At 45.0% G+C, this 56,105-nt stretch overlaps 1 protein-coding gene across 1 annotated transcript; it reads left to right on the top strand.

The window, feature by feature from the left end:
* Positions 1 to 10,569: 10,569 nt before the first annotated feature.
* On the top strand, positions 10,570 to 53,499 carry CORO2B (coronin 2B; the record flags this gene model as incomplete). Its single annotated transcript, XM_083371241.1, has 11 exons — positions 10,570 to 10,770; positions 34,854 to 34,970; positions 38,855 to 39,004; positions 40,284 to 40,448; positions 42,505 to 42,621; positions 44,369 to 44,473; positions 46,182 to 46,278; positions 47,182 to 47,294; positions 49,047 to 49,137; positions 51,941 to 52,080; positions 52,348 to 53,499. 11 exons carry the CDS (start codon positions 10,570 to 10,572, stop codon positions 52,483 to 52,485), a joined length of 1,434 nt encoding a protein of 477 aa, XP_083227367.1. The 3' UTR covers positions 52,486 to 53,499.
* Positions 53,500 to 56,105: the final 2,606 nt, after the last annotated feature.

Raw genomic sequence — 56,105 nt, forward strand, 5'->3', positions numbered from 1 at the left:
GAAATTTCCTGACAATGAGAACAATCAATGGAATAACTTGCCTGTTGTAGGTGCTCCAACACTGGAGGTTTTTAAGAAGAGATTGACAACCATTTGTCTGAAATGGTATAAAGTTTCCTGCTTGAGCAGGAAGTTGAATTGAAAGATCTCCAAGCTCCCTTCCAACTCTGTTACATCCATGTTGCTTTCTGGGCATTGATACAGAATTTCACTGCCTTCATGAAGGGGGTTTCAACTTTCCTCTGTCGTTTACCATGGGGATTACTTAGTGGTCTCCCATCCAGATCCTAATTAGCTCCAATAATGATACTTTTTTATGTGGAGCTGCTGAATAAGTAGAATTACTTTAGCATATTCTACAAAGGGGGAACTTGGAAGCACAGCTGCTTCAGTGTTCACTGAATTCAGTCAGTGAATTTCAAATTCTCCCAGAAGAATGCCCTCAAGCAACCCAATTACTCAGTTTTTCCAAAGTTTGGGACTTACATGATAGGTCAGACTCTTCTTTGAAAAACTCCCCCTGATCCTCCTTCATTTATTTAGAATATGATTCATGCTGAACAATTGCAAAGTGAATGATTTGCGACTGCAACTGTCAGCTGAACAAAAGAGGCTGACACAAATCAAAACCATTTCATATGCAAGGCAGCAGGAGTGGCTTTTGATATTGAAATTTTTCTGAATGTGGATAAGGCAGTGTATAAATGCATCATTCATGGTGCTGAATTTAGCCAATCATGTGAGAAATGGAACTACTTCAGGATGGTGCAGTTCACTTTCCCTGGAAATGATTAGTTAAACTTTTGTCAGCCTCATGAAGGGACAGGCAGACAGGAGGGAGGAGAGATCCCAAAGATTCAGAGGATTCAAAAGCCTACATTGAAAGAAATGGTCGGTTGGAATTTTAAACTGTATGAATGATTGCAACTCTCTGGTAGACCTTCACCCACATTTTGGACCATGGTCACTTCTGAATAATAGAGAGAGCACCAGTCTAGGAATTAAGGAAGTTTTGGGAGTCCTGGGCATAAATCTGATGCAGCAGGAAGACCCAGGCTCAAGCCCACCCCCCAACATTAGGCTCCTCTCTTCCTCAATCTTAGTTTGGGAATAAATCATGCAATTTTTTTCCTTGATTTCTCAGGGAAAAAAGCAAAATATAATTGCAAATTAGAGAATAATGATTAATTGCAATAGTGTGAATAAAGTATAAACTCTGTAGGAGTCATAGTGATTAAAATTAAATTAAATTAATCAGAGTTGATGTATAGAGCACATTAAAAAAGTGGAAAGTCTACTTCTGGTTAGGTGTTGCAGCGTAACAGATACCGAAAGACGGGACTCCATTTTCCAAATTCTATTTCACCCCACTGGGGAACTTAAAAAGGGTCAAAAGTTGCTCCGGAGAGGAAACAAAGAAGGAGGGGACCCTCGTCGATTGTGGAGGGGTGGTGGCCATTCTGCTGGATCCGAGGAAGCCCTCCAAACCAGCAGGGGAAAGTTTGGCTACATTTGTGTGTCCAGTCAGAAGCTGCTGACAACCGAAGATGAGCACTAACTAGCAATTTTTGAGCAGCGTGGATGGAACTGGGTGAGACTTTATCCTCTTTTATGACCTTAATACTACTTTCCTGGAAAAAAGAATGCCCAAAGCAAAGAATCCTCCCCAATGAGAGAGGGAGGGGAAGTTTTTGCCCCGCTCCCTCTGGAAAAGAAAAGCAGTGAATTAATTGCTTTGGGGGAAAATAATTTGGAATACAGATATATAGCTTTGAAATTTGGGGACTAAAAGTACCTTTCAGACTTTTTTAGAAAAGATTTGAAAGTCTGTAAAATAGGCTTGGATTTGGAAAGCTGGAAGATGGTGTCAACAACATCTAGTGGTGAATCACAGCACTACAATTTATTATGCTTAAAGGAAACTTGGCTTGAAGCCCAGACTTAGATAAGACTCTTTGTTGTTCCTGGAAACTTTCACTTTTGCAGACAAAAGGGAAAAAATTAGAAGGATAGGATTTGTAACTAGAATGTTATACTTTGTTATGAGATGGGAAATATGAAAATTCTAAAGGGTTTGAATAAGGGAAGCTTTTGGTTACCCAAATATAATTTATTATGAGAAAATTATAAGTGATAGAGTTATTATGAACACTGATGGGAAATTTAAATTTTTCAAAAGCGGGAAAAACAGGATATTGATTGAACAAATGGATTTTAAATGGAAATGCAATTGAGATATGTTCTGGCTAGAAAAGATACTATAAACTGACACTATCAGTATTTTGTATAATAACAGAAAAATGCAATGAAGATGTCTATATTTAATTGTATATGTATGAATAGGTGGAATAGACAACATCACCACCAGATGGATCTGTAGCTGGCTGACAAACCGTACTCAGCAAGTAGTCCTCAATGGCACTACATCCACATGGAGAGAAGTAAGCAGTGGGGTACTACAAGGTTTCATCTTAGGCCCAGTACTTGTCAATATCTTCATAAATGACTTAGATGAGGGATTGAAGGGGAACTCATCAAATTTTCAGATGACACCAAACTGACAGGAGTAGCCAACACCCCAGAAGACAAACTCAGGATCCAAAAAGATCTTGACAAACTCAAACAGTGGGCCCTATCCAACAAAATGAGTTTCAGTGTGGAGAAAAGCAAACTCTTACATTTAGGCAGGAAAAAACAAAGGAACAAATAGTTTGGGTGAGAACTGGCTTAAAAACAATAACTGTGACAGGGACCTTGGAGTCCTAGTGGACGATCACTTAACTATGAGCCAAAAGCAACCAAAAAAGCTAACAAAATCCTGGGTTGTATAAACAGAGGCATAGAATCAAGATCACGAGAAGTACTATTAACATTTTATAAAGCCCTAATAAGACCACACCTCAAATACTTCAGCCAATTTTGGTCACCATACACAAAAGATACTGAGTTTGGAAAAAATTCAAAGAAGAGCAACTGAGATGATCAGGGGCCTGGAGACTAAAACATACGAAGAACGGCTGTGGGATTTGGGTCTGGCTAGTCTAAGGAAAAGAAGAAATGGGGGGAGACATGATAGCAGTGTTCCAGTATTTGAGGGGCTACCTAAGGGCAGAGGGGGCCAGGATGTTCACCAAAGCACCAGATGGAAGGACCTGGTATGATTCAGCATCAGCTGGGTTGGATGATTCTGAAGAGGAGGAGGAGGAGGAGGGGTTTGGAGAGCCTTTGGTGTCAGAGGGAGGTTCTGATGCACTGCAGGACTCTCAGCCTGGCCCCTCCCATCTTGTTCCTCCTCAGATTCAGCCATGTGAGCACGAGGGATTGGAAGAAGACAATCCACAGCTGGCTCTGTTCAGGGACGCTAGGAGCAGGAGGCAATCTATCAGAGCAGAACAGAGAAAGGCAATGAAGCAACTTGGGAGAAGGCAATGAGAAGCCAGGCCTTGGGACTGCTGATAAAAGGGGAAGGTGTGGGAGGTGCTGGTTGCTGAAGGCAACCATTTGAAGATCTTCTGCTAGAGTCCTGGTCTATTATTCCTGTTTAACTCTTGTTTGAACTTTTGATTTCTTTGTAAATAAATTTAGTTGGGTTTTTCCAGCCTGTTGACTATAAAAAGGGGTTGTCCCTGACATTCAAACAGGGCCGGTCGTAGGCTGGAACAGAACAGGATGAGAAACAATGGTTGGAAACTGTCAGAACCCACTTCAGCCCACATCTTAAGAAAGTAGGACTCTTGGAGACAAGATTTTCCAAGTAGGAACTTTTTACTAAGAAATAGGAGATAGCAGGCATAATAGACAGGATCTGAGAAATCCCTTCACAGATCGATATTTTTAAATGTCCCCAAGCAAGGCCCACCCCACAGTTCATTCGGTCAGTTCCGGATCAGCCAAGCTCCAGGTGGTAAGCCCCTCGTGGGAAGAGGAGAGACATCAGTCCATTTGCAGCAGGATCATTTCCACCATCCTCCACATTTCCATCCTCCTCACACTTCATTCGGAGAAACAAACCAGATTCCGGAGGGTTGCATTTCTCCCTTTCCCCCCACTTTCCTAGTTGCCCGTAGTTGAGAGGGCATGCCTAGTGAGAAAGCAGTTGATTATATTGTGATGGATAGCAGGCAGGCGGAATAAACAAAGGTTACCGGTACATTTAAGGGAGGAAGTGAAAGCCATAAAGTCCCATGCCTGTTCCCTCTCCCCCTTGGGAATGGCAGAATCCAGGGGAAGATTAGATTTGGGTTTAGCTCAGAGGAGATAATTAGAAATGAAATATAAATGGATTCTGACACTGATCAGAGAGAGAAGCAACCTGGAATTAAGGAGAAACTTCCTGACAGAGGACAATTAACCAGTGGAACAGCTTACCCCCAGAAGTCATGGGCACTCCATCACTGGAGAGTTTTAAGAAGAGGCTAGATATTCACCTGTCTGAGATGGTATAGGTTCTCCTCCTCGAGCAGGGGGCTGGACTAGAAAACCTCCAAGGTCCCCTCCAGATTCTATTCTATTCACAGTAACAATAATTGTATTTGCCCGGTATAGAAAAATGCATTCCACCGGAAGAAGAGAGGACCAAAGAAACACTGGATGGTGTATTATTGGAACTAGACTGAGAAAGTTAATATGTACCACTGAATTACCAATGGACCCAGGCAACACATTGTTTATTAAGTACTTATGATTGTAAAATTAGAAAATTAATAAAATATTTATTAAAAAAGTAGAAAGTCTTTGTCCAGATTTTGGGCTAGTTGATGGAAACATATTTGTTGACTGAGGAAATTCGCAGAGTCTGCTCCTGAGACTAAGACAAGCGCCCAAAGCTCTCATCTGTTGCACCTGGAGTGAGTTTCTTAGGTAGCATCTGACTGTTTTCAAGCTGACAACTTTCCTACTATTGTACTATATTGTTATTTTGGCTTTCAGCAACAAATGAAATTTAACTTCCTTCCTTCCTAAGAGCCTTGCTTTAAATTATATAATCTCCTGAATTCAGTCCCAGGCTTTTCAGGTTTGCTGAAAGTGGCAGAGCTGAGGTGTTTGGAGTTTAGTGGACAGTCTTGGATGCAGCTGGTCCTCCTTCTTTCTCTTGTGTTTTAGTGTGTGGGAATTGTGACCCTTGGCTTAGTGTGTGAGAGCTTTCTCTGTCTCGAGACTCTCATGTGGCACCAAGGACCATTTTGTGCTGCATGAACTTTCTCCCTCTTGACCCCTGAAATGGACCAGCCTCTCTCCTAGCTTCCTTCAACGCACCTCTGGCTCCTTCTGGCTCCTTTTGTCTCCCCAAAGAGCCTTCAAGACAAACCAGTGCAACAGCCAGATAGCTTCTGCTTGTATTTCCAGAACAAAAGATTAGTATTTTTGTGTTAGTGTGTGTTTGTGTGTGTGTGTGTGTGTGTGTGCGCGGGAAGGTGGATGGGCGGGTGGAATAAAAGCATCCTTGCAAATCAGTTGTTTAGACTGAGTGGCTGTATTGGTTAATTGCCTCCACATAACCGTATCACAAACATATCCTGGGACACTTTCCTCTTCTGCCCTTATTGGTGTTGCCTTCATCTCCTCCTTTTCCCCCCCTTTCCAAACTGTCCAATTGGAGATTAAGGTCTTTGGGTTTTACACCTCACTGGATGGAGAGCATTAAAACTCTTCATTTAGTCTGGTGTAAAAGGATTGGTTTTGCCCAGTAGTGAAAAAAGACAGTTAAACAAAGATGAACTTGGATTCTGAAATCAGTAATTTTAAACATGATATTTGGGGAGACTGACTATTGGCAAAGCAACTGTGACCAGCATTCGTAAAAAGTTGTGCTTTGTCTATGAGGGGGAAAAATCGCCTAGATGTTTGTTTCTAAATGTCGCTTTGAGGCCTTTTCACAAAATGCATCTTTTTTCAGTAACTTAAAGCAACCTTTTGCTTGTTAACTGGACCCTTTTCCAAAAGAGGAAGTGTGGGAGAGCAGTTAGAGGCTGGGACCTTGCCTTTTCTCTATGCATGGATGTAAAAGCCACCACCTTGGGGCTAGAGGCTTGAATGGGAAATCGAAAAAGCATCCCAGAAAAAGAGAAAAACCACTATACCTTGTGTATATGTGTATATAGCGATAGTAATAGCACTTAGATTTGTATACCACATAGTGCTTTATATCACACTCTGAGCAGTTTACAGTGTCAGTGTATTGCTCCCAACAACCTGGGTCCTCATTTTACCAACTTTGGAAAGGTGGAAGGCTGAGTCAACCTTGAGCCGGTGAGGATCGAACTCCTGGCTGTGGGCAGAGTTAGCCTGCAATACTGCATTGTAACCATCATGCCACCATGGCTCAGTGGTTAGAATGAACCACTGTTGAAACCATGTGGTGGTATTCATGCTGTCAGGGGATACGAAGCTCCCCTGTCAAAGGAGACATGGCATTTTAAGGAGCTGGTGCTGAAATACTTCGGGCCAGTCACTCTGTCTCAGCCTAACCCACCTCACAAGGTTGTTGTTGTGGGGAAAAGAGGAGGAGGAAGGTGTGGTGGATATGTTCGCTGCCTTGAGTTACTTATAGAGTAATAAGATGGGACAAAAATCCAGTAAACAAACATCAAGTTGTTTGCATTCCTTGATAAGGCTTAGAGGCAAAGTATGGAGACAAGGTCATGCAATTTAGCCATTTGATTGATGTGTCGATCTGCTGCATTCTAGTCTTATTGGAGACAAAATAATGAAGTCTTGCTTCCTGTCTAAGGCATGCCTGACAACGAGAGGGGCTTCAGAAGCCAAGATTTTTAATCCTCGGATTCCTAGATGGAGAACGGCTCAGCTCCCTTCTTGACTTCAGTGAAGTTGACCTTCTGGAAGGGCAGGCAGAGGTTGTGACAGTGAGGACCTTGCCCAGCTGATGTGCCGGTTGCAGCCCTCTGGGGATCTTGCGACAGCAATTCATGGCTGGCAGCTGGGAGGTTGCCTGAATGAATGAATTTATAACCTGCCACTGTCAGCTGACTCTCAGGAGCTTACAGTAACAATTAAAACACCAGCAAAATGCAAATATAAATGTAGCGGGGATAGTGCTACATAAATAACAATTAAGGTAAATAAAATAATTAAAGTGGTACAATATATTACATCAAGAAATAAAGAAAATGCCCTTCAAAATAGTTCAGTTCTCCAAGGGGAAGCCACTTCAGAGCAAAACAGCACCATGCAGAAATGCGCTCCCTAATCTTAGCTTCCTTCACCTTCCGAAAGGGTGGAACCATCAGCATTACTTCCCTAAAAGGCCCTAAGCACTGTTTCTCAACCTTGGCAACTTTACAAGGCTTGGACTTCAGTCCCCAGAGGTTGAACTCCATGCATCTTAAAGTTGCCATGGTTGAGAAGCATTAACCTAAAGGATCAGGATGGTTCTGATGGGAGAAGGTGGTGCCAAGCTAGTCTCTTAAAATTATATCCAGTAACCAATGCAGGGCCCGCAAAATCAGTGTTCTTTGCTCCTCTCATTGGGAGTTGGCAAATACATGGGCTGCTCATTCTGAACCAGTTGCAGTTTCCATCTAGTCTTTAAAGACAGTCCCATGTAAAGTATTTTACAGTAATTCTGAGGGTATGAGTTACTGAAGCCAGCTCCTTCTGCGTCAGGCAAGAATGCAGTCGGTGCATATGTGACTATTGATGTACAGATCCTAATCATATCCTGTAGATCCCTGTAATAGTCTTTATAGTGTTGGCTTCAAGAAGCGTTTAGATATATCAGTTGATACCAAGTGAGATACTGCCTTGCCTAATGGAACCCTCCATGGGATGGTGTTATTCCAGCCCTGTTTGATCTGCATTGCCTCTTTCCAAACACATCTCAAATTGCATATCTTTCCAACATCAAACAGTCTGACAAAAAGATACTCAGAGGCCTGTTTTCTCTCGCATGACCCTTTCCTTGTGCTCAGAGAGCACCTAACTCTTCCCAAAATACAGTGTTTATACACTTGGCTAGGGGTGCTTCCCACCCATATTGTGCAATTTATTCCCTAAGAAGTTTAGGCCCAGAGCTCTCTTCTCTTTAAGTTTTTGCAGATGGCTCAAAAACATTATTTCCATAAAGCTTTCAGTATGGGATGAAGACATCCTCCATGCGTAAGGCCAAATTATGATATTCTAGGTTTTTTTATTATTATTAAATTTATATACCGCCCTTCTCCCTAAGGACTCAGGGCGGCTCATAACAATAAAAAATTAAAAAAACATAGAATACAAAGATTAAAAAAGAAACAATAAATAAAGAAATAAAGGACAATTTAAGCCGATAAAAAACAAATTTAAAAAACCATGATCAGTCCAGACCCGCTTGTTGGAACAACCATGTCTTCAGGTCGCGGCAGAAGGATCGAAGGTCAAGGGCCATCCGCAGCTCCGGAGGCAGTTCATTCCAGAGGGTCGGTGCGCCCACAGAGAGGGCTCTCCCCCTGGGGGTCGTCAGCCGGCATTGCCTGGCCGACGGCACCCTGAGGAGGCCGACTCTGTGGGAGCGAACCGTGCGATGAGAGGTTTACATTGGCAGCAGGTGGTCTTGCAGGTACCCCAGGCCTAAGCCATGTAGGGCTTTAAAGGTAATTACCAGCATCTTGAATCGCACCCGGAGGGCAACCGGAAGCCAATGCAGCTCGCGCAGGAGTGGTATAACATGGGAGTATCTCGATACTCCCATAAGCACCCATGTGGCCGCATTTTGCACCAGTTGAAGCCTCTGGGTGCACCTCAAGGACAGTCCCATGTAGAGAGCATTGCAGTAATCCAGGCGAGAAGTGACAAGGGCATGGGTAACCGTGCATAGGGCATCTCGGTCCAAAAAGGGGCGCAACTGGCACACCAGGCGAACCTGTGCAAAGGCCCCCCTGGTCACAGCAGCTAGATGATCCTCCAAATTAAGCCGTGAATCCAGGAGGACACCCAAGTTGCGGCCCTTTCTGAGGGCAATAGCTCCCCCCCCATCAAAAGAGATGGAACATGTTGGACAATATGAGATGCCGGTATCCACAGCCACTCGGTCTTGGAGGGGTTCTGCCTGAGCCTGTTCCTTCCCATCCAGACCCGCACTGCCTCCAGGCACTGGGACATCACATCAAGGGCATCACTGGGTTGGCTCAGAGTGGAGATAAACAACTGGGTGTCATCGGCATATTGGTGATAAGGTAAAGGCAAAGGTTCCCCCGCACATGCGTGCTAGTCGTTTTCAACTCTAGGGGCCGGTGCTCATCTCCGTTTCAAAGCCGAAGAGCCAGTGCTTGTCCAAGGACGTCTCTGTGGTCATGTGGCCAGCATGACTAGACGCCAAAGGCGCACGGAACGCTGTTACCTTCCCACCGTAGTGGTCCCTATTTTTCTACTTGCATTTTTACATGCTTTTGAACTGCTAGGTTGGCAGAAGCTGGGATGAGTAACAGGCGCTCGCTCTGGTACGCGGCACTCGGGATTCGACCCGCCAAACTGCCGACCTTCTGATTGACAAGCTCAGCGTCCTAACCCACTGAGCCACCGCATCCCAATTGGTGATACCTCACCCCAAAGCTATGGATGATCTCACCCAGTGGCTTCATATAGGAGGGGGGAGAGAACCGACCCCTGAGGTACCCCACAAGAAAGGGGCCTCGGGGTAGATCTCTGCCCCCCTGCCACTACGAACTGTGAATGGCCCAAGAGGTAGGAGGAGAACCACTGAAAAACTGTGCCTCCCACTCCCAACCCTTCGAGCCGTCGCAGCAGGATACCATGGTTGATGGTATCAAAAGCCGCTGAGAGGTCAAGTAGGACGATGACAGAGGAGCAACCCCTGTCCCGGGCCTGCCAGAGATCATCTACCAGTGCGACCAATGCCGTTTCCGTTCTGAAACCGGACTGGTACTGGTCCAGATAGTCCGCTTCATCCAGGAATTGCGGAAGCTGACGCGCTACAACAGTCTCAACAACCTTCGCTACAAAGGGAAGGTTGGAGACAGGATGACAGTTATTCAAGGAGGCCAGGTTTTAATGTTATTATACAGTATTATTGTGATATTGAGGTTCATGACTAGACCTTTTCAGTAGGTCATTTTGACTTTTCTTTTATAAAGAGAAGTGGAACATAGATATCTTAATACACTCAGAGCTGTGTATGACGGCAATAGGTGCTATCTTGGAGACAACTGTGATATTACTTTGTTAGCTTGGTTTCCTGCAGGTATCCAGGACTATTTGAGGGCCCTAAACCCCTTGAACTGGCTTAATCTTAAGTGTTTATCTAAGGTGAGAATGGACTTTGGGTTGGAAGGATGATTTTCTCTTTGATGGGGATGCTATTTTTTATAATTTTAAATTGCTGAAAGGTCAGTGTCAGAAGGGCAGGAATGTTTCCAGCTGGCCTCTTGCTTAACCCAACTGAAATGTATCTGAACTCTGGATTTTCTGCCTGAGAGCTGTGGGAAACAGAGAATATTTTGGCCCAAACTCATTGGTTCTTTTCATTTGCTTAGGTTTCACCCAAAGTAGAGTACAGTGGTGAAATTCTACTTGTACATAATAGCATTTCTCACACGATGTGTATTTCTTTGGCAGATGTCATGGCGGCCACAATATCGCAGTTCCAAGTTTCGAAATGTCTACGGCAAAGTAGCCAATCGAGAGCACTGCTTTGATGGGATTCCAATTACCAGGAATGTCCATGACAACCATTTCTGTGCGGTCAATACCAGATTCCTCGCCATAGTAACAGAAAGTGCTGGTGGGGGCTCTTTTCTTGTCATTCCACTGGAACAAGTAAGTAACACTTTGCTAAAGTATTATTATTGGAACAGATCTTGGCTCATCTCAGTTTTCAGTCTGTGAGAGAAATTACTTTTGTTTTACCTTCTGCAAATATTTTTTTGTAGAAGGATGAAACATATGAGGTGGGGGGCACCACATAATAGCCAACCCAGGCAAGTCACGGCCTGAAGGTGGGCAAAAATAGGGGAAGGAACACTGTAGGTGTATTATATCTGTAAACAACATTAATATAATTTAAACAAGTTATTCCAGTTATACGGTGAGGGGAAAAACAATCTGACAGGAGAACACGCGGGAACTTTGACAGCTGTCAAAGTTCCCCGCACGGCGCAGGCGCAGCCACTGACAGCTCGCGGCTGTCAAAACACCGAGCCATGCGGAAGCAAGAACTGTCAAGAGCAGATGGCGCGGATTGGTCCGGTTAGACGCGGCGCCAAAAGGAACGTTCCTGATTGGCCCTCACTGACAGCTGCCGGCTATAAAAGCCGGGCAAGTTATCCTGTTTTGTCTTGCTCTAAATAAAACCCTTAGTTAAGTAGCCTGTCGTCCCGAGTGGTCCTTTCGGCTACTTCACTGGCGACGAGGATGGGATCGCTCCTGAGCTGAAGTCACGGCCGAGGAAGAGAGTTCCCGGCCAGAGCTGTCACTGGAAGTTTTAACTTCCATCAGAGCGAGACCTAGGACCGGACGACATGGCAAACTTCGGGCGTGTGAGGGAATTCGATACCCGCCATCCCGAGAGGTGGCAATCGCACCTGGGACAAGTCGAAGGATTTCTCCTCGTCAGCAAAATCACCGACGACAGAGCAAAGGCTGCCGCTCTCCTATACATCAGCGGACCCCCAGTGTACGACGCTGCCGTCGGGCTGTTTAGCCCGGTACCCATCACTGAAGTCTCCTACGCAGACCTGGTAGACCGGCTTAACAAGCATTATATGCCGGCACGCTCAGAACTGTACTGGCGAGTACAATTCGCCCAGAAGAAACAGCGACCAGACGAACCCGCGAATGACTTCATCGCAGGGGTCAGGCACGCCGCGCGGAACTGCTGCTTCCCCGACCTGGAAGACCGCATCAGAGACCAGGTGGTGATTGGGTTAAGGGACGAGCGGCTTCAGAAGAAACTGACATCTAAACCCGACATGAGTCTAGCAGAATTGACTCAAGAAATTATGGCCTACGAGTATAACCACAAGAAGAAATTGACTACCACGACCCCAGAGAGCCCAGCGACCGTATACCAAAAGAGCGCAACTCTCAGTGACAGCGACGAATCGGTGGACTTCACTGACAGGGAAGCCCTTCAGCGCAGGATGGAACGCAGACAACAGAGAAGAAGCGACACATCGGATCGCCGAAGAACCAGGAACCCCCCTCCACCACCACCACCACGTTACGAGCAACGGGCCGCCCGCGCCAGCTGCAGGGGAAATCATGCCCGTGGAAGCTGCCGGTTAAGAAACGCTAAGTGCCACAATTGCGGAAAGATCGGCCACATCAAACCGGTGTGCCGAAGCCGGGGCCGCGACAACGTGAATGATCTGGAGGCCAATTCCCCAGGTAGGCCAGCTACCCGGGCCAACATAGAAAAAACGCCAGGGGCCCTAGTAGAAACAATTGATAAGGTACACTGCCTAAGCTCAAAGGTGAGGATCAGGGTAAAAATTCAGGGAGTCCCCTGCCCCATGGAGGTGGACTCCGGGTCAGCAGTCTCCTTAATTTCATTCAAAACGTATCAGGAGATCTGCCAACAAAGCAAGGGAAAAATTCCTCTGAGGCAAACTCAGGTCCACCTAGCAGATTTCCAAAAAACCCCCATTCCTCTGGAAGGAAGGGCTAGGGTTGCTGTAGAGTACAAAAAATTCAAGGGGCCCCTAGAAGTTCTAGTGACACCAGGGAACCGCACCAACCTGATAGGGCTGAACTGGTTCGGGCCTCTAGGGATCGCCATTACTGGGGTAAATACAGTCCAATCCTCTAGCCTCGAAGCCGTTTGCAACAAGTATGCAGACGTCTTCGATGGCACGTTAGGGAAATATACCGGTCCCCCCATTTCTTTACAATTAAACCCAGCAATCCAACCCATAAAGATAAGAGCTAGGAGAGTACCATTTGCCCTTAAAGAAAAAATAGAAAATGAACTAGAGCGCCTCGTAGGTCTCGGGGTGCTAGAACCTACGGAAGGGGGAAGCTGGGAGACCCCAATAGTCACCCCAGTTAAACCTAACGGGGAAATAAGATTATGCGCGGACTATAAGGCAACCCTCAACCTAGATCTCAGCCCCCATGCTTACCCGGTGCCAGCGGTAAGGGACGTATTTGCTTCCATCCGCTCCGGCGCCATTTTTGCAAAACTTGATCTGACGCAGGCGTATTTGCAACTGCCTGTCACAAATGACACCGCGGAAGCCCAAACAATTGTCACCCACCGCGGTGCCTTTAAAGTGAAAAGGCTCCAATTCGGCATATCGGCAGCCCCGGGTATCTTCCAGGGTATCATGGAGAAAACCCTGAAGGGAATACCCGGGGTCTGCCCCTATTTCGACGATGTTCTCATCGCCGGAGAAAACGAAGCAAACTTAGCTGACAGACTGTCAGCTGTGCTGAGCCGGCTCAGAGAAGCCGGTCTCAAACTTAAACGGGAAAAGTGCTCCATCGGAGTCACATCCACAGAATTCCTAGGGTACAAAATAGACGGCCAAGGCATCCACCCCACCACAGAAAAACTAAGGGCTATTCAGACAGCGCCTAGCCCAAAGAATAAACAAGAACTCCAAGCCTTTTTAGGATTATTAAACTTTTATCACGCCTTCCTTCCCCACAAAGCCACCATAGCGGAGCCTCTGCATAGGCTCCTGGACAAGGGAACTGCCTGGTCCTGGACCAAAACACATGAAAATAGCTTCCAATCATTAAAAAAGATTATTTGCAACAGTTCAACGATCACCCTTTTCCGAGAAGACACACCAATATGCATCGCTTGCGATGCATCCCCCTATGGGATTGGGGCAGTGTTAAGTCATCTATACAGGGACGGCACCCAAAGACCCATAGCCTTTTATTCACGCACTCTGTCAAAAGCAGAAAGGAATTACGCACAAATAGACAGAGAAGCCCTAGCAATAGTCGCAGGGGTTAAAAAATTCCATGACTACCTCTATGGGAGACCCTTTACCATATTCACAGATCACAAACCCCTATTAGGAATATTCACGTGGAATAAAGCAACACCACAGATTCTCTCACCGAGAATACTACGGTGGTCCACCTTCTTATCTGCCTATTCTTATCAACTAATACATAAACCAGGGAAGGAATTAGGACACGCAGACTGCCTCAGCAGACTGCCAATTCAAAGCAAGGACCCAGACCCAGACCCAGCTGGACTGATTCTAGCAATCTCTCAACTTCCAGACTGCCCCCTCTCTGCAAAGATTATAGCTAACAACTCAGCTAAAGACAAAATACTCAGCAGAATCCTCAGGTGGGCAACAACAGGTTGGCCAGCACAAAACCCACACCCCCAATTCCAGCCATTCTATAACAGGAGAAATGAAATATCTTCACATATGGGATGCCTTCTATGGGGGAATCGAGTCATAATACCTAACAGGAACATAAATCAAACATTAGACATCTTACACGAAGGACATCCAGGCATTGTCAAGATGAAAGCTATGGCCAGAAGTTATGTCTGGTGGCCTGGCATAGATAAAGAGATAGAAAAATATGTAGGAGGGTGCTACACCTGTCAAGCAACACGAAGCGAGCCACCCCAAGCACCAATTCACAAATGGGAAACTACAAAAAACCCATGGTCACGCATACATTTAGATTTCGCAGGACCTATCCAGGGACAAAGTTTCCTAATAGTAGTGGACAGCTATTCTAAATGGTTAGAAGTCACTCCCCTTAGAAAAACAACGTCAGGAGCCACTATACAGGCCCTAAGGAAAATATTCGCCACACATGGCCTCCCAGACACCATGGTTTCAGACAATGGACCTCAATTCACCTCTCGTGAATTTCAGATGTTCGCTATGAAGAACTGTATTAGGCTGGTCACGTCGGCACCGTTCCACCCATCGACGAACGGGATGGCTGAAATTATGGTGCGTTCCACAAAAGAAGCTCTGAAAAAATTCGTCAAGGGGAACTGGCAGCGGCGACTCAGCCAGTTCCTAATGTCACAACACTCAACTCCATGCACAACAACGGGCAAATCACCCGCGGAACTAAGATGGGGGAGGAGACTCATAACGCGGCTTGACAGACTACATCCTGACACATACCCGGAAGAAAACGATCACCCCCACCCAAACCGCACCCTCAAACCTGGGCAAATGATATGGGCACGGTCATACACAGACAAAAACAAATGGGTCCAAGGGACAGTGCTAAAACAAACAGGACCCATTTCTTATCTAATATCCACACAAACTCACGGTAATCTACGCCGCCATATCGATCAACTCAGACCAAGACAACCACCGCACAACCCAGAACCCCAACACGAGCTGCAAGCCCCCGCAGGAATACTGCCGATACCAAACCAAGAGGAAGAGGGGCAAGACAACTTACTGCCACCTGAACCAGACATCGCCCCACTTCCAAGACGCTCCAACAGGAACAGAAGGGCCCCCGCCTACCTAAAGGACTACCAGTGGGCAGGTTCCAACGACCAAGGGGGAGGGAACGCTCCAGGGGAGGGGTAAGGGGTGTATTATATCTGTAAACAACATTAATATAAGTTAAACAAGTTATTCCAGTTATACGGTGAGGGAAAAAACAATCTGACAGGAGAACACGCGGGAACGTTGACAGCTGTCAAAGTTCCCCGCACGGCGCAGGCACAGCCACTGACAGCTCGCGGCTGTCAAAACACCGAGCCATGCGGAAGCAAGAACTGTCAAGAGCAGACAGCGCGGATTGGTCCGGTTAGACGCGGCGCCAAAAGGAACGTTCCTGATTGGCCCTCACTGACAGCTGCCGGCTATAAAAGCCGGGCAAGTTATCCTGTTTTGTCTTGCTCTAAATAAAACCCTTAGTTAAGTAGCCTGTCGTCCCGAGTGGTCCTTTCGGCTACTTCAGTAGAGAAGACGTGGTGGAAGGGCGCCTTCCATGGAAGATCTCCTGAGGTGCCAACAGTTTGTACTGTGATGCTCTTCGGGTCTCTTTAAGCAGCTATACACGTCCCAGCCTAATTAGAGGGTGATTGTGAATGGAACATCAGGTAGTACCCAACTCATCCTCAGTCATTTAGCAACTGTTTCAAGTTACAGTAGATCTCCAAAAGCTACTTATGATTCCAAAGTTATGACATCCAGAGAAAAACAAACGCTCCTTAGCCTGGATCCGAGTTGCGCCGAATTCTCACCAGCAGGGATGTCAAACTCAATTTCATTGAGGGCCACATCAGCATTGTGGTTGCCCTCAGGGGGCCAGGTGGGTATGGCCAGGGTGGGCGTGGCCTACTGGATGGGCATGGCCAGCTCTACATCATTTGCATCAAGGATGCCTATGGGGGCCTGGGCAAGAGTGGGACAGATCTGAGGGTCTCTGGCAGAAGGAGGGTCTCTGGGCCAGGGCCAAGGCAGTGGGAGCCGTTCCCTCACTGTTTCCAGGATGGCTTCGCGGGCCACATGGAACCACTTCGCGGGCCGGCTCCGGCTCCCAGGCCTTGTGTTTGACATGTCCGAGCTATCCCCTCTGCTTGGTGGCCAAAGCAGCTGCTTCATGGCAGCTATATTGCAACTGTTCAGAGTGTGTTGGTGTCGCTGCCAACCAACTTTAAATGGGCATCCCACTGTGCATCACCATATATGTTAGGAGGGTCCCTGGGGCTGGTTGCACAGCAGATGGTGGCATCATCACTGGTGGCAGGAAGGAGTGCTCAGTGTTCTGTTCTAGCCTACGACCGGCCCTGTTTGAATGTCAGGGACAACCCCTTTTTATAGTCAACAGGCTGGAAAAACCCAACCATATTTATTTACAAAGAAATAAAAAGTTCAAACAAGAGTTAAACCAAAAGTTCAAACAAGAATAACAGACCAGGACTCTAGCAGAAGGTCTTCAAATGGTTGCATTCAGCAACCAGCACTTCCCACACCTTCCCCTTTTATCAGCAGTCCCAAGGCGTGGCTTCTCATTGCCTTCCTCTGTTCTGCTCTGCTAGATTGCCTCCTGCTTCTAGCGTCCCTGAACAGAGCCAGCTGTGGATCGTCTTCTTCCAATCCCTCGTGCTCACACGGCTGAGTTTGAGGGGGAACAAGATGGGAGGGGCCAGGCTGAGAGTCCTGCAGTGTATCAGAGCCTCCCTCTGACACCAAAGGCTCTCCAAACCCCTCCTCCTCCTCCTCCTCTTCAGAATCATCCAACCCAGCTGCCGGAACCACAAGCTGACGCTGAATCACAACACTCAGGAGTCTTCAGTACCACTCTGCCACCTGCTACTTTTAGTTCAAGCTGTCTGGATTAAAACCATGTCCTGTACACAGAGTAGCCCCTGAGCCTCAAAGGTTCTGGGGTGAAGCTGTTGCTTTCTCACCCTTGGAATAGCCCCTCTCTCAAACACAAGATAACGTTCAGCCACACTGCAGTGGTTAATAGGAATAAGATCTGGAAAAGCAGAGATGTTGGTGTAAATACAAAAAGCAGGCTACTTAAAGCAATAGTCTTCCTTATTATGATGTACGGGTGTGAGTGCTGGACACTAAAAACGGCTGATCAAAGAAGAATTGATGCCTTTGACCTGTGGTGCTGGGGTAAATTACCGCTTATACCATGGATAGCCAGAGTAAGTAACAAAGAGGTGTTAAATTGTATAAAACTAAGACACATCACTAGAAGCTAAAATCATAAGACTACATCTGATTTACTTTGGCCATGTTATGCATGCAAATTCATTAGAGAAGCCAGTGGTGCTAGGAATGGCTGGTGGACAAAGAAGACGGGGAAGCAAAGAACTCGCTAGCTTGATAGCATCAAATCTGATGCAGAGTTGAACATCCAACAACTGAAAGAAGCTGTGCATGGAGAGCACTTGCCTATAAAGTCGCCAAGAGTGGGACATGACTAAATAGTTAAAAGCAACAAGGTGATGCTGGACTGTGTTGGCTTGACCTTCCCCTAGCAGCTCAATGCTATGTCGAGTATAGGATTCGTAGTCCTACATACCATGTTTCCCCAAAAATAAGACCCAGTCTTATATTGTTTTGCCTCCAGAAGAGGCTCTGGGTCTTTTTTTTTGAAGGGGGGTGTCTTACCTTAGGACCACCACAGCCAGGCCTCCCACACCCCGACACCTGTCATGCCACTGCTTGACTTCTTCAGTGGCCACTTGCCACCACTTGTGCTGGACACCATGTGGCATATTATGCCGTTGCCACTCTAAGGGGTGGGGGGTGAAGCCACCCCACGCACCCCATACCCACTTATCTTACTGGTAGGACCATCACAGCCAGGCCTCCCACGGTCCGACACTTCTCAAGCCGTGTGGCTCGTCATGCCAGTGCCACCGCTCTCAGGAGGAGGTTGCACAGCACTTCAGGCCACTGCTGTTGCTCGCGGCGGGACACCACGTGGCACTTTAAACCATTCCCGTTGTTTGTGGCAGGACGCCACATGACCCTTTGGGCTGTTTCCACCACTCAGCTTTGTGCCGTGAGCGGCGGAAGCGGCCCAAAGTGCCATGCAGCATCGTATCACGAGCGACAGCAATGGCCCGAAGAGCCGCTCGGCTTCCTGCTTTGAGCAGTGGAAACGGCCCGAAGCACCACACAGCGTCCTGCAAGTAACAACAACGACCCAAAGCACTGTACAACCTTCCGCTGCGAGCAGCGGCACCGGCGTGACAAGCCCCATGGCTTGACAAATGTCAGAGCATGGGAGGGCTGGCAGTGGTGGTCCTACTGGTAAGGTAAGCGGGTGCGGGGCGCGTGGGGCAGCTTCATCCCCCCTACCCCCTCACCTCCAAACTAGGGCTTACTTTCAGGGGGGCTTATATTAGGCCCATTCGTGAAAATCAAGTTGGAGCTTACTTTCGGGGAAACACGGTACTTGGAGGGCCAGGCCATTTGTGGGCCTATATCTCAGCTGCCAGATTCTATGCCTGCAATTTTATGCCAATCATGGCAGGTAAATATTTAGCCCTTCCTGATAAGATGGAGAAAATTCGTCCTGCAACCCCGGATAGCCACTGACTATTATGACAGTCTCCTTTGAGCTGCAAACTGAGGGAGGAAAAGCTGTTTGTGAAGTCAGCAGTTGGGGAAAGTGACCACGTCTTGAGGCCTTTTCATAATGAACGGGCGGATTGGGAAAGTAAAATGAGCTTATCTCCTTTGCAGCCAACTGAAGTCTCTTGAAGTGAGCAGCTTTCTAATTAATATGCTTCTATATTTAGCAGAAATAAATTAAGGTAACCTAGAAACTACTGAAAAGAACAGATTAAACTCAGAAATCTAACTTCCCTGCCATGATGTTCTTACTGGCTTTTACGAAAATGGCTCCCTCATCGTGACTCCCCTCCCCCCTGCCTCGATATTTCCTTCTCTTGAGGGAAAATGTTCTCCTGCCAAGAGATCAGAAATCTTACATGTATATATATATAAATCCCAGCTTCCACGTACTAATCAGGAGCCAAAAAACACCCACTCAGCACACTGCAAGCCAACTGCAGAGACATTTTGAAAAGAAAAACTCCTGCAAGAAACCGCAAAACGTGTGTCCAAGAGCTGCCGGTTCCTCCACAAAGGCAGGTCAGAGAAGGATGTGGGCAGAGAACCCCCTGCCAGTCCTCCTGCACACAAGGATTGTGGCCTCAGTGGGGCAAGGAGGTGGGGCAGCCTGTCAGCAGGCAGAGCTCATGCAATACTTGGGGAAAGAGTATCTTTCTTTGGAAAAAATATATGCCCACATCTTATCTCCCCCCCCCCTCTTCTATCTATCTATCTATGTATCTATCTATCTATCTATCTATCTATCTATCTACCTACCTACCTACCTACCTACAGTATCTATCTACCTACCTATCTGCCTATCTATCTATCTAATCTATCTATCTACCTATCTATCTATCTCCCTACCTACCTACCCTCTGTTCATCCATCAGCCACAGTTCACCTGCTTATCTAAACTCAATGCAAACCCTCTGGAAGCTGGCCAGCAACTCCTATTTGCTTGCTCTAGGGAGAAGCACGGTTGAATGGCAACTTGAGACAATGAATTCCTTAGACACAAAGTCACCTAAGATCTGTCCCACAGAAAGAAGGGGGGTCAAAATGTCCGTGCTTGGGGCTACTGGCTCAGAAAAAAGGATATTTTTGTGGCAGAGAAAGCAGGAAGGAAGAAGCAATCGGCAACTTTGAAAATGGAGTCTTGGGATTAGGGGAAGCTCACTTCTGCCAGGAGGGGTTTGTTTGTCCACCAAAGCCTGAATTTGTATCCCTAAGTGCTGACAAGAAGATCCAAAGGGAACGAGATGGCGGGGTGGCTAAGATCAATTTCCTTCCTTTTAGAATATTAATCTGAACCAAACTGTGCCGAGCAATTAAAACTCCGAATGTCCTTCTCTCCATCTTCAGCCAGTTCTGTTACAGAAGGTGCTGAGGAAGCTTTCACCTGGGGAAGCAGCTGATGACCCAATTGGCGAAGGGAGGAGTGCTTGGTGTGAGGGAAAGAAACGGCATGCCAGAGTTCAGAGAAGTTCTGCAGTTGGTATAACAGAACAGCTTGCTGGTCCGTCCTCATCCTGCCAACAGGGAGGGCATTAGAGAGCAAAGGCCTGGCACGCATGGAACCACAGCTCCACGCCTCCAGTGAAAGCAGAAAAAAAATCCTGGGTTGGATTCACACAGGTTCTCCTTTCTCTGTGAAGACAGCAACATTCAGAAGACAATAGACCAGCCATGAAGCTCAGTGTCTGCTGTGGCACAAGGTGTAAAGGGACGAGTGGTGTGGTGAAAGACTTTTGGGCTGTACCACATACAAGCCTCTTTCAGGCAAGGGAATCGTCATAAAAGCAAACAGAGAAAAGTAGAATACGTGTGTGTGTGTGTGTGTGTGTCAAAATAAACTTAGAATAGAAAGGAGTAAAAAGTGCAAGAAAATAGAGGAGGAAAAGTAAGAATGTGTGTGTGTGTGTGACCTCCAGGGCTTTTTTTCTCATAGAACGCCCAGAACGGAGTTCCGGCACCTTTTTTGGATGGAACCTTGTAGAGGTTGTATGACGTGGGTTGTATGACGTGTGTGAGTTCCGGCACCATTTTCTTTTAGAAAAAAAGCACTGGTGACCTCCAACCTTCAACACAACTATAAACAAATTTAGTGACTATTCATCTCCTTACAAATATTTATCTCTTCCACCCTTATCAAATAAACCAACTTTATTTTCCTTCCTTTTACTTAATATTTATTTAGTTCATTCAGATATTGAAGATTTCGTTTCTTCTTTTCCCATCCCATTTAGTTCTTTAAGACTTTAACAATGCTGTTTTATAAATCCAATAGGAAAATTGTCCAGGTCACTCTGTTGGTTTATCATATCATTACCTTTTGAATTTTAAAACAATCAATTTCTTCTGCAGAGACAGTGAAAAATCCTTTTCCAGGTCATCTCTTGGTGTGTCAGTTTCTGAAATCTATTTTCAATGGCAATCTTGTCAGTTAAAATTTGTTCTACATATGTCATTTCTTCAAATACATATTTTGGACACAGTTTATCCATAGGAGCAAATATCATTGCTGATATTATTGATATTGTGTAGATCAAAATCTTAGTTTGCTGCTGTTTATTTCAGATCCTTTAAATTCTTAAGCTTATGATTAAAATTTTCTTTCACTCAGGATTGAAGGCAGACTAACCTAGCATTTTAGATTTGGAGTTCCAAAATTGTTGTATACCTTAGAAGTAGTTAATGAACAATTTCCAAAAGTGAATTTAGTATCTTTCAAAATCTCTGCTGCTGTTGTGAGATGGCCCATCTCAGCACTCAAACCCATGGAAAGCTGCTGCCCTGTGACTCCTTGTGGGGATCTGCCATCAGAGCATCAGCAGGCATTCTTCTGTCCTCATCCAGGGAGTTCCAAGGAACCAATAGACTCACCAGTTCCTTGGTCTTTGCCATGGCTGCCGCTAGAAGTCCCAGAAAAAGAGAGAAAATACTGTCATGCAGGGATTGTGCATCTTGTGCGTGAAGAGAGATTACAGATTTGAGGCTTGTGTAAATTGCACGTCTGGGTGGCATGATTGGACTCTGGACATATTTGCACCGTTGTTTTTGGCTCACCCAATTCACTTTTGTTTGCGTGTCAACAAGAGTATAAAGCCCTGAAATTGACTCACTTGTCCCTTGCTTAATAGCATGTGACTGAAATGTAATTCAAAGCCAAGTGGGGTGACTTTGGGCCACGTCACTCTCTCTTAGTCCAACCCACCTCACAGGGTTATTGTAGAGAAAATAGGAGGTGGAAGGAGAACAGTAATAGGTAGGTTCAGTGACTTGAGTTATTTATAAAAAATAATAAAGACAGGATAGTAAATAAAAATGTATATTGGTCCTCATTCTTTTGTGTAAGAGGCTCTCCCTATCACATTTCTTTGTGGGTAATGGTGGGTTATTTAAACTTTACGAGAAACAGCAACTTGTCTTTGCTGTCTCCCTCCAAAATCCATAGTAACTTTTAAAACACTAATATGCAGACTTGGTTTCCAGAACACCTGCTTTTGTGGAAAGAGAGAGCAGAATCCAGCTCCCAAACTGCTGCTTCATTTTTTTAGGAAATATCTGGTCCCCTTTTTATACTTTTCACGCTCACAGATGCTATGGAATGGAGTTAGGACGCACTGCGAGTGGACAGAGGTGGGCAGCCTCTCAGAGGCCAGTGTCCAAAGCAGGCCATTTCTTCCTTCTCTTGGAGGTCCGAGTCTACCTGCTGGAAGATGCTTTCATTTTCCCTTTCAGGACTGCCCTGGAAGATGCACACCTCGCTGTCTTCTAGTCCAGCCCCCTGCTCAAGCAGAAGACCCTAAGCTATTCCAGACTAATGGCTGTCCAGTCTCTTCTTGAAAACCTCCATGATGGAGCACCCACAACTTCTGGAGACAAGCTGTTTGTATTAGGCCAGGCCAGGCAGGGCATGTCCTAATCTGCTGGACATTTCCAAAATGGTCATTACTGGGCAGGCAATTTGGATCCCTTGGGCCCAGGAGCGACCCTGCTTGTGGCAGGCCTTATATGAAATTGCACTCTGAATTAAATGCCTGAATTTCTTCAGTGGTTCCAAGTACAATTTTCATTCAGATCATTTCCTTCCAGGGCAATTAAGGCATTTTACCCCCACCTTGATTTTATTCAGTGCTGTGTGGGTACAACTCCTCAAATTCAGTGAGGACAAGATAAATTTGGGGTTGTAAGAAAAGGAAAGGCTCGTAGGCCGAACCCATCAGGATTCCTGTGTGGAGAGACAAAAGGGAGTGAAGCTGGAAGGAGAGTACTGGGCTTTTGGAATATCACCACGGAACTAACGGTTCTCCAGCAACCCAGACAGGATGTGTCCGGTCCTGCAATTGGTCAACTTTGGGCGGCAGACATGGGTTTAATCCGATTGGTTGCTACCAAAGGGTCTGGCTATATATTGAGGCAGGGTGACTCCAAATCCTCAGTACAGTTTCTGCTTAAATAAAGAATGAATTTCTCTGTACTCAACTGCGTGTCTTCATTCCTGCTCATCAGAGCCCACGACATAATAGAGAGAATCAGCCAAGAGACGGCCTTCTCCTCCTCCTGTAGGATTAGAAGGCTTTGCCCAAAGGAAAGCGCCCCAGTGATGTCTCTGGGTGTTTTGGGGAAGCCAGTCTGAGACACTTTCTGAGGCACCATGGTCCTGGCTGGCGCTGGGGGGGGGGGGCTTCTGCCATGGTCTCTTGTCTGGCTGGTGCTCAGGAAAACTGTCCAAGCAAAAAGAAGCCAGATGGTGGTAGTGGACAGATCAGCCTTCCCCCAAATGGTGCCTCCCAGCCAGTGTTTCTCAACCTTGGCGACTTTAAAACTTGTGGACTTCAATTTCCAGAATTCTGGAAGTTGAAATCCACAAATCTGAAAGCTGCCAAGGTTGAGAATCACTGAGCCAGGCAATGATTCTTCTGGGCAGCAGCAGAAAGCAGGCCACAGGGTGGGTATACATGGATGTCTTTTTTTAAAACCTTTGCAGAACTGGGCTGAATGAAAAGGATTGGTACATTAATTCAATGTGTAAGTGGTTGTGGTTTTTTCCCAGACTTTCTTTTGGATTAGGTAGTCTGGGTTTTAATTATTTTTATTGTTGCATTCTGTATGCCAGAGCTGTGCAGATTGAGGTGGCCTGTCAATCTAATTAACAAGTGAAAGAGGATTTCTGGGGAATTGAGAGGGGGGGTAGGGCTCATCTTTCTCCCCATGGATACACGTAGAATGTTTCTCCGAACTACGAAGACAGGAAACGTGGTGCCGTCCTCTCTCAAGGGATAAACTCCCCCCCAAGTGCAAAAGCCGGGGTGCCTATCCGTGAGGCTTTTCACCCAGAGCAGAAAAGGCCGCTCCCTTCCCTGATACATTCTTAATTTTTTAGCTAATTGATGAGAAAGAGCTGTGTGATTTCCCATTATTGTTTGGAAGAAAGCAACCGAAGCAGAAGGCTAAGCTCACGCTTTCCCCTCTCCCCCCATTGACAACCAACTGCCTGCAAACCTCACTGACCATTTTGATGGTGTCACCACTTCATCTCCCGCCCTCTGCACAAAAAGAGACTCACTGAACGGTTGAAACCCTCCCTGCCCCCAGCCTGCCTCTCTCGGCCCCTTTCACTGAATGCTTTCCAAGGCCCCGGGGCTTCCTTCCTTTCAGGGCTCCGTCAGGAATGGTGGTGGCAGTGAGACCTCCGCAGATGTTGGGCAGTTTGCTTACTGCAGAGTTCCAGAATGGATCTGCTTGGAGATTGACCTGGGAAAGGAAAAATGTCCCTTTGGATGGAGAGCAGCGTGAGCTAAGAAGAGGAGCCAGCACTGGGATCCCTTTTGGTTGTGTGGGGCGGGGAGAGCTCCTGTCCTCTAGGAAACCCTCCATCCTTCGGGTTGGATACAGGAAGCCAGGGAGTGAAGAAGCCAAGGCCTCTTCTCAGAAAACTGAGGACAGGAGCCTTGGCTGGACATTTCCATACAGCCCCCAGCCTCAATCCTCTTGATCACTTGCATGGCACCAGGCAAAATTTGTGCTCCTTTTTCCTATGTTGTCAGCCGGTGCTCTCATGTATACACACATACACAAAAAACAGCCAGCTGGATTTGCCTTTACTCTTCCTTGCTGTGGTTTCTTCTGGTAGAGAGGAAGAAAGATTCAAAACCTGGACTGGCTACAGTGGAAGGTTAGGGTGGCGTCTTCAGAGGATCTGCTCTGGGGAGGCCTCAGTAGGGAAAGTGAATGAGGCGGGAATTCATCCTGAATTCCGATGTTTTCCCCAGAAAGTTTTGCCAGTAGATATTCTGTATAACATCAGCTTAGCTGAATGGAGCAGTCAAGAGTTTAAAAGCCAAACTAGACAGTGTGGTGTGAATGCACCAAAAGGAACTTACATATATTGAAATAGTTTGCAGCCATAGGAAGAGAAGCTGTAAAAAGGGAGCTGGTTGCAATAGGGCCGTTCCTGAAATGCAAATGACGTGTTTGGGAGTTAACGGGAGATTGGCAAGGCAAGAATTGTTACATTCCTCCGCCTTCCCATCCCTGCCTCTGCTCCGCTGCTTTTTGCATAAGAAGATTTGGCCTCGTCCACACTGCAGAACTAAAGAGCTGGTATTTCCCGCAGTCGGTGGTCACTACGGGTTTAAAGAACTGGCGTCAAAGAAGCCGTTCTCCTCCTGCCCTTTCCCACGGCAAGAAGGCCGATTCCCCAGCTTCCTTTCCTCTCCTCTTTCTTGCTGCCCGTGGAAAAAGCCAGCCTCAGTTGCTGCCCTGGGAGTGGAGGGCAAGTGTAGGGTCCAGGTCAGAGGCTTTAGAAAAAGGTCCTGAATCTTCTGATCATCTCTAAGATTGGGCAACCTCTGCCCCAAATAGTCCAGAGCAATGTTTCTCAACCTTGGCAGCTTTCAGATTTGGCTGGGGAATTCTGGGAGTTGAAGTCCACACGTCTTAAAGTTACCAAGGTTGAGAAACACTGGTCCAGAGGATGGGAAAGTATAGAATGAATCTCCTTCATACCTTCCAGCCCCCCCCCCCCGCCTCCATTGCAGTATTTTTGATAGAGGTTTACTGAAGACGGGTTAATAATTTTGAGTTGTATTATTAGGAGAAACTGGCAGACTCCAAATTGCTAAGTGGAAAACTGGCAAGAGGCTGCAGCATCGGCATGCCTTGGAGTCTGCAAGATAGCAAGAGCACTTAGACTCATATACCACTTCACAGTGCTTTATAGCCCTCTCAAAGCAGTTTACAGAGTCAGCATGTTGCCCTGAAAAATCTGGGTCCTCATTTTACCGATTTCAGAAGGGTGATGGAAGGATGGAGTCAACCTTGAGTCGGTGAAAATTGAACTGCTGATGGTTGACAGTTGCTGCATTCTAACTACTATGCCACCACAGCTCTTCTAAGATGGTCTTAGCCTAGGTAAAATGACATTTTGGGAATGGGGGGCGAGGGTGGTTCCTTCCTAGGGCAGCCAGCAGGGCAAGCAGTCCCCACATTAGCATCAGCTGAAGTTCATGAACTGCTGAGCAGCACATGGGCCCAATCCACAGGGTCCTCTTCAGGGACAGCAGCCCACGAACTAGAGACTTTACAGAGTGAAGTGTGCTCAGTCCTGCTCCCCAAGGCTAAAAGGCCCTGCAGCGCAACTCTCAAGGATGGGGGAGGGGAGGTTCTCCATACCAGCTAGTCAGAGTGGAGGCTTTGCCTATGGCCGTGGTGACGAACCTATGACACGTGTGCCACAGGTGGCACACAGAGCCCTCTCTGTAGGCATGCACGCCGTCGCCCCAGTCTAGGCCTTCAGCTGGGTTTTATAAACCCTTTTTGCTTTAGGCCTCTGCCACCATGTGCAAAAAAAAAAGGTTCAATCAATCAATTTCAACTTCTCGCGGGGAAAAAAAGATCTCGCAAAGTTGGAATTGATTGAACTTTTTAGTCCCACCCAGTCTGCCGTTGCCACCGCAGCCACACCCACCCAATTGGCCACGCCCACCCAATTGGCCACACCCATCCCATGGGTCACGCCCACCCAGCACCTGATAATACATAAGTGGGTTTTGGGTTGCAGTTTGGGCACTTGGTCACTGGCCTATGGCAAAATGATAGCCTGCATAGCATTGCATGTGATGCGTTTTTTGACAGAGCTCAAGAAAACACAGGTGAGCTCAGCACCTCTCCCCGCCCAGCTTAGGGGCAGAATGGGGATCGCAAGATGCATTTCTGTCCTTGAAAAATGGTTAGGGGATATCTTTGTGCCAGGGAAAGCAAGTTCTCAAACCATTTATCCATGCAAGGAACTGAAAGTTACTTAGAGCCTGTATTCTGGATAAAAATGCTGTATTGTGATTAATCCCTTGTTAAGACCTCTGTGGTCTTTATAAACAGATGCTATCACTGTTAACAGCCCTTTTCCAGATAGCAGAACTCGTGGAAACACCTTTTATCATCTAGAAATACCTTTATTTGCATGTAGAGTAGATTACAGCAAATGAGGTTCATTAAGATGATCTTTGGACAGTATTCCCAAGGTCAGAAGATGGTAATTACTCACAGCGTCTGCACGTGTGTCTGCCAGTTATGGAGGAAGAGAGCCTCCAGGGAGCAAGAAGGAGGAAGTCCATCCCAGAAAAGGGGAGGGAAGAGGAAATACATCATAGGGTAGGAGGGGGTCTGGCTGCCCACATTGTAATTTCCCCAAAACAGCCACGTGGTGGCAGCACAGCCTGAGATAAGTAGCACTTGCTTTTGCTGCTTCTGGCGATAAAGCCTCTTTCTCTGATACGAGCAGCAGCAGCTGCAGAAAGTTTGAGTGGAGGAGGGAAACAGATGGAAGGGAGACACCATCTTTAGAGGGAAGCGGCCAAAAACAAAAAAAGTCCCCATAATTGCAGCTGCACTCAAAGCTCAGTAGAGGTGAGGGGAAAAAAACATATAGAGTGGCTGGACTGGCATATTTCCTGCCTTTCCAAAAGCTATTCCTTCTGCTGCTGCAAGAAACTGAAGGCTCTGGTGCCTCCAGAATCAGGGCCCAGAAGTGCATGCCTGCGGGCCTTCTAGTCTGGGGCGGAGAGGCAGGAGGTCTGGCTGCAGCTGGTAAATTTCAGTAGGAGCTGCAGGCCCAAACCTCTACCCATTGTGCTGGTCATGTCTATCATTATGTCCTTCTGTTTCTTCTTAAAAGTCTGTTTTAGAGGTAATGAGTAACAATGTAGGACAGCCCTACATTTATTTTTAAGGAAAGGAAAAAGGGAAAAAGAATGATATTGCTATAGGCATATACTACTGGCCACCCAACCAAGCAGAAGTAGATGAACTCTTTGCTGAATGTATGTAGGAAACATACCACAGTAGTAATGGAAGGCTTTAACTACCCTGATATTTTGTCATCCAAATTTTGTCATCCAAAAGATAGAGGAGGGAACTAGAGGAAAAGCTATACTAAAACTAATTCTTATTAATAGAGAAGAATTAATTAATTATGGATACAGGAATCAATAAATCTAATCCATCAAAAGCGGAAATAAAGTATAGTAATACAGATTGAAGAAAATTTATTAATAGAAATAGATTACAAGATGTTTGGAGAGAATTAAAATGGCAATCAAAAGAGTTATACATATTTTTCTAGTAGACATAAAATTTTTACAGGAATAGATTATATATTTGTAACATCGGAAATATCTAAAATAATGAAAGCAGAGATAAAAATAATTAAAATATCAGATCATGCAATGGTAACTATGGAAATGGAAATAAATTGTGATTATAAACAGGCAAGTAGATGGAGAATGGATTCGAGGATTTTTTAAAATGAAGAGATTTTAGAGAAAATGGAAAGAGAATTAAAAGACATGGACTATAAATGAAGAAGGAGGTAGTAATATAGGTGTAATATGAGATGCAATGAAAGCAGTGGTAAGAGGAACTGGAACAAGACTTTTTGATGTAAAGGCAACTCCTACACTCGTTCCAACTATGAGACTTCAGAAGCTGTTCACAGCAGCTTTGTAAGGGAACTCCAGACAGGATGGGTGCTCTGTGAGTCACAGAAGCTTAGTGTCATGGTTCCGACTATGAGACAGTTCAAAGAACATTCCAGCATTGTTTATTCTAAAAAGCCTATTATAATGAGAACGAAGCATCGGCACTCATGGATGGATGCCAGAATCTGAATTCTCCTCCCCTGAACACATCTTACCAACACAATTCCTTCCCTTAATTTAAACATCATAAATCACATTCTCCAATTAGTTTAACATGCAAACCTTCACTTCCTTTCTATAGCATGCCATTCCTATCTTATTAAAACAACTGGGTTAGCATTCTCTCCCCCCCCCCAGCTTCATTTAATTCAAAGCAAAACAGTTTTAAAGGAAAAGGCTGCCTCTTATATTGTCACAGCAAAAACATCCAACATTTGCAGCATTGACATCTAGATACTGGCAAAGCAGAGAAAACCCAGCCAGAAAACATTTTAGCTGTGATATAAATTGTCAGTGTGTTCAATTGGGTGGTCTGCTATAGTTGGGTTGGGGAATTCCTAAAAGACAAGTATGAAAAGAAGAAGTAGAAAGCAGGAAGAGATGAATCCATTTCTGTTTTCCTAAAGAAACTAACATATTAATCTCTTCCTAATTTATTAAAACTGTCTGAAATATACATGGCAGGTAGGTATAAAATAATAAAGTTTGCAGCCCAGGAATCCATGGGTGGTTAAAACCCTCAAGATGATATCCATGACTACAATCAAGGCCCTCTACTTTTTAAATACCTAGTCCATCTAAAGCCATCTGGACATTTTTGTTTCTCTTCCGCACAGATGCCCCTGGTTTAGAGACACAACACTGGGGGAACCAAGCAGCAACTGGAGTGCAGAACAGCAAGGGTGCTGCTTGCCTTCTCTTTCCTCCTGTTTCTCCCACATCTGAAAGATGTGTGCCTCTCACACGTTCTAAGTGCTCTGTGTGTTTTGCATACACGTTAACAAGCACAGTTGAGTGCATATCCTTATGACTGAAACTCTCCTGGAAGTGGTGGGGTGGGGTGGAAAAGAGAAGCCAGAAAACCATAGGTATTGTTGAAAGAAAAAAATCTTCATCAGGGTTCAGTCCAAGCCAGGAATAAACAAAATGGAGACTGCTTTAGAAAAAAGGTTGTAGTTTATTGAAGAGCAGAGCCAGACAGAAATCTGGCTCTGGGAAAGCTGACCACATGGAGCAGGGAGTGGTGGGTTTTTATACCTTCTTGGGCTTTTGTGTTTGGAGTTGTTTCTTGTTCCTGTGGCATGAACTTTGACAGCTTTTGATTGTGTCCTTTTTTGGTATTCTAATGGTGGTGGGATAATCCTATTATGTCCTAAAGGGCATGTCCTGTTTATCTGGGGCTGGGGCTGATGGCTTACTTCCTGTGTTGGATTTTTTGGGTGAGGGGTTGCTGGTTCTAATTCTATCACTCTACTATTGTTAAATGTCAGTTTTGCTGCAAGGGATTTCAAAATATTTTGTCTTGAATGGGCTTCTGCCTGGTAGCATTTGCTTATGAATGGGGCCTCAGATCTTCTGAATGGGATTATCAAATCTGCATTTCTAGAGACCTGGCCTCTGAGTTTCTGGCTGGGGCTATTAAGAAAAACCGGGTCTGCTTTTCTACCTTCAAGATCCTTTGGGGAAATATAATATTCTATCCTTTTCATATGCCCCAAAATATTTCTGACTTCTTACAGTATAACACAGAGTAATTGATCAACCATTTCTCAATTATACCATAAATTGAATGTTTCATTCCATGTGTTCCAGGCCCAAGAGCACCCTCTGCTGGTTTCAATTGTTAAAGATAGTTTTACTCTGTAAAGATAAGTTTTTATTTAAGATTCAGAGAGTAAGATATATGGAATGCTTTATTTTGACTGCGCATTGTTTGAATAAGGCCTGGGAATAATGCTTGTTTTGAAATAAGCATGCCTGGACTGTATATAGCACTTCCTTTTGTAATCTGAAGGCGCATAGTAATGCTTCCTGCCTTGTGCTTTGCTGCTAATGTGGCAATTTGCCAGGAAGAAAATTATTTCCATTTTGATCTGAACAAAGGACATCCCTATTCAGCCAGCCCACTTTGGCCCCGCCTAGTTCAGCATCTTTCACAACAGTGACCAGTCAGGAAATGTCTTCACGTTTCAAGTTTTTTCTCCGGGGACTCATCCTCAGGAAAACAATCAAGAGTCAGGAGGAGAGCGATTGTTGGGGGCAAGACAGGAGGCGTGTGAGAGGGAGACACAGGCCCAAGCTGCTTGTTCCAGTTTGAGCATTTTCTTAGTAAGAGGCTGCTGAGCCTGGTTTTATTCTAAATGCTCACCAACGCATAGCTTTTCAAGGATATTCCATTAATTTCTCGATTCTGCCATATATCTGTGCCATCATCTGTTTCCTTCAGCTTTGCCAAACATAATCAGTCCATCATCTGCTCTGCCTGCCCAAAGTATCACGGGAGGGGAATATGTATAGCTCAGGGCTGGATCCCTTGGCGTCCTCTGAGCTTGGTTGTTTGCTTACAGGACATTTCATTACCCAGCTAGGAACATCATCAGTGCTATTGCTGTGTTGGTAGGGATGTGGATTAGGGACTGTTTCCTACTTAACTGTTTTAACAGGTGTTAAAGCTTGCTTATCTGAGTACTGGTGGCTGGAGAGGATGTGTTCTGATCCTTTTGATTCCTTTTTTCTATTGTCTTTTTTGAATGTTGTGTAAATGTGATTTATCTTTATGTGTCTATTGAATGTCAACCTTCTAGGAATTCTCTAGCATTTTTGGATTTAGATGGGTTTGGGATGCTCACAGTTTCCCAGTTGTGAAATTAAAGAGGTTCTGACTGCTAGTTGGTATTCATGGATGTGCTCTGCTAGTCTTCTGCCTGCCTGTCCTACAGAGTGGCTGTTAACAATCTTTATGCTATATTATAGATCATCCCTGTTTTTCTTTCCATCGCTGGTAAGGTCTTTGATTCTGGGTATTTCAATCTCGGTATATTTAACTAGGTCAGGTGTGTTGTGTAGTCCGGTTGCCATGGATTCTTTTGCTAGTTCTGAATCTATTGGTATAGAGTATGGTGACATCAAATGGAATGGTAATCTCATCTTGAATTTTATCTGGAAACACTGTCAAAGGTCAATGAATAGAAGATAAAACTATCGTTTCATTTGATGGCAGAGTATTCTTTATGGCTGGTTGTCCCTTAGGTATCAACTGGTAGGAGAGCTTGGCAGATCAATATAAAGCATTGCTTACGTCTCCTAACTTAATTTGCAAATATTAGTAAAGGCACTGAGGTGGAAAGACTGGCAGAGTGAGAGGAATGAAAGCATCAGGGTTCATCAGATGTTTAGTGCTGTTGATGGAAAATCTGATGGGCTTCAGTCCAGTTAAGTCTGCAAATCACCAATAATTGGAACTAGAACATTTTCTGAGCTGCTGTTAAGTGAGTCACGTCTGAATTCAGTGGTTGGGGCCTCCGGAGTCCCCTGCTGAAAACTGGAATGGCTGCTTTTAGGTTCAGGGACAGCTTCTTTCTGGGTTAAGCCTGAGAGGGTTGGGTTGGGAAGATTCTTTGCAGACAGGATCCCAACCTGAATGGGCCCATGACTTCATCTTGCAGGAGAAAGAACTCCTCAGCTTGAACGAGAGTGAATATGGAAGTGAATGCAAAAAAAAAGTCAAATAACCAAACAACTTCCCCAGTGGTATTAACCTTTTCAGTTTCTTTTCACTGACTTGGTGTTTTCCATTCCACTTGCTGGAAATTTTCAGGAAGACAACCTGCTTCCTTAAAAGAGAGCTTCTCATTCATCTCATATTCTAAATCAGATTTTAATAGCAAGCTATTTTTCCTTTAATCAGCCATAAAACTTCTTTTAATCTGAGAGGTTCAGAAACTTCCTTGGTTCATGTTGATTTTCTTTTTTAAAAAATATTTTATTTTATTTTATTCAGAACAAAGTTAAAAGACAAAAGACAAAACTCAATAATGATAATAAACCTTTATTGTCAAAGTACAACATGTGTACATTGAGATTAGCTGAGATTATCCCAGAAGGCATAAAAGTGTAAGGTCCCTGCCCCTTGGCAAAACTTGAGAAATCATAAAAAAATCCAAACATGAAAACTCAAGCAGAGGCTTCTTAAAGGTACAGCACTTCATTTTCAGTCAAAATAAGTCCTGGGTGGGAACATAATCTGAACACTGGCAGTGTAGTGTTCAGAAGTACCACAACTTAGAAAGTTAGTAGCATTGCTTTATAAACTTTTGTTAGCCAATGAGAATCAGACAACAGAGTTGTTACAATTCCTTAGACATCAATCATTCCTGTACACTTCCTTATTCCCTCCTTCAGTACATCACATCCATGTATATGTTTCCCACGCTTGCATGAAATTTATCCCTGACACAAATGCTGATTACAGAAGCGAGATAGCAATGCTTAGGCTAAACAATTTCTTTTTGTTCCAATTACAGAACCCTTCAAAAGAAAAACAAAAACAAAACATTCAGAACATTTTAAAAAGTGCATCAAAACCTCCCCCAGTACAGTACAGGTAATCCTCGAATTACGAATGTAATAGAGCCTGCCAATTACATTTGTAACCTGAGGAGTCATTAATTGGATCATGTTCATTTAATGTCATCCCTCCCTGCTTTACCCAACGCCTTTGCTGATCAAATGTGCAGGTCATTAAGTGCACATGAGGTTCCCTAAGGATGGGGAAGGCCGTACAGGGTCCAGTGCTGGAACAAGCCAGCCAAGGCCTCCCCCAACCCACTGAGATACCTCATGCTCACTTACAATCTCTTGGGGTCCCCATAGTTGCTTTCTCCCCTCCCCCCGCCTGCCCGCTGACCTACGTAGCGGAAAAGCTGAAGTCTTTTATTCAATGGCAAAGTTGTTTTCCTTAGATCTCACGTTCCTAAAGCTCCACCTGCATCTGAATAAAATACTTCAGCTTTTCTACCAGGTGGGTCCACCTGTTCTGGAACTCTAGCGGTCTTCGAAAAGGAAGCGATGGGAAGTGGGGTGTGGAGGAGCAAGTGGGATGCGGGAGGCCAGCAAAACAGGCCCAGGGCCTGGGGAGACCTGGCAGGGTAGGGTAGGGGTGGGTGGGAAATAGGCAGGGGACATATTGCAACGTCTCTGCGGTCGGTCGTAAGGGTGAACGACTGCTGTGGTGCTGCAGTATATGTAACTTCGGGACTGGGTCATAAGTACTTTTGTGGGGGGGAATCGTAATTTTGAACTTATCTGAACTGTCATAATTCAAGGAATACCTGTATACCCATATTATTCCTTCTAGTTGAATACTGATTAATATACAGTTAGTTCCCACCTCTTGCGAAACAGGCCCTCCCAAAAATTTTAAACTAATAAATCTATTAGCAACTTGTTGACCTGTCTTCTATATGTTATATTAGTGACAAAGTAGTTAGTGGGGAAAACAATAATAGTAAAACAGAACAAAATTAAAGTTTCAGATCTCTGTTAACAAGTTGTTATTGTAATCCACTCATAGAAAATTTACCATTGCATCTTAACTATACCGGATCATCCCAAAAGTTATAAATAGATCATATTGGGTCAAAAACCCATGTTTGTTTCTTAATATCCTCTCTTGTCAATTGTTGTTTAATTAAATGTAATAAATTCAATCTCCAGAATATGTCTATCTTTGTGTCAGAGTGCAAGCAGAAGTAGTTACCAGTTAACTGTAATAAATCCATCCAGCCTCCCTCATGCTGATTTTCTATTGATAGTTGTCTTATTGACTCTACAGGCTTTGATGATCCTGGATGTTTGATTGCTTTTATTACAGACTGGCCGGATTGAACCAAACTACCCCAAAGTCTGTGGCCACCAAGGCAACGTGCTTGATATTAAGTGGAACCCCTTCATTGAAAATATCATTGCTTCTTGCTCAGAAGACACTTCAGTAAGTAAAGATGATTACATAAACAGTATTTGGGGAGCCAACTGCTGAAAGCAGATATGCTGAAATCTTTTCACATTTGGCAAACCTCTTCCTTCGTGGTTTACAGGTCATTCAAGAGGCTGTCATCAGTTTGCTGACTTCTTAGGCCAGGAAACATCTGAAAACAACTGATCTGAAATAATTCCTATAAAAAAACCATTACTTTTATGTAATAGGCTTTTCATTGTATTCCATCATGTTTTATAACATTCTTACATCACTATGATAAGAAAAGGACAATTGCAACTTTAAAAATAGTTCTACAGATTTTAAAAAAAGAATTTACTCAGTAGCTGCTTATGTCCATTGCACTGGAAGAGAGCTAGGAAAAAGCCCAAAGCCCCACACTATCTGTTGTGGTTCCCTTGATTTTCTAGTTCCAGTTCCTTTCACTAAGCACAGTGAGCGGATGGTGGCCACAGCATCATAGCTGAAGCTGTGCTCCTTTTTTAAGTGAGCCTCAACTGTGCCATTGCAGCTGCCATCTTCACATTTTGACACCTTCTGTGCCCTTAGTCTTTGCAAGCTTCTGTGATGCTTCTCAAATTTTGCTACGGAAGAGAACCCAAGACCTCCCATGTTCAAGGGAAGATCAGGGCTGAGATACTAAGCCACACCCAAACCCTCACTTCGAGCTGGACCCAAAAGCCAAACCGCAGCCCACACCTGTGTAAGACCAGATTCATTTGTCTCCTTGTTAGGTTTCTGGCCCACCTTGCCTTCAGGGCCTGAAGTGAGCTACACTTCCTCTCCCCACAAAGAATTGCAAAATAGGCAGGGCTGAGAGAGAGAGACACCCAGAGTCTCCTAGGTGCTGTCTGGTCTATATCCTGCACCTTAACTATGACCTTGCTCCAGTTCTATGACTATTGGCTGAGTGCTGCAAGACTAAAGCACCAATTTCTACTCAAACCATCCCCAGTGTAAGGTCTTGCCTCAGCTAGCACTCAGAACAGAACTTTTGAAACAAGCGTTGTTTCAAACAGGAACTTTTATTGAGAGTCAGTGAAAGCAGAAAGACAAGGCAAGATCTAAAGAATTCCAGCACAAAACGGTACATTAAAACATCCCTAGAGCCCAACTGTCCAGATCGTTTCCAGCCAATCCACAGGTGCAAAGTTGTTATGGGAACCAGATTAATAAGGGATGGTTCCCAGGTGTAGCCTCGTCTTTACCGTGGAGCGGAGATAAGGCAGATAGCCCCTGACCCATTCCTCCCCCCTTTTCACACCAAAAGGGATACATCAAAGATGTAGAGAATGAAGTAAAGGAAATGCCTCTGCTAGTCCCTTCCCAAACAAGTGAAACCTCCCCGCTTCCCCTAGAATGGCAGAGCCCCAAAAAGGTGAAATAGAGGGGATCTGACACCCAGCTTGGGATGGAGAAAAAGTGAGTGGCACCAGAGCTGGTTCAGTGGAGGTGACTGCCCCCTACTTTTCTCTACAGGTAACCCCCCTTCCTCAGTTTCCCTCCCAGGTTTTAAATATTGGTGGCATTTTTAATGTGATGTACACATTTGACATTTAATGGCATTTTTTAAAAAATGGTTTTGTCCCATGAAAGACAATGTACAAGCTTGTTTACACGTATTGCACAAATAGCTGAGAGGTTAGAGTTGAACCCCTTGGAGAAGACCAGGGCTTTGGTACTTCAGTTTCTCTCCTTCCCTGCCTCGTGGGGCTCCTCTGCAAAGTGGACCATCCTCCTCCTCTCTCACCATTCAGGTGCCTGATCTTGCTGGGTGCTGCCCCCTGTCCAGCCATGGAAGCCATTTCAAACCAGTGATAATGCAGAGCAGAAGAGACCCTGCTTGAAATGAGGGGCAGCTCCCAGTGGTTAGAATGCAGTCTTGCAGGCTGGCTCTGTCCACTGCCATTAATTCGATCCTGATGGGCCTCAAGGTTGACTCAGCCTTCCATCCTTCCAAAGTTGGTAAAATGTGGATCCAGATCGTTGGGGGCAACAGGCTGACTCTGTAAACCACTTAAAGAGGGCTGGGAAGCAATATGAAGCAGTATATAAGTCTAAGTGTTATTGCTATGATAATAATAATAATAATAATAATAATAATAATAATAATAATAATAATAATAATAATAATAATAATAATAATAATAAGAAGAAGAAGAAGAAGAAGAAGAAGAAGAAGAAGAAGAAGAAGAAGAAGAAGAAGAAGAAGAAGAAGAAGAAGTAGTTGGAAGGGACCTCGGAGGTCATCTAGCCCAACCCCTTGCTCAGGCAGGAAATCCTATACCATTTCAGACAAATTTCTGTCCAGTCTGTTCTTAAAAACCTCCAGTGGAGGCAAGTTGTTCCACTGATTGATTGTTCTGTCAGGAAGTTTCTCCTTAGTTCTAGGTTTCTTCTCCTCTTGATTAGTTTCCATCCATTGCTTCTTGTCTTCTCCTATTATCAGGAGCCTCCATGGCTTGAAGATCACAGGCCCTCCAAGGAATCAGAAGAACAAAAGGTTGAAGAAGATGCAGCATTTTGTGGCTTCAGTTATATTAGGTTTCCTGATTATACAAGGTGCCTCCTTTCCCCAAGTATTTGCAGGCAGGCAAGGGGTGATTCTCTGCCCAGGGAGTTCACAGGTTACAATTTAGGACAGATCAGCCATTCCCCCCATCCAAAGCCTGGTGTGATGGCTACAAGGTAATAGCAGCTCCCAGTAAAGGATGCGGTTGCATTCAAAAGATGGACATTTTAACTTCTGCCCTCCCAGGTATATTCACCGGGGACAAAAGATGACAGCCATGACTGCGTGATCCTACCATTGCACGCAACATATGTAAAAATGGATAGTGACAATTGCACGGTTGTGGGCACTATTTTGATTTTTTTAAAAACTCTCCCACAGATGTGTCGACTCCTTATAGGTCCCGGTGGGTGGTCTCCTTTGCGGTCTGAAGGGTGACTAAAGGGTTTGTATAATTACGGCAGGCCAGAACGACCTGAAATGGCGGCTTGTGGTATAGGATCTTGTTCTTTGTGCTCCTGACTTTTCTTTGAAGTCCCTTCTGTGCTGGAAGCTCCAAACTGGGCTACTGAGTTGGATGGGGCCAGCCTTTTGCAAAACATTATGCAATGTGTTTTTGAGCCAGAATTTATTAAATAAACCAAAATTTATTGAGCTCCACCCCAGGTTAAATCGTAAACTGTGTCTTTGAAATCATGACATGGAAATATGGACTCAGTGAATCTGAAGCCAGCGAACCATGCTGTGCTTTCGTGCTTGTGTGAAGTTGGCTACTTTCCTGCTCTGAGAGCTGCTGCCGCAGACCTTCTTCACCCCCCCCTTCCCAAGGTCACCTGCCTCCCTGCAGCAGAGGTGGGGCTCAAAGTAAGTGATTGGCACAGGGAAAAGGAGGAGGAGGAGGAGGAGGAGGAGGAGGAGCTTCCCAGGGAGCAGAGCTGGGCAAGAGTTCTGTACAACTCTGGGTGGCGGGGCCCTTCCCTCCCTCCCCCCTCCCTCCCTCCTTCAGGTGTGTCCATGGACAACATCTGCAGGTGTTAACCAAACCACTGTTGAACTGTCAGAGGATCAAGGGCCCAGTACAGTTATAAAGGAGTCCAGAGAGATGCCTGGAGGAGGAAGGAAAATCTCCAGAGGCCAAGTTTTTTCAGGGGATCTCTAGGTTTCCAGGAAGTCTTGACAGGCCTATTTTTAAAAGGCAGATGCTTCCAGATGTGTGGGAATGGGTAATTTAAAGCCGCCAACCCCACCCACCCCCCCAGCTTCTCAGACTTGTTACCTCTCCCCATAGGCTCAGCAGGCTTTGTCTGGTGAGGTGGAGAGGCAGAAGGCTCGGCTCGCAGCAGCCTTTGCTCTTTCGCCCTTTCAGGTTCGGATATGGGAAATCCCGGACGGAGGCTTGAAGCGCAACATGACAGAGGCTGTGCTGGAGCTGTATGGCCACAGCCGGCGTGTTGGCATCATCGAGTGGCACCCAACCACCACCAACATCCTGTTCAGTGCCGGATATGACTATAAGGTAAACGGGTAACCATCCTGAGTGGTCGGGGTGTTCTTAAGAGCAAATGTCATGAGCGAGTTTCGTTAAGGCTAAGGAGAAAAGATGCTGTCAGAATTTAAAGGAGCTGAATTAGACTCCTAGCCGGCTTGAGAGGCTCCTAACAAAGAGCTCCTTAAGTGGCAGTTCTCAACACTTGGGATGATAGAAGGAAGAAAGGTGGCCAAGAGCCCCTCCCCCAACCCCAAGAGCTGAAGGGAGTCTCTGTGGGCAGAGACCAGCAAAGGCCTCCCCTTCTTCCCCACTCCACTTCGACATGACAAGAACAGAGGACATAAAATAATAGAGTCGGAAGGGACCTTGGAGGTTTTCTAGTCTCCTCCTGTGTGGTTTCTTGCCTGACTCATTTGAGCAGATTATGTCAGGAAGAAAAATCAATTTCACTCAGAAGGTCCCTATTTTCAGCCTCTCCTCTTAGCATAAAGAACCGTCCTAGTCCTGAAGGTTATTCACTGGAGCATATATTTACCCTGGAAGCTGATAGGCCAGACTTGCCTGTGCTTCCAATGGAACCATCAGTCATTCAGCCCCCCCTCCCCCCAATAGTATGAGCCCAGGCCACCCTCTGTCTGTTGGGTAGCACTCTTTGGAATGGAGACTGCTGACTGCAGAGGCAAACTCTACTTTGAAGACTGAAGGGGTCTGACCTTCAGCTAGTTTTACCGTTTTGCTTTGTCTGTTACCAAAGTGTTACATGCCGTATAGGCTGTTGGGGAGGCACGTCAGGTTGGCTGGGGCATGAGCCAGGCGTGCCATGCTTAATCCTTAGTCTCTACTTGGAGAACCTTAACACAAGTCCCCTGAAATGGAGGTTTCCTAAATGAAGCTGTGATGGGGCAGAAGCATTCTTTAGGAGAGCCTTTTGCTTTTGCATATAGTTGTTCTAAAGACAAACATCCTCATGCTTGTGGTTGACCTCTTTATCGCTCTGGGAGATGCTCTGAACCATCAAAACATTCAGAATATCTTAAATTAAAAACAGACAGTGTTGTGCCATGAAAGTAACTCGACCTTCTCAGGGAGCTCGGGAAAAGCTTGATTCTCTCTTGATTTCCCAAAAGGTTGGTGGTTGCCAAAAAAGTTTAGATATCAAATAGTGATGAGCTGGATTTATTTTCTTGTTTGCCATTCCTCCATGATTTTAGCTATAGCAGGAGGGAGAAGACATTAAAGTATTTTCTGTGAGATATCTGTAAGCAAGTCAGTGCAGTTTCTGTTTGATCTGCATCTTCTTTCTCAGATCCTCATCTGGAACTTAGATATTGGTGAACCAGTGAAGATGATTGACTGCCACTCTGACGTCATCCTTTGCATGTCCTTCAACACAAATGGCAGTTTACTCTCCACCACTTGCAAAGACAGGAAGCTACGGATCATTGAGCCACGTTCAGGCAAAGTTCTCCAGGTGGGAGCTTCTTTGGAGGGCCTAGGTCAAACTCGCAACATCATGTGACGTTGGGCAACGTATCGGGATGGTTTTGCCATTGCCGGCAATGGGGTGGGCACGGCTTCTGGATGACGCATCCGGCCCACGGGCCAGCAGTTTGACACCCCTGGCTTAGACAGACAAGATGTGGAGGAGTTCTGATTTGGTCACCTGGCTAGGGTTTTTTGAAAGAGCCACCGATAAGGAATGATGCCTGGTGATCACAATGGTAGATACAGAAGAGCAGGCGTGTAATCTTGTTTCTCAGATCTACCTTCCCTGCCTAATACTCCTCTGAAGAATGGCTTCAGTTTGAGACAGGGCCATTTCAGGTTAAGGATATGGTTGAAGGAAAAAGACTTCAACCTCCCATCCCCTGTAATAAATTTGCTGATCAAAATCAATGGCTGTTTATAGCTTAAAAAAATAGACAGATTCCTCTGTGTTAAATTAAGCAGCTTGAAATTTTAACTTTGGCATTTGGTGCAACAATAGGCCTTTCCTAAGTTTTGGAAGCAGAACTGTGCACAGGTGATCTGGGTGGTGTTTGTAGAAAAAAAAGTCAAAACAGCCCCAACTGCAACTTTTTTGGGCCCTCCTTGCAGTCCCAGCTTCAACTGTGGCCACAGGTCAGTGTGTCTGTAACTCAAGAATCTATAGGGGGAATGTGGAGAGAAAAGAATGAACGTAGTTAATCATTTGGTAAGAAAGGGATAGCCCTGACCTCAGGCTACCCTATGATACCTCCCACCTCCCTGCTGTCGAGCAATGGGTTTGTTTTTTTGCTTGTTAATTATTTGTTTGTTTGTTTATAAAAGTTATTGGACACCCATCTTACCATAGGGTAACTCTGAATGGCTTACAGTTACATAGAGTTAAAACATAAAAAGTTAAGAACAAACATTAAAACCAAAGACACATGGGGATGTCTGGGGAGGAGTGATCTGTTGCAGTGGCGTAGCGTGGGGGGTGCAGGGGGGGCCGGCCGCACCGGGCGCAACATCTGGGGGGGCGCGCTCGCACTGAGCTGCTCAGGGAGCCCCAAGGGCTGCAGAGTCGGCTTGGCTCCGCTCTCGAGCTGCTCTTTCTTGCAAAGCGAAACGAGTCCGGCAGGTGAGATGGGCGGCCACATAAACTGAATAAAATAAATAGAAGCGCCCAACTCTCCGCCCAGGCTCAGGCCAACCGCAAGCGCCCCGCAGGCGCCCCGGCAGGCTTGGCCGAGCGAAGATGCGCATGCGTGGCTTTATTTAGCGGGGCTCACGTGCGAGCTTGAATGCAGCGGCTCTTGCAGGTTGCAGCCCCGCCCAGCCGCCCTCGAGAGGGACCCAGAAGCATCTCGCATGCGTGCGACTCTTCTTGGAAAGTCTACGCCGCTGCGGGGCGCGTCTTTTCGGCGGTGCCGTGATGTCACTTGCCTTGCCCCGGGTGCTGACAACCCACACTACGCCACTGATCTGTTGTTACTCAAGGATAGGAGAGTTGGGGCCAACCTCACATCGGGAATGAGATGTTCCAGAGGGCAGGGGCCACAGCAGAAAAAGGCCTCCTCCTGGACCCCACCAGCCAGAATAATCGGACTGATGGAACGCACAGCCGGCCTCCTCTGTTGGCATGAGTGGTGCAGCCCGATCCCAGTGGGCTGAAATGGTCCCTCAGGTAACCTGGACCATGAAGGGGTTTAAAGGTGATCACCAACACCCTGAGTTGCACCCAGAAGCAGACTGGCGACCAGTGCAGCTAGCAGAGCGATGGGGTCACAGGGGCCATTCTTGGGGGGACCCAATCCTCCCTTGCTGCTGCACTGGCTGAAATTGCTAACCAAAATCAATTTTCAGTAGAGAAAACCAAGATTTCACTGCATCATATAATGTAAAACTATTAAAATGTTCCTTTATTTTTTTATGCATGGTGTTGGATGATATTGTCTTAAGATCTGGGAATTTAGAATTATGTTTTTGGTTGGTGATTTTTTTAACCATTCCAACAAAGGAGTAGCCAGCTTTCTGAGTCAATGATGTGTTTGTTTTCATAGGAGGCAAACTGCAAGAACCACCGTGTGAACCGTGTGGTCTTCTTAGGGAACATCAAGAGGCTTCTAACAACTGGTGTGTCACGCTGGAACACGAGGCAGATTGCTCTCTGGGATCAGGTTAGGAAAATAATTGCATGTTTGTGCAAGGTGCGAGGTAAAAGGCCCAACGAAACAACATAAAAATCTCCTTTTACAACATCATTGAAGAGAAAGACTTCTGGTTGCCTCTTTCTTGCCATTTCCCCGAAAATAATACCCGATCTTATTTATTTATTTTTGCCTCTAAAAGAGGCACCAGGTCTTTTTTTTCAGGGCGGGAGTGTCTTTTCCACTCACCTCTAGCACCGACAGCCCCACCTAGCCGGCCCACTTCTTCTGCGGCCGAAGGAGCAGCTTCATTCTGGAAGGCCTCTGACTGCGAAATGCAGGCCTGGGGATGCCGCAGAAGCGGGCCGGCTGGGAGAGGCCTGGATGCCCGGTAAGCTCCACCCCCCACCATCCCTGCACTAGCTTGATTTTTAGGTGTCTGCCTTGCCCAAATCTAGGCCTTATTTTGGGGGGTAGGGCTTATAATAGGCCCACCCGCAAAAATCAAGCTAGGCTTATTTTCGGGGTAGGTCTTACTTTTGGGGAAACACGGTAGTTCACCAACACAGTTGGTACCAGCAGCCAGAAGCATTTCCTGCAAATGATTTTAGCTTTTCCCCATTTGGGTTGCAGCTCAATATATTAAGGAGCGCAGTGGCTCACAAGGTGAGAACTCTGGGCTGAGGATCAGCAGCCTCATGTTCGAGACCCATTGCTGCCGCGGGGCGGGTTGAGCTCCCGTCACAGCTCCTTTTGACCCAGCAGTTTGAAAGCGGATGATCACAAGTAGATAACTTCATGGGGGCAACTTCACAGGGACATGAAAGATGCCCCCAACTGGGCGTCCCCCGGGTAACAGTGATGTTACTGGCAAATCCTTTCACTGCAGAAAAAACTTTGGTGTTTCTGACACAGAAGTACTAGTAGTAGCTTAATATATTGTGTGAACCTAGCGCTTCGTAAATCATGACCTTGTGACTGTGGCTTGAGTGTATGAACCTCATTTTATGAGTTAGTCAACAACTCCATAATTAAGCAAGCTATGGCTTACTGCAGTGTATGAGCTCAGCTAACATGCTGAAGGCGCTATTCTGTTCTATTCTATATCACATTTATATAGCTGCCCATGTCACAAATTTGGGCAGTGTACAATAAAATAATAATAAAAAAAACTAACAATTAAAAAAGTCAACAATTAAAACACAATCAAAGTTAACTAGTAATGATGTAGTAGAGGGAATTGTTGTTATGGCCAGTGCAGCTACGTCACTAATTCCCCATCACCCTGAGACCCCAAGCCTGCTGGCACAACCATGTTTTAATGGACTTTCTGAAGGATATCAGGGTGGATGATGTTCCACAGAGCAGATCCCATGGTAGAAAAAGCCCATGTCTTGGGTCCTGTCAGCTGTAACTCTTCAATGGATATGATCCCCAGCATACCTCTTCTGTTGGACCTGATGGGACGGAGATGTAATTGGACGAAGGTGTTCCCTCAAATGCCCCCCTGCCATATCATGAAGGGTTTCAAAGGCCTTAACCAGCACCTTGATTTAAATCTAAAAGCCAACTGGCAGTCAGTGCAGCTCATGGAGAACAGCTGCAACATGCCATTCAAGAGACACACTAACTGCTCATGCCGTAGCCCTTTGCACCAGCTGAAGCTTCCAAATAACCTTCAAGGACTTAATATGACTTTGTGTTTAGCATTTGTCTTGAAAGTTGCACCATTTGCACCCAAACTGACAAAATGTTTGTTTGTTTTGCATTCCCCCAGGAAGATCTATCCATGCCACTGATAGAGGAAGAGATTGATGGATTATCAGGCCTTCTCTTCCCATTCTATGATGCTGACACCCACATGTTGTACCTGGCTGGCAAGGTATGTGAGGCTTGTTTCTGAGCATAAATGCTTTTATTGCAAAGAGCATGTGGTATTCTGCAAGTGTTCTGCACTGTCCAGGATTTGCTGGGAGAGAAGCATGCGTATACACATTTACACTCACCCATTCATCTAGAACTGGGGACAAAGACCAAAACCTAACTGCAAAGATCTCGTGTGAAATTTTAATCTATTTAGACATGGGCCTATCTTGGGCATTTGGGGGTGCCAAGTTGTCCATCTTCGACCTAATATGTCAACCAGTTTAATTCCACATTTAAATATTGTTTATAGTTTTATGTATATGCGTTCTTAGAATTAGTTTTGTTGAAATTCATACAACTTGTTTTCTCTCCCTTAAAGTCATGAGGGGAAGTTACATTTGATGAAACTAATAAGATCATGTAAGGTATGTAAAAGTCAAGAGAGACCAATTCACTGGCAAGTTCAGTGAATTGTGGGTAGAGTTAGGTGTGTTAGAGCTGTTGCTGCAGTGGGCTGACTTTTCCATTTACTTCACTCTGTTGATGCTCACTCTTGGGGAACTATTTCAGAGAAATATCCACAATTTCCGTAATTTAATTTAATAACAAATTAAATTTGCTTGCCATCCATCTCGCTGCAAGGCAACATAATGGAAGGAATGTGCCTTTGGTCTGGAAAGACAGATAAGGAGGTACTGAGGATTGTCCCCACCAAGTGGAAGAATGTAACCCAGCTGGACCTGAGCCTTCTTCCTCAGAGTGAAGTTGGGCTTTAAAAGCAGAGATCAGGAATATGGATACACATTGGCCATCCCCTTGTTTTCTGACAGGCATAACATTTAATTCAATCTAGCCTGATTAGTGATAAATAACACTTCTTTAAGTACTTTGGAGGGATAGTAACTTGACCTTTAGTTCTTATCACCTAGCCTGAGTTTTTCTGCCCTAAAATGAAATACCTCACAAAACTGCTGTGAGGAAAAACGAAATTCTAAAGGAAGCTGCTATAAACCTGTTGACAGTATTGACCAATGAATGTCTGTGTCAGGACCCACCCCAAACCACGTCTTAGGAAGACAAAAACTCTTGGAGTCAGGTTTTAGTCCAAAAGAAATCTTTACTATGACATGCTTGGTTGTAGGAAACGAGACAGGGCTTAATGGTTCCACGATGTAAACCCTTATAAAGAGTTCCCGGTTTAACCCCCCTTAATCCCCATTTGGTCAGTCCCCCATCCTTCCTCTCGTATCATCCATCTCGTGGGAAAAAGGAAGTTAGGACCCTTTTGTTTATTGCTGTCTTCCGTGACAAAAGCCAGATGCTAGCCCCCCCTTTTGTTTCCCCAGTTCAAAAGGCTTCTCCTTTCCTTTGAAATGCCTATTGCCGGTTCAATACACATCTATCCTCTTCTCTTCGGGAGATGGCAGAATCCATGGGATATGTTTGAAACATTCCATTTATGAATATGATATAAATGGATTCTGACAGTCTGACTGTGAGTTCAAACAAAACAAACCTGCTCCAGCTTTTGAATTCTCCACAGTTCTTCATTTCAAACAATGAAGTTTGAGAGCCCTCAAAAGCTTGTGACACCTTTTCCGCCACTGTCCCAGTAATGGTCTTGTCTTCTCACATTCCAACAGGTCTATTTTTTCTTATAAACAAATTCATAATGTTCAGAGGATGCCTCTGATTTACCTCTCCTCTTCTTGTTCTCTCCTCAGGGAGACGGGAATATCCGCTACTATGAAATCAACACGGAGAAGCCATACCTTACCTACCTGATGGAGTTCCGTTCTCCAGCCCCACAAAAAGGCCTTGGTAAGGGGTGCTTATTGTCTGTTGGACTGTCTAAAAGAAAAGATTGAGATACAGAGAAAAAATATCCATGGCCCTTCTGCCACGGCTCCACAAAGTTCTTATTCTCCTAAAGAAAAGTATATATGTAGCTCAAGGTTGAACTGTGGAGTTCCTGGTGCTCACTTGCACGGATGATGTTACCTGATTGGGCAATGAATCATCTGCAAGCAAACAACCAAGCTCAGAGAGCATCAAGGACTTTGTAGTCTTTCTTCTGTCACAATATATTTCATCAAAGTCATTCCAAGCTCCTTTTCTTTTAGTCAGTGTTTTTCAGAGCTTCTCTCTCGCCATGTCTTTTTCAGTTTAGTTTTCCAATCCTTACCTTTCCTGCCTTTATTCCCACAAAGATTTGGCAACTCTCAAGGTTTCCTTTCACTAATGTGGGACTGATTCCTTTTTCTCCTTCAGTGGAGAGTTTATGAATAGAAGAACAATAATTCAGCCAATGTAGGAGAAGGAGAAGCAGGCCTGGGTGTGAAATCAAGAGAGAAATAAGCCTTAGGTTGCCACAAACGATCCAAGTCCAGCCCCTCTCGATTTCCATTAACTCTTATCAAGCACCAATTTAGTGCTGTTAGTTGACTACATTCTTGTGTAGAGGCATGAGCAATAAATCAGCTTAACTGGAACTTAATGCTTAGTCCTGATACTTCGTGCTTGACAGTCAGGAACTGAATCAGCTGTGCTGATTCAACATAGAATCTGTAGTTCCAGTTCAAAAGTAAGGGAACACCAAGTGACAGTAAAAACAACTGCAGAGAATTATTGTGGGGCTGCTAGGATGCCATATCAAAAGATGTTCTCATGACTTAGACAGAAATTTTCTATTAAGTCCTGTTTTCTTAAATTTTATACATGCAGGAGTAATGCCGAAGCACGGCCTGGATGTATCTGCATGTGAGGTGTTTCGATTTTACAAGCTCGTCACACTGAAAGGATTAATTGAGCCAATCTCTATGATTGTACCAAGGAGAGTGAGTAATTAGACTGAGTCTTTTCTGCTTTCAGCTGTGAGCCCAGGGTGTCTGCAGAGGGGTGTGTGTGTGTGGGTCAGATAAGTAAAGATGGCAATTGCATCATTTTAATCTATGTTTATGCTATTTTTAATTATTTTTGTTGGTTTGGTCTGTTTATTATTTATTTATTAAATTTATAAGCCACCCATTTCACCGATAAGGTGCCTGTTATCTACCCATGGGATAAATTGAATTGCAGGTAGCCCTTAACTTACAACATTTAGTGACCGTTTGAAGTTACAACAGCACTGGAAAAAGTGATTAATGACTATTTTTCACACTTACAACATCCCCACGATCACGTGATTAAAATTCAGACACTTGGCAACTGATTGATATTTATGTCGGTTAGGCAGCGTCCCCCGGGGGGTCCCTGGGTCACCCTTGGCAACCTTCTCACAAGCGAAGCCAGTGGGGACGCCAGATTCACTCAACAACTGGGTTACTAACTTAACAACTGCAGTGATTCACTTAACAACTGTGGCGAGAAAGGTATTTACTTAGCAACTGTCTCATTCGGCAAACAGAAATTGTGGGCTCAGTTCCATCTTTGGGTCATTTCTCCACCTGTGCCACAAACCCAAATCTCTTCTGCTGAGATTCCATCCTCTTTATTTCTACTTCAGATGAGCGGTCAAGGGAATTGTCGCTTTCCCCCTGCTCACGGCCGAGGCTTTTGGAGGAAGCGAAAGGCCGGTCTCCCTCCTTTTCATCTTCCTCTTGCTCATCAGTATCTTTATTGTGGTCAGTGACTGTGCATAAAACTCTTTACGTATCCAAACTGAGAAATTAAGAAAACAGATCAAGCAAGAAAACTGCTGCACATCTTGGATAAAAAGAGACAAAATTGGGCCACGCTTAAGTGAATGGAATCAGGATCCAATCTGGGTTGGTCACCAGGACCAGGGAGCTAGCAGGACAGGACACTCGAGAGAGACGTTCCCTGGGGACGGGCTCCAGCACGAGACTAAGACTAAGCCTCTAGTTCCGTTGACCAGCCCAGATTAGATCGTGCAACATTATCCTGGGACACGTATATTCGCCTTCATTCACTTGAAGTTGAAAGTAAAAGTTATATGTAAAACCGATCAGAATGACAGCGATGTTTAATTAGATGTGGGATTAAGAGCTCCTTCCAAGCTTCAACAGAAAAGGGCAGCATCGCAGGACGTAACAGAATATTGCTCATAATAGAAGAGATCTCCTTTAAATTACCTCTGGGGAGGAATATGAGGTCTGCTTGAAAGCCAATGTCCTTGAAGGTTGCTTGATTACCTCTCTGGTGCGTCCTTTCTCTAGCAGGGCACTTGAGTTAAGGAAACACTCAGAAGTTCCAGTTGTTTGTCTATCAGACAGGAGCCGGGAGTTAGACCCGTCCAGGAGAAAAGCAGTTTAGTCCAATATGTGAAAATGTATATCCAGGCACTGGATTCAGTCTTACTAATGACAGTCAAATTGGTATGCTTGAAAATATTTGAATGCACACTTCTTCCCAAATGGCTATCTGAAAAAAAAATCAAACCTACCCACTACAATGAAATGGCCGTAACTTGTTCCTCTTGGAGAGGGATTGCCACTGTCGGAGAAACAGCTACCATAGTCCTTTTTGGTTTAATTATCATCAATGCAAATCTCTTCTGGAGTTTAACCTAGCAAATTGGAACCAGCTCAGGGTTTCAGACAAGTTGTTTCTCTTTTTTTCCGATTTAGTCTGAAACATACCAGGAAGATATCTACCCAATGACTCCGGGCCCAGAACCTGCGCTCACCCCAGACGAGTGGCTGAGTGGAACGAATAGGGGTGAGCATGTTGGCACCTGCAGCTGATCTTCTGACCTTGGCCTCATCACGCAGAGCCTGAGCTGAACCATCTTGCATGATAGAGGTTTTAGGGTCAACTGCATTAAAAAAATAGTTCCAGATTTGTCATCAAGGAAAGAATTGTAAAAATATGCTGATATTCCTAGTATTTTCAAATATAAGACTTCTAATATATTATGTCAATACCTGTTCAAGATAAGAGTTAAAGAATAGGAAAAATTTCTTGGTTAATTGAATCAATGGAACAGCTTGGAGCTTTCCAAGAAAAAGATTGGACAACCACCTATTTGGGATGGGCTCCTGGGGGTTGGACTAGAAGACATTCAAGGTCCCTTCCAGCCCTGATTCTGATTTTATGAAAATTGCAATAGCTTTAAAATTCACTCTTGGCAATGACATAGAGGTCGGATCTTTGCTGCAACGGCACACGGTTCTTTGTGTCCACAAGAGAACCCAGCATCCTCAGAAGGACACTGCTTTTCACTGTGCTCAGCTAAAGTTTATTGTAATGGATTCCTTTAAAAAAAATCCTCGGATGGTTGATAAAGCTCTTCCTGATCATATAATTTCATTTTGTGGTCTTGGATTTCCCTGAGCAAGAAGAAAGCAAGATTATAGCTCAGAGATTTTGCCATGTGCACCACAAACAGTTGCTCAAAGTGGAGAGGCTTGGATGTAAAAGCCTGTTTAAGCTGTTTAAATGTTGTGCTGCCTTATTCCCTTGGATCTGACCATGCAGCTACAGCAAATTTACATCCACAGAGAGGGACAAAAGGATCCAAGCAAGGGAAGCAGAGTTGTGGCAGTGATGTTGCACTGTCCACCTCCTTGCTAGGGGTAGGGCAACATCACAGGCCTGCACAAAGGGCTGGAATTCATGCCACAACTCCACATAATGATTCTGACAAAAGTAGCAAGACCTTGCAGAGGCCACAGAGAAAAATGCAGCTAGCTAAGAAAATCTGGGGATGAACCACTAGTAATTTATTGGTGAAGTCCAGAAACTGACATCCTTAGCCATTTCCTGAAGCAGTAGACAACTGTTTCTCTATCTTGGCAACTTGAAGATGTATGGACCAACTCCCAGAGGAGGCTGAGGAATTCTGGGAGTTGAAGCCCACACATCTTCAAGCTGCTAAGATTGAGAAACACTGCAGTAGAGTACTGCTTCCATCTTGGAAGAGTCCATTTGAATGCCAAATGTGGAAAACTGGTAGTCTTGAAAATCTACCGGTGCCTTGTCAAATTCAGATTTCTCCAGGTCCAGGTAGCTATTCTGACATAGGCAGGACATGCATCTAATAACGATTCCAGGACAAGCATCTAGAGGTGTCACAAATACATCTGAAAATTTGGCCAAGTGAATTATGAGAAAACAATATGGTATTTCAGATTTTGTAATTCATAAAATGCTAGAGCACAAGTACAAAGGGCATAATAATGGCTGCTGCAGCTGCCAAAAAAGTCAATGCAGTCCTAGGCTGCATCAACAGAGGGGTAGCATCAAGATTACAAAAAGGAATAATACCATTCTATACTGCACTAGTGAGGCCACGCTTGGACTATGGCATCCAGTTCTGGTCACCACAGTTCAAAAAAGATGCTGAGAAGAGCAGTAAAGATGATAAGGGGCCAAGGGAATAAACTGTATGATGAACAATTAAGGTCTAACCTAACAAAGAGGATTATGACGTGACAGCAATCTTCCAGTACTTGAGGGGCTGTCACAGAGAAGAGGGGATTGGCTTATACTCCAAAGCACCAGAAGACAGGACAAAGAGCGATGGGTGGAAGCTCATTAAGGAGAAATCCAACCTAGAAACAAGGAGAAATTTCCTCTCAGTGAGAACAATCAGCCAGTGGAACTGCTTCCCTCTAGAAGTTGTGGGTGCTCCACCACTGGAGGTTTTCAATAAAAGATCGGACATCCATTTGTCAGGGATGCAAGCGGGTTGGGCTAGAAGGCCTTCAAGTTCCCTTCCAGCCCTGTGATGCTGTGTTTCTGTTTCTTTCACCTCTTCCAGGATTCCTTCCTCTGAACCAGCTTGGTGATTAGTTTGTGTTGTCCCTTCTGAATGGGGCAATTTCAAACCGTGCTTTTCTTTAACATTATAATCATTAAAAAGAAATAAAATTTTAAAGATTTTTTTAATCCCATTGTTATCTTTTATAAATAATTCATTGGTGAGCATATCTAAATTCCTTCCTCCTCCTGTTTTCCCCACCACAACCCTATGAGCCCAAATCACCCATTCATACGGGCAGTTTCTGGTCAGTGGAGGACCAATTCCTTTTTAATTATTTTCCACAAACAATATTTTATGCAATCGACTCAGCATCTTCCCTAGTACCAGGACAATCTGCTAGTCTGGCTCTTCTGAGAACAAGGCCTAGAAATCTCAATTGGGGGAGTGGGGTGGAGATGTCAAGCTAGTCATCATTCTGGGCAACAAATGCATCACCAAACAAGAAGGATCCTAATAACAGGAGGAGCTAAAAAAAATAGATGATATAGATCGCAGCCATGTCAGCTTCGTAATTATGGTAAATGGTGGAGTAATTTCCACAGAGAACTGCATCTACAGGTTGATAATTCCAGAAGTCATGACATGCATTCATAATGAATTTGGAAAATAGAAGTCCCCCCCTCCCCCATCAATTATATGGGGAAGTTGTGCTGCTGGCAAAAGTAATAATCCTAAGATTGGAAGCTCTGGTATCTCTTATTTTTTATTGTTCCATTGGTGCCCATCCTGAGATGTGAGTTTTATATTGTTTTTCAGATCCCATATTGATGTCTTTAAAGGAAGGCTATAAGAAAGAGTCCAAAGTAGTTTTTAAACCACCAATAAGAGAGAAGAAGAGCGTTGTTGTCAATGGGATAGATCTCTTGGAAAATGTGCCGCCCAGAACAGAGAACGAGGTAAGGAACAGCCGTTGTGCTCTCTCCGATCCGTGAATCTGGGCAAGTCCGCCTGGCTGTGCCTGGACTGCCGGAGGTCTGCAGGTTGGTCCCCAGCAGTTCCATTCCTGTCCATGCAAAGCGAAATTTCTCAGGTTCTCTGGGAACAGGTGATCCAAGGCTACAGAGGGGGCCATCTCAGATCCTGCGGCACAAGCACTGCAATTGTTCCAACCTATTCAGTTTTATACTCTGTTGATCCTTTTCTGTTTCTTGTCTTACATGAAGCTCCTCCGAATGTTCTTCCGGCAACAAGACGAGATCCGTCGACTGAAGGTTGAGCTTTCGCAGAAAGACATCAAAATCCGACAGCTACAGTTGGAATTGAAAAACTTGCGCAATAGCCCCCAAAACAATGGACTCTGAAGGATTTTTTTTCCTAAACAAACTCTTTGTTTATACCCACTCTTTAATTTTACTGTATCAACTTAACACGTGATATGAGCCAGAGACCCTGTGCCAGCACACGGGTACACCTGCTAACTGGAAGCCTGTTCTTCTGTGGTCATTGCCTAGCACTAAAAAGTTATTTGTATGATTTAACTTGAGAACTACTGCATGAAAAGGCAAGGGACATATATATACCAAATTTCTCTTGAAGTAAGTAGGAGAGTACTGCCATTTGTCCTTCTCTCAAAATTACAAAATCATTTTTCATTCCTGATTATTCCAGGGATGAAAAAACAAAACACTGTAGACTCAGATGAAAGCATCTGAATTCATTATTGCTTACCTTTGTTTTCCTGAGTAAAGTGTGGCTGTCTATGGTAAACAGTGAGTGTGCAATTGAAATGCAAGCTCACCACACTGAAAAGAAATCTGGAAGAGTCCAGGGAACACCCTTCTCCCTGGGGACTGTCTCGGGGTGTGCCTTGTGGCCCGACCCTGCAGTCAGTTTGGGCTTTGGTGTTATTGAACGCCCTCCAGGGCTTGCCTTGCCTGTCTGGCGCTGGCTCTTGCTTAGGCATCTCTTGGGTTGGTAGCTACAATTTATTCTGCTGAAATATACCTAATGGCCACTGGGTAACGAATACACGCAGGTTGCATCTCAAGAGTGGCTGTGAAGAGAAGCTTGACAAAAGGAGACAGATGAAGCCTTTGAGGGAATACAATGCGAAATACAAATGCAACACATGCAGGCCTATCAGAGATCATTCTCTTTATCAAGAGAATCCAAATGAAGGACCCAGCCGGCTTTTCAAGTGGGGAGCAAAAGTTAAGCACTTTTAATGCATTCTCCGTAAGAAGCATATGAGTTATGGGTGCGTTTTATTCCTTTTGCACAGTAGACCCGTATTTAAATTTGACTCTCCCATCCTGGCTGTTTTCAGATTCATAGCTCAGGTTCTTCAGCAGCTAATGGAGCAGTTGGCAAAGGGCCAATTTCTGGCAAGAAAAGGGATGGTCACTGAAGCTACCCAGGAAGATTGATTGCCACTGCCCGAATGCAGATCTGCTTATTGAGTGAATGAGCTCATTATGGGGTGTGACACCCCGATAGCTTTCATGGCACTTACAAAACTGCAGGTCCATTCTCATTATTTAGCCTAACCAAAACCCCCCCTCCCCAGTTCCCATCTTTTTAAGAGAGGGAGTTGGCATGCTACCTGCAAAACAAAGGGCCAACCTTTAGCATCAGACAGGGGCGCCCACAGAGAGTGGAGTTTGCAGATTTCAAAATGACTTTGGTGGCCAGGATGCATTAGGAGGGCTGTGCCCTATCACAACCATCTTGACTTCATTCTCAAGGAAGTTTCTGGAGCTGAACATCTTGTATCGTGCTGCCAAAGGGGGGACAGGAACAAAGAAGGAGGAGGGCCAGGAAGGGTTTAACCAGGGTAGAAACCAGCAGTCTGAGTTCCAGTCCTGTCTTGAGCATGACAGATAGCTGGGTGGCTTTGGCCCAGTCTCTCCGTCTCAGCTCAATACACTTCATAGGTTGGATATGGGGAAAGGCGGGGGAGGGAGGAATATTAGGAATATTTGCTGCCTTGAGCTATTTACAAAAATAATCTCAGGGTAAAATCTCAGAAACAAACAAGATATTAAAGTGCTAGTAAGCAGCATCCAGCAGAAGGGCTGGGGAGGAGGGTGGTTGAGTAATAACAACCATTTTGGGAGATCAGTGTGCTGCTGTTGTTCTTACAATAGCTGAGTCCATTCTGTCTCTGCCTTCACACCATGCGTGCAACTTAACAAATGTTTTCTCACACTGCTGGTTGGTCAGGATTGCTTGGTGTCCCACTCTAGGAAAGCCTGTGAATCCCAAAGTTGTTATCTTCGAGGCTGGCCCTACATATTATGCTGCCTGAGATAAGGAGAAAGAGATTTCAAAAGAGATGATGGGCAGCACAGCAGCTATGCAGAGGGTACAGGATGGCAGTCACTAGTTCAAGGTTTTGTCTCTTGAGTTGACCAGATCTGCTAGCTCTTCTTTGGGGCAAATAACAGGCTATGTTGTACCACTTTGTCCTCCCAAGGCCATTCTCAGTCACCTTGCTTTCTTAACCCTTGGTACTAGGACTGGGTACATACACTTGCAAGGAAAATGCAGTTGAAAGGTAAATTTTGCAAGAGTTGGGCAGAAATGCCTGCCAAGCAAATAAACACAGCACAGGTTGGAGTCACCCAGGCTACTGCTAAGCTTGTAAGCCGCCCTGAGTCTTCGGAGAAGGGCGGGATATAAATGGAATTAAAATAAAAAAAATAAAAATATGTTGACTACCCAGAATTTTCTAGCCTGTATGGCTTGGCCAATGCATCCTAAAGACATTCAGCTGGAGAATGGCTTAATGTTTGATTGCCTACTTTGCTCTTTAGAAAAGAGACCGTCTAGATAGAAAAGCGAGTGTTGGAACCTTAATACCTTTGCTGCCAGCTCTTCTAGCAGGTTCTTTTCTCCTTCTAAACATCCTTTTCTCATAAATAAGAAAGTGGTAATTGTGTGGAATCTTGATGAAATTACAATGGCAACTGGGTTTCAGTGCCCATTGAAGATGTCAAGCACCTGAAATGCTGTGTGCAGTATTCTAGAATAGCCTTGTGTTCTTGAATAAGAAATTTTATATTATTTACACATTTGCACACTACCTAGAGAAACCTGCATTAGGAGGCTAGCGCTGGGCCCAATTAACACACCTGCCGTTCACTAGTAGCAGAATGCAGCCATCACATCAGTTAAAAGTGTGAGATTTGTAAATGCAAGAGTTAAATCAAAATTCAAGACTTCTGGGAGCCGGAGTACAGAATGTTGCCCCTGGACCAGCCAGCTCACCTAGCTGTACTAGTGATAAACCTGGCTTTGATCCAGCTCTCACTGGTTCGGAACTAGCTAAGTGATTGGCCAATTCAACAAATTAAGGGGACGCATTGAAAGTATTGAAGCCATACTAGTTCTGCTCTCCCTCAACTGTCGCTTGGGAATCAACCCATTCAGATGTTGTGTGGAATAAGCCAGCATAGCTTTTACTGTACAGAAGAGTGAATCTGGCAGGATCAGTTTTGTCCATCAAGGGCAGAAAAAAGCTGACCTTTGGGCTTTGCCCAGTTCAATTTCTCAGGGCTTCTGGTCCTGCGGTTTCACATTTCCCACACCAGTATGTGGACAATCACTTTCCTTGAAGATTAGAGCTGGGTTGCCAGAGATTCCACATTGTGCACCAAAGATTTCTTTGGGATTTACCTTTAATTCACAAGGACAGTCAGGCAACTAGGCCTCTTTTCTCTTTGCATCTCTGCCATCAAGGTTCACATTGTATTCTGTGCCTAACACTGATTTTCCACTGTGCCACTTCAGTGTTCCCATTTGCTTATTATTTATGCCGCCCTACAAAAGCAATGAAATAAAGCTACCCAAATAGCAAACCAGTCAGTTGTGATGTCTCCTTGCCTTCTGGGTGCAATGAGAAAACCTTCAAAAGGACGGTGGGGAGACGGGGAGACAGAGCAAAGAGACTCATGGAATAAACTGAAATAAAGCCCAGGAT

The sequence above is a fragment of the Vipera ursinii genome (assembly GCF_947247035.1).
Source record: "Vipera ursinii genome assembly, chromosome: 11".
NCBI lineage: Eukaryota > Metazoa > Chordata > Lepidosauria > Squamata > Viperidae > Vipera > Vipera ursinii.